At 38.1% G+C, this 51,548-nt stretch overlaps 1 protein-coding gene across 1 annotated transcript; it reads right to left on the reverse strand.

Moving 5' to 3' along the window:
* Positions 1 to 350: 350 nt before the first annotated feature.
* ZNF438 (zinc finger protein 438) lies at positions 351 to 47,979 on the reverse strand. The gene is given in 5 exon segments (XM_050320221.1): positions 351 to 1,609; positions 3,171 to 4,338; positions 4,341 to 5,018; positions 18,826 to 18,882; positions 47,871 to 47,979. Coding segments are annotated over 4 exon segments (2,487 nt in total). The 5' UTR covers positions 18,854 to 18,882; positions 47,871 to 47,979; the 3' UTR covers positions 351 to 996.
* Between the last annotated feature and the right edge of the window lie 3,569 nt (positions 47,980 to 51,548).

Below are 51,548 nucleotides of genomic sequence, written 5' to 3' on the forward strand. Positions count from 1 at the left end.
AACAGCTCACTCCCTGTACCACAGACTCACGAGTGAAGGAACAATTCCTCTTTAGAGCCAGAGACTGGATCAGCTGTAGAGGTACAAAAGTGATACACCAAGGGTGCAAAAGGCAGAGTGCTAACAGTGTTGGCAGTGGTGCTGCTGTGACTGGAGGTACAAGGAATGCACTAAAAGTGAACTGTGAGACGTGCAGTCTACTGCACAATGTCAGACTTCCCACGTGTAACCAACTCAGATCACTATTTTTAAACCAAACTTGTTCTTTTTCATAAAGCAGTCAAGCCTGAAGGGCTTCATCTTCATGGTCGGCAAATAATTCATCTTCAACCCAAAAAGCCACAGGCAAATAAATATACGTAGATTTTTTATTCATAAAATACAAAATCTTTGCTATTGCCAGGACAGAATTTAATACAAAAAAGGCCTGCAAGCAATAAACGTGGTTGAAGACACTAAAATCAAGGAAACCAGAATGAAACTTTCTGAAATTACAGATTATAAAGCTCCTGAATGCCAGCTGCAGGTATGCACAAGTGACAAACAGAACTGCATGGAAACATGTATTTACCACAGAATTTGGAAGCACAATTGGGACTGAAATTAAACTTACACTAGGCTTTGTCGTTTCATTCAAGATTGAGATTGCTTCATATAAATTGATTTATTTCAGTGAGTACAGTATAATTTAACTCGATCTTTTTCTTTGATGTTAATCATTAGTATTGGGTTTTTGCTGCTATAAAGTTCCTTAAACACAAATTTTAAGTACAGTTTTTTAATCAGCTTCCAAGTACCCATCTGGAATGACACTGAGTAAATAAACTTTCTATTCACCAAAATAAAGATTAGCATAACTTAAAAAAACAAACAATAAACCCACTCAACAAAACTTTGAAGCGATACTTCTATTGAATTAGTTTAGCAAGATAGTGAAAACACCTAAAAAATTTGGTAAGGTAGTTAATGTTTTTCATAACATTGTAGAACTGAGCTTCAATATTCACCATTTTTAGAAAATTCAGTAATCCCTTGTTTTGATACTAAACTAAAAATTGTCCATAAAGTGGAAGGGTCTTCGCAATTATGATGACTCTTCCAATGATAAAAAAGATCCTCTTTTTTTCCAAATAACTGTTTGCATAAAATGCAGTTATAGCCTGCTTTAGACCAAAATTCCATTTTTTTGCTTGCTGTACCAAACCCCATATTTTGCATCTCCTTGCTGGTTTCACCACTTCTTGCCTGAGTCCCTTCACCTTTAGATAAAATATTGACATTATTCTGATGTTGGAAGTATATCTGTCTTTTCAGTTTTGGAAAAGTATAAAGCTCCTCCTCATGGGCACTGCATTTTGCTAAATGTCTTCTCTCATTGTGCTGTTTCCAGAAGTGGGTTGTATGTTTGATCAGTTCCCCTTTCGCTCCTCTATTTCCTTGCAAAGCCCCTTCCGTAACTCTTCCCTGAATCTCTTCTCCATGACAGCACAGTAAATGGAACTTCATTTCACCAAAAGACTGTGCAATAAACTGGCATCGACCACATTTGACCTGCATTTTCACTCCTCCCGGGTTATGGAATAGGTCCTCAAGATTGCACTTATTTCCCCTGTTAAAAAAAAAAAAAGGAAATACAAACTATTTCAGTATTAGCCAGGCACAGAAGAGGGATGGCAATTTCTGTCATAAGTTCCAAGAAGAGATGACAGTCATGAAACACTTTCAATTAAAAATAAGAATTGTCTTTACAGTATCTAATTCATTTGGAAGAGGGGGAAAAAAAAAAAGAAAATAATTGTAAGGTTGTTTAGGAAGCAACTGAAACTAAATGTTATTTGACACTTCTGAATTTAAGAATTGCCTCGGTAGAAATAACCTTTTAACAACACTAGCCTTTTAATAAAAGGTTGATAATATTTTTTAAAGTTCCTGATTCAGTGAGATCAATCCAAATACTTCTAGTGCTGTGCTAGAAAAGTGAAAAATGACTATTATCTGTAGAGTACTACTAAAACTTCCTTGTTTACAGAGAGTGATCTAAGATCAATTTAAGGCTACATCACATGTCCCACCTCCCTTTCCAAGATGGAAACAATGAAACTTCAAAGTTTCTTGGTTTTTTTCCCCTAAAAGTCTGTAACATGGTTTAGAAAAGTCTGAATACCTAATTCACAATTAGACAGCCCCTCTCCCTGATTTAGGACAGCTCTGCAGTATAAAGGATACACAGTCCCTGGTAACCTAAGGCAATCAAAACAAGATCTCCTCAGAAATCTTCTCAGAACATCTAGGAAAAGGATAATACTGTATTTATACACATTAGACAGATTACCCAGCAAAACAGATAAACTAAATGATTCACTTTGTGATGACTAGTAAGACTGACAGAAAAGTGCTGGTGTTTCTTAGGCTCAAGACCTTAAAAATTTCTAACTGATGCCCCAGAGAGTGAAGCTACACAAAGTAAAATGAGTAAAATTGCACTGTAGTGTTGCGGTGAGGAGTCACATTAAAGGCCTGAATGTTCTTCAGTGAAAGTAAATGCACAGTGGAACAAACAAAAAAGCCAACATTTATATTGTGTCAAGAAATTTCACCCCAAAATCACAATGTAGAGGTATAAGAAGGTTTTATTCATCCTAATATGGTAAATGTTAACTTTTCTACTTGGCTGAATGATGGCAAAAGCAGCAGTAATCAACACACAAAATGGATTAGCTCACAACACTCCATAGAAGGAAATGATATTTAACAGGGAAAACTAACTATAAGCTAATAATGAAATAAGAATTACTTCTTGCTTACTGCAGTTGGTTCACCTATCTTTTAGGGAAACCCCCAAAACAGGTAGGACAGAAGACAGTGCAGATTAACAGAGTATTAACTAACTGATCCAAACAGCTCCAATGGCAATATGTTGGGTGTTACTAGAATATATGCAAAATTACTTAGGATACTCAAGTGTCAGTAATGCTTTATAGTCAATAAATCAGCTAAAATATACTGGATGGTCTAATGGATTGACTAAATTAAAGGACAATATTTAAACCATTAGGAATCTCACTTGGCAGGAGGGGAAGCAACAATTTTCCTAATGGTGATGTTTATGAAATTCCACTGACAACTTGAAATCCCATTTCCACTAGCATTTAATTAGTGAAAATGCTCACCTCTCTGTAGTTTCTTCTGTCTCTTTTATATTCGTGTCTCTCTTCTTTAAAGCATCTTGCATCTGTTGCTCGCTAGGAGAGGGCTCTGTGCTGATAACAACCCTGTGGACTTCTCTGAGGTGGCCAAAATACACTTTTGCATGGCCAAAAACCTTAGCACAAAATTCACAGCACACCAGCTTTTTGGGTTTGCCTTCATTGTGGTGAAGTTTCATATGCGTGCTGAGCCTCCCAGAATGGATGTACGCCTTCTGGCAAATCCGACAGATGTAGGGTCGTTTCTTGGTGTGGGAGTTCATGTGGTCCTGGAGACGGTGCTTGAACTGGAAGGTATGGTTACAAACGGGACATCTGTGCAGTGTCTTAGGTGTGGCTGAACATGCATTTCTACTCGAATCGCTTGATTTAGCTGATGTAGAGTCACTTTGCTTGTAACTCAAACATTTGGTGGCGAGTGAACCATTTAAAGGAACTGTTTGCTCTGAATGGACACGAGGTGGTGTCTCTACTACTGCTGCAGAAGTCAGTGGAGCGAAGGTCTGCACAACTACCACTGGCTTCGGTCTGATACTACGGTATTTCTTCACTGCTTCTGCTTTTTTGTCTTCAGGTGTCTGAATATCAACCTTTGCTCTCTCTCTTCCTTCTCTAAACTTGTTAATGATGCACTTCCTTCGCTTGGTCTGAAAAGCCAATAAATCATCCGGGGCTCTTCTTCTCCTGCCTCTTTTTTTAGAGGCTGCACTGTTCAATTTTTTAAGACTGTCGACATCCACTTCACTGGATGGAGAGAAGACATTTTCTGGAATGGTTTGTTTGGGGACTTGTGTAGACGATACAGCTAATTCCTTATCAAATGCTTTTTTTTTTGTCAATGCTGGTGTCTTTTCACATTCACATCTTAGTGAAGGACCAGAAACATCCACAACATTAATATTCTGCTTAGATTTACTGAACACTGAGTTTTTCGTCCTTGAGTAAGGCAAAATAGGAAGTTTTCCTTTTGGTGATGATGGAGTCATCTGTATTGTACTGCCAAGAAATGCTGGTGACAAGACAGCAACAGGATTTGCAGAATTTGTGGGTTTTTCCTTTAGTTTCTCAGATGTCATGACTGACTTTCTTGTGGTTTCTGATGCTGTCTTCACAGAGCGTAGACTTAGTTTGGGGGATTAATTGTACTTGCTGGCTTGGATAAAGCGTCTTTAACTAGAGATGGTACAGAAATCTTACTGTTAACAATTTCAGCTTTGTTCATTAAAGGAGGTCCAGATTCCACACAGTTGCTTTTATTTACTATTGTGGCAACTGCAATTTCAGATGAGTCACAGTCTGTTAGAGTCGCTTGCTCAGTTGAATCTGAACTAGAATGAGCTTCAGGACAGTCTTCAGTTACAGTAGACACAGGGGAAGTCTGTGATGAGACCAATGCGTTGGTAGGAATCTTCTTACGTGCACCCAAACCAGAGATTTTCACCATTTCTTTGTCACCCAGCAATTTATTCCTTACATACTGGTACCTAGGGATAGGCAGCTTTAGGTTGTCAGAGGGGGCCACATTTGACTGCTGGGCTTGCTGTGTTAGGGCACGGGCCACATATGGCACAGCCAGCAGGGAAAACGTCCCCTCCTGACCAGCCACCTGCATGACAGCGTAGTTCTGAGCTGGCACCACCAGTGGTTTAGAACCTGCAGCTGAAATCGGCGTCTTTGGCTCAGGCAAAGATGACTGAAGACAAGGAACCACTCCAGATGTTAAAATTTTTGGTACCATTTTTGGAGCAATGGTCCTAAACTGACTTTTCTTCTGAAAACTTTGTATAATGTCTGAAGGGGGTTGGTGTTTATCTGTAAGAAAAACATAACAAAGCCGCAATATGAAATACAGCATTTCTTTTTTAAAAATTACTGTCTCAAAACTAAAACTGCTTACAAAGGATACTATAACACACAAACTTATTAAAAATATTCTGGCATTTAAATGAACATCAAATTAAATTTAGAATTGAAAAAGTTTCATGGACAAAACAAAAGCATTGCCTGAAGCAATGTGCTTGAACACAAATATACAAAAAAAAATCCCTCTTAAATGGATGTTTAATTCTAGGTTAGAAACTACATGGCATTTTAGAACAAATACACCCATAAGCCTCTTCAGTCCTGGAAAAGCTGGACTAGCATGCTGGCAATATTGAGCTGGAAGAACAGGGCCAGGACACAGACCTTTTCTGAGCACCTGCTCTGATCACATCTCTCAAACAGAATCATGCTATCTTTCAAAATTTCTGTAACATTTAGAATTTGTGGGTTTTATCAGACAAAGACCAAAGGTTGCCTGATGAAGTCTTAAAAAAAATTGCTAAAACCCAGGTAAATAATGTATAATAAAATCAAAGAGGTCTTAAAAGATGTCTTATTGTTAAATATCCAATCACACATATTGCTTATTTGCCATTAATGCTCAACAGAACTACTGCAGTAAGTTATTCAAACATTTTCTTGAAAGATCCCAACAATCTGGACCATTGAAAATTCAGCTACAAAGATCCCAAGCAGTAAGGCACCTTGGGAAGACAAAAATCACTTTGAGGAAAGAATCACATTAGAACAGAATACATAAAAGTAAATGCAATACTACAGTAAGGTAATTCCTCGCAATACTGCAATACCTTGCAATATTGCAGTAAGGTAATTCCATAGGAAAGTTTCTATTCCTTGCCATTTTAAAAATTATATTACAAATGCATTTATATATGGTTCTGGACTTAAAAAGGTAACTGTGAATTACTAAAAAGCACTGGAAACTCCAGTATCATCTTAATCCTGGATGCTCTTCTCAGAGGTCACACACTTTGCAACATGCACTGTAAGTTACAGACCTATCCTATTTCATGACCAGAACTCCTGGACAGAGAGACATGCACACTCATGGTATGCACATGTGCAGTAAATCCACTGCCTTCAGGACATGTAGGATTCACTGAACAATCAAATATAAACTGTACAGTTCATACACAGTAGGTCTGATGCTTATCAAAACTCTTTGATCCACAGCAGATTCATAGAGCAATAACTATGCAGGGCATAAGCCTTTGATCCTTTTATTGCCATCTACAGCATCAAACACCAAGTCCATTATGTATCTTCTTTATCCTCCAATTAAGTGAAACTACTGGGCACCACCAAAACTTTCTGCTCAATGTCTGTAGAGATATTCTAAATTTCTAGACATTCTGTGCAGACTGGGTTACTGTACATATGGAAATCCTATACAGAGATCCCTGTACACAGGGATAAGTCCAGGCCTACAGAGTTTGGGAAATCTGGAAAAAACCAAAACATGGCACATTTAAAACTGTTTTTCCACAGCTTTTTTTATTCTCCATTTTCTTTTTTTTTTTTTTTTACAACTTACAGTCACTAAGTATATAGAAACCTTTACAGTTTCAGCTGGTAAGACTGCTATTGCTATTCAGGTGATTATTTGATTCCTGCAGGGTATCTTCTAGTTGCTGCTTTGGAGTAAACACTTTTAAGAACCTCTGAGGGGAACAATAAAATAATGTGAAGTATTGCAATCACTAACCAAACTAGCCCTGAACTTCAGTGCTAGGTACAAGTCAAATAGTATAGCTTAAATACAGCAGATGACAGAACAAATATCCTTTCTTTTTAGGGACAGAGTCAGCTCTTATTTTTCCAGATTACGCTTGCCACACACTGATAATAAAGACTTTCTCCAAACCAGCAGCTATTCAGCTTGCCACTATATTCAACATGAAGCTGTTTCCATTCTCTCTCCCATTTGGCTTGTTCCTCTCTCTTTGTATTTCAAAATTTCATTCATTGATTTACACAAAGGTTTTAGGAAAGCTAGCACACCTGCGCTACTCAAAGTTACAGGGCATCTGCTCCCCAACCAGTGGTAACAGGAAAAGGCAGATGTTTTGCTGTGGACATGCCACTTCTACAAAGGTGCCGAAAGGGCAGTTGAAGAACCACAACATAAAGGTTAGTTTGAGGTTAGGAGGATATATTCATAGAAATAATGCATGGCACTAGCTTTAAAAAGAACCACATGTTTCTCAAATGCCTTGATTTGCCTACTGTAAAATTAAGCAGTAAAATCACTTTTCTATAAGGAGAGTATCTCCACATATTTTCTCAGTATTCCACAAAAAACTACTGCTCTAGAAGCCAAGATCTTCATGAATATAAAAAATGCTCTTTGAAACAAGGTCTGTTTAGATCAATATCCTCTTTATGCAGTTAACACAATACTAAGCATTGACATAACTGTTTGAGAAAGGGTTTTTATACACCCTTTTTCCAACTAGTGTAATTTTATCACAAATACATCTTCCAGGCAAGCTGTTTCAATATAACTTTTCAATATAACTTTTTTTTTCTTTTTTTCCCAAGTTTACATTAGACAGTTTAGTGCAGAATGTTCATTGCAGCGCTTCTAGTAAGCAAAGTGAGTTCACTTCCCTCTCGTCCAACACAGCTACTGCAGTTAAGCTGCTTAGCCAGTGCCTAAATATAAGGAAGGGCTAGATGCAGACTAAATGTCTGATATGCTTCAGACTTGAGTAAGATTTTCCTAGCAGGCTAGGAAAGCTAATTGGAAGAACTGGTAGAAGACTATTTAGTATCTTGGATCACGAAAAAAGCAGCCAGTTAATTTACAGACTCGCAGCCAGTTAATTTACAGACTCACAGACAGTTAATTCACAGGTTCTGCTGACCCCACCCAGAGTGTGCAAGTATCATCAGTGACCAAAATTATGTTTTCCATTTACAATTGGTGAAAAGATTCAACAATTTCCTTTCCACAAAGACAGCCCTACAGTAACTCATGTCTTCACCACACTGAAGGACTTGGATATGCTCTGACTGTCTGGCTAGTGGAAAGACTGTTTGGAAACTTCATATGCATTTTTCAGGGAGATTTCACTTCTTCCAAAGTTTTTCTGACTCTGATTCAAAGGACTCACTTTGACTTGACAGTTGTGACCTGAGGAAAGGCCTTTGTGCCTATGCAATCTCATGAAGTCTTGCACCTAAGAAGGACAAGTTTCTGTTAAGGGAGGTTCTGCAGTGGCATTTGTGAAGATGGCCCTTGGTTTTGGACAACATTCCTTCTTCAAGTCAGTCTACAGGTCCTTCACTGAAAAGCAATGATTTTTATACTTTCTCTAAAATGAAAAGATTAGAGTTAATATCTGAAGCACATGAAGCTTATTTTTAACTCAGTCTTTCAGATAGGTGTGGACTTGCGGCAACAGGTACACACTTTTAAATAATTAAGCACAAGGCTAAATCAAATGCAATTCAACCCACTTACTTTAAAAATCTCTGTTAAAAGATTAATGGTTACTATGATAGGACCTGCAAGTATCAAATCACTCAGAAACTTGCAGCATCTCATAAGCTTTCATCCCTTCTAAATAACCTTAAAACTGTATAAGAGTGGACAGTGACACATCAATAGAAAAATCAATGATGCTTCAAATTCTCTGATATAGCCATGCTGGGAAAAGTCTGCCAGAGGAATGGGAGTCTTCCATGAGGCTACTCTTCCTCAGTGGTTCCCCTTCCTTCCTACGTCATCCAAGTCTAGTCTACTCCAGTCTGATCTGCCTTACTTCTGTCCTTCCTTCAGTTTGTTTTCTCTGTAAAGCACATAACATTGCTGAACTCAGACATTCTAGAAAGCATCAGAAGAAATTTTTGCCACTATCTGGTCTATTTTAAACATAACCACCAAAATGCCACAAACCACTGTGTAGCAGTGTTAATTGTTTGCAATAATCCTTGTAGGTCCATCTCAGTTGTGCATGTATGTGTTTAATTTGTGTATGAATGGAGAGATGAGAGGGAAAAAACCCCAAAAAAAGATCACCTTGTCTTAAAGGAAGACAGAGTATAGATGAAGAAGATTAATGAAATATTTTATTAAATGCACATTTACATTGCTGAGTCTTTTGCTGACTTTGAAAGGAAGAATCTGTTCTATGGGAAAGAAAAAAAATTCACTTTTTAACAGACAACACCAGATCTTTTTTTGCCAATGACAGTTAATCATTCGTTTTGACAAATCTCCATACACACTAAATACCTGTGGATACTGTCTTTCCAGCACAAGTCTTTTGCTTTTGCTGACCCAGCATACTTTGTTGGACACAATGTTTCTCTGCAGGATTAGCATGCAAAAAACCACCACCTGCAAAAGTGCTCCAGTCAGTTATAAATAGATTCCAGGACAAAAAAAAAAACCAAAACAACCAAACAACCCCCAAAACCAACAAACCCCAGAAAAAGACGATATAAAATGACAATAGTTAATGCATTAGGAAAGCTACTGCTTCTTTCTCTTTGCCATTTTTCTCTCCTCAAAATATGTTCTAAAATCCAATATATTACATGCCAAATACAAGGTCATAGCTTAATAATTGAGCAAAGCTGGTTAATGTGGCAAACAGATGGGATGGTCTGGTTTCAGTGTCATGGCAGACAGTCAACAGCAGCAAAATAAAAAGCTCAGAAAAGTGAAGGTTCAATAGCTTTAGTGAGGCTTTTAAATACAGGGGTTAAATTCTATGCTGATTTACACTTGCCATAATTCCACATAAATCAATGGAACTACAGATATTCTAGAAAACAGAATTTGGCCTTCTAGGTTCAAAACTAGCTTTGCCACACACCTATACAAAATAAGATTGGTAATAAAGCCTATAAACCATGAATGTCCAACTCCATACATTATAGCAATTAATTTGCAGTTCTACCTTTTCTAATAATAACTACTTGGGTGGAATGCTCTGTTCTGGGTATTTGCTTCAGATAATTTTCTAAAATTAATTTCAACAGGAAATGCCAGCCATTCTCAGTTATGTCTGTATTTAAAAAAAAAAAATTAAAAAAGAATCTAGTAACACTTCTGTGCATTAGGTAAAGACCTTGATATGCGACACAGCAATGTCTCTTTGGTCTGTGAAAAGCTGCCAACATTTGGCAAAGTTGTAAGCTCTGGGCATGTGTTCAATAGACACTTTAAGCAGCTAATTTTTCCAATGATTACATTCTATTGACTGTGCCCCTGCTTCAGGCTGGGCTGGATTTTCCCTGAGCTATAGCTTGGGGTCCAAACACCCAAACTGGAACAAGAAAATGGCATCTCCTTATCTCTGAACTACAGAGCTGACAGTGTGGAAGAGAAACACGGATATATACAGGACAGGCAGAAAAAGGACAAGAGGACTAGAAATGAGACCTGAAAAGTGCCTAGGCCAAACAGTCAGGGTGGGATATGGGAATTACACACACGCTTAAGATAGGTAACCAACATTACCATTACATGTGATTTGGAGAGGAGAAGCATTCAAGCCAAAGGGAGAATCTCACATTTTTTACCTTTTTAGTACTTGATTTTTCAAAGAGTAATATAATTATGTTTACATAAGAGTGCTTTTGTGCAATTTAAACTAGTTTAGAAAAATAAACAATATAACAAAGTATTCTAATGTGAGATTGGAAAAATTACAGTGCATCATTCACACAAACACTAAGATACAGAATGTGCAAATACACCTAGAAAATTTATTCTTGTATACTACAGGAGGAACGAGATCAGTTCTAGAAAGGAACATTAGAACTCTTTGAAGCTATAGATAATTAATTCTGATTTGAACATAAATGTGATTTGCTAGTTGTTCACTAAGCATTTTATAATTCAGAAAGGTCTTCTCTACTTTACAGTCTGTGTAAGTTTATTGTCTTCAGGGATTAGGATTATAGTGCATTTCAAGAAACTCTGTGAGGAGTAGGATGCTTCCTGGATTCCTTAAATGGTCTCCAAAAGACTCCTCTTAGCAGAAGAATACATTACAATAACAAAGGTACACAATAAAAATGGGTTTTTTGACATTAACTGGACTCGACTGAAGCAGATGTTCAACATTAAAATTTCTAGTGACATTTTTTAGTGTGGGAATAAGCTGAAACTATTTTTGGCATAAACTGTCACCTTGCAGAGATAAGTCATACAGTAATCCAAGACCATGAGTACACAGTTCGTATTTCACAGAATCACAGAATATGCCAAGTTGGAAGGGACCCACAAGGATCACTTAAGGAAGTTCATCAGTTTCCTGTCTAATTCAGTCTTCTGTTTTTGCTAGAAACATCCTTAATGCACTATTGATCATATATTGATATATGCCAAAATTTGTACAGATCTAACACAACTTATGAAAAAAAAAAGATGATGTCACTTTATCAATTTCCAGAATTGCTTTCCTCTGTTGTTTGAAAGTAGACATAGCAGATGCTTCATTATCATGCTGTCATCTATCTAGACTTTGGTGAGGCCTTTGATATGGTCCTCCTTAACATCATGTTCTCTGAATTGGAGAAGTATGGATTTGATAGATGGTCTGTGGGATGGATAAGGAATGGGCTGGCTGGTTGCAGCCGGAGGGTAGTGGTGAACAGCTCAGGGTCTGTATGGAGATCAGTGACAAGTGGTGTCCCTCAGGGGTGTGTACTGGGACCAGTGCTGTTTAATATCTTCATCAATGACAGAGACAATGGGATTGGATTGAGTGCACCCTCAGCACGTTTGCAGGCAAAACCAAGCTGAGAGGTGCAATTGACACGCCTGAAGGAGGGGATGCCTGAGGGACATGAACAAGATCAATAAGTGGGCCCAGGGGAATCTCATGAGTTCCTGCACATGGATCAGGACAATTCCTGGTATCAATAAAGGCTGGGGGATAAAGTGATTCAGAGCAGCTCTGCCAAGAACTTGGGAGTACTGGTGGATGAAAAACTGAGTATAACCTGGCAATGAGCACTCGCAGTCCAGAAAGCCAATCGTGTCCTGGGCCACATCAAAAGCAGCATGGGCAGCAGGTCGAGGGGGGGATTCTTGCCCTCTACTCCGCTCTGTTGAGACCCCACCTGTAGTATTGTATCCAGCTCTGGGGTCCTCAGCACATGAAAGACATGGACCTGTAGGAGCAGGCCCAGAGGAGGGCCACAAAAATGACTGGAAGGATGGAACACCTCTACACCTCTTCTATGAGGAAAGGCTGAGAGAGAGATGGGGTTGTTTAGCCTGGAGGAGACTCCAAGAAGACCTTATTGCGGCTTTTCAGTACTTGAAGGGGGCTTAAGAGAAAGATGGTGACAGACTTTCTTACAGTGACTCTAGAAACAGGACAAAGCACAGTGGTTTTAAACTAAAAGAAAGCAGATTCAGACTAGATACAAGGAAGTAATTTTTTACTATGATCTGCCGATCAGTCTCACCCGGCATCTTTGTTTCAAAATCTCTGCACTCAGAGAAAAGTGTAACATAAAACAACACCCATAAAAAAGGAAACTTCTTAAACAAAAGTTAACCCATCAAGATATCAGTGTATTTAGTCACTACATTATCAGCATTAGCAACAACATAAGGAGGTAATTTTTGATTTCTCATAGATTAAGATTTCATAGGTCTCTGCACTGTCCCGACACAAGTAACTTTTAAAACATGTATGAAATACTATTTCTATAGGAAGTAACAAGTGGCCAACAGCTTTGAGGTAACCTTTCTGAGTTGTAGCATCAGATGTATTAGCCACACAGGTAAATCAATATTCAAAAATAACATCTTATATAAAATGTGGGCAATGCAAGGCTTAACATAACCTCCTATTAAAAAAGCCTTTTTTGTGCTACTGTATAAAGGAAGAAAGTCCTTCCTAAGAGACAGAACATATACACATAAGCGATTTTTAGACGCTTTTGCTATGGTTTTAAAATACATTTATTAGCATATCTACATGCTCTCTTAACACCTCTCATGTAGTGTTTGTGAACTTTAAAAGCTTTCCATTTTTTTTTTGAAGGCACAGTCTTTCAAGTTATAAGCTACTCATTTCTTATTAAGGTCAACAAAATTAATAGGTCTTAAGAGATCAAAATATTTTCATATCAAGAAAACTGACATAAAGAGAGCCAGGCATAAAGCATCTGTAATTACTAATAACTTTTTCCACCTTTACAGCTGAAATCACACGCAGACTTTTCCCACTATGGCAATAAGAGAAGTCAGGAATGAGGTTTATGCAGATAAATCTAAGGGCACAAGATGGGTCCTGGCCTCTGCAACCACACAAATCACTATTAAATTTAATATCTATCTAAGAATGGAACTTCTGTCTGAGAGACATTGTTCAATACATCATCAAAGACTGTGTTTCAGCTTCTATATGCCTCTGCTAGTTTCAGCAACCAAACATGTCAGCTTTCAAGTGGGCATTATCTAGAAACCATGCTGCTCTGACAGAATGCAATAGAGAAGAATGGAAATTATTTTGGTATCACTGTAAATCTGGTGTTTATCTGTTTTGGTTTTGGTTTTGCCCAGTCATTCTGTTCCACAGAGGACACCATCCCTGAAGACTTGCAAAGCAAGGCTGCAGTGATGCAGCCACTTGGGGGAACTAATTGTTCAGAAAATAGCTGAAGGGAGGTGATGGAAGCATTGGTCATAAACTCGTAATTCATAACCCTCCAATAGCATTGCAAATATAAATTAGGTACTTTAGAAGGTGGGGATAAACACTTGTAATTGGATTTTTAAAATTATTTCCTAGGAGAGTTGCCAGTTGAAATTTCTTTCACTGAGCTTCAGGAAAGATATGGACCTAAACAGTAATTCATCCACTGCAAAGTCAATGTCAATGTAAAGTCATTTCTAACAGGTCTATCAAGATCAAATCAACCTGGACAGTATCTTGATATGCCTAATGTAAGTGGTAATTAATAGACTTATTTTTTTCTTAAGTGCAGGAAACAATAATGACCCAGTCTGATAAAAAAATTATGGCAGAATACTTCAGAAACTATGCAGCACAAAAAGGTTAAGTAGAAACATTTTATTAATAAATCATAAAATATTTTCTGATTAGATTTTTGCTCTCCATTCAAAGAAGAGAACATATCTACATCTCTACCCTCCTCAGGACAGAAAACACATATGTCTGACTGCAGTAAGGAAATGATGCTTTTTACTCCCCAAATTTATTTTTTTTTTTTGCGAATACTGATGTGCAATTAGAGAGCACGACAGAAGAGCAGAAGTGTTATTCCTTCAATAGAGCACCACTTTTTGTTTTTGGGGAAAAATCAGAGCACTTCTTTCTAAAGAAAGACTGTATGCAAGAGAAAACAATTTGCCACTTTGGCTCAATAGAGCAAATATATTTTACCTGAGGCATTGAAAACCTGTAGTACAAACTCGGAAAGTGCTCTCTCATTCAAAATGAGCAGAAGATCAGAAGACTGACTGGTTTGGCTTGGCCTATTTTTGGAATCTTCTGTTATGAACTATATGCAAAGTTTATCACTCCCCAAAGAAAGGCCAGAACAATTGTTGAACTTCAAGGATAGTTGGTGAGTATTTCCTGAGGGATTTTGTAAATAGCTCATTTCTTTTGAAAATGACCTAAGTGGTGTAAGTTTTCAATGGGGAATCTCAGTCCAAGGTTTCTGTTTGCTCTAGCTGTGCCCCCTTTTCTTTCTTCATGACCCAGATTTCTTCAAAAAAGACTCTTCACCTCTGGCTGAGATATGCAAAATATTGCCACCTGTAGTTAATTCCACTAAAGATTAAAACAATAATAAAGATTAGAGAATATCTACAGTACTTCAAAAAGGTATGTATATTTTTTCAAATACAGGCACGGTCCTGTATAGCATAGGAAAACTAAAACATCTTCTGTAATACATCCCCTAGCTAGGCAGACATTAGTTTTCAGAACATATAAAATTATCACTTGGTGCTGAACCCAAACATAGTTAGGCCTTACTGACAGTAGGATGTAGCAGAAAACAATTTAAATTACAGTATCTGACTGGTTTTCCTCCCCCTGTGCATAATTTGCAATGCTTATTGGCATTGCTAAGCTTGCTAGTCACTGTGCTGTTTCAAGGCAGCACTGGTTCTCCAAACAAAGTACTAGATGTGCTGTAAAGGAACCACCGAATATACTGCTGAGAGGTGATACCGTATCAGCAAACACTGGCAATGGTGCCAGAGTACAAGGCAGTGGAAACAGGAACGCAGTCCACAGGAATGTAGGCCAAAGATTATATCCTTAGCTTGATGTGTGCCGAAATATCAGTCCCTTTCTAATTAAATTCCCGTGTGTCTGGCGGGTGCTGGCAGACAAAGGAGCCCCTCGGTGCCGAGTCCAGCAGGGGGAGTTGGGCGCCCATGGCCGCAGCCTCCGGCCAGCGCGGCGCCAGGCGAGTCCTGCTGCTGCCGGGAAGCCACTCCCGGGCACCTCCTGTTCTCCAAGCGCCAGCTCCCTTTGGGTCTGCAACTCGCGACGACTACCCTACAGTAATTTTCAAACAACAGACAAGGTGAACTATTTCTCTAATGGTTTTGCAACGCTAAATATGGCTTGTCCTGAAAAATCCCCGAAGTCATGGAATCTTGTGCAGCATTGCACACAACCTCCAAACAACTCTGTGGTATTTCAAATTCTACCTCTGCAAACTTTTCCGTCAATTCAATGGTTTGTATAACTTGAGAACATCTTGAAGCAAAGCAGTTGAGCTTGCCTGTTTAAAAGTAATTGCTCCTATTAAACTATTTAGTATCTTCTATAAATGCAATACAATTATTGTGCAGGAGATTAAGAAAAAAAAAATCCTTTAGTGATTTTGCATTAATCTAGTTGATGTCCTAAATGGTATGTCCATGTTACCAGAAGCACCAGTATTTATAATAGATGTTCTTCTTTCGGTAGACATGTGAAAACAAAGCACTGTTACCAACATATTTTCCCATCCCACGGAATACCCTGGAATCTTTGTGAAACTTTCTCGCTTTCATCACTGCTCAGCTCATCACACAAACCATCTGCATAAATAAAGATGTAAGCATCTGCCGTATGGCAAATGGTCTCAGGGGCAGATGTTTTTATCCTTGCATTCATGTCACTGGCTTGGATACATTATTTGAACAGATGTACACAATCTGAAAGTGTCGTGTCCCACAGTGAAACGTCTCCAACTGCTTTCTATCAAAGTACATAAATGCTATTTGCACCTGCATTTATGTTAACGATATAAAGGCAGCAGGGGTTCCAGCAACGTGAGAGCTGATGCTAAGAAACACATTTACATGGCTAATTGAAGTTTGAGGTCTCCCAGCACCAAGTGACCATACTAGCATGGATACAAAATGTACTGAACTATACATTAACTTTAAAAAAAAGCCTATGGATTTAAAAAAAAACCAAAAAAAACCCAAAACATACTCAAGTAGCAAAACCATTACTTTTTCTGGTGATATACTTTTCCAATGTATATTTTAAAAATACAAAACGTATTAAATAAATTCCTAGGTAAATCACAACAGCCTTATATTTTGCAAAATATTTGTATAAGACACACAATTATTTCATGTCAGAGTCATTAAAAAAAAAAAAACATTTTATATATCTGGCAAGGCCAAAGGTTTTTCAGTTCACTGAGGTACACTGGTATTTTATGTCATTATTGAGCATTGTAAAAAAAACCCATCACTTGCCCAATGGTAAATATTTAACATGAGTGTGAATGACAGGATATGATGCTTCAATGATAATTTCATAATTCCTAGGAAAAAATAAAATCTGAGAAGTTAGATATTTATCATTATTCAGAAAAGTGCATCTATTTGAACATGGAGTTACGATTGCTTGTCATATAAAAGATAATCACCTTTCTTATAAAATATTTTAAACTGAGAAAAATACAGATGTCCTGAAGGAGTACAGATTCAATTACAGAACTCCTGCTATTACATGACAAATCACAGTAGCGAAGGGTTTATGCTGTCACTCAAAGAATTTGCACTAATCATTACTTCCACACTTCACTGAAAAATAACATGCACTTTTGAAGTATGGAAACGCTGACAAAAATGCTATACTGAATGTAACTGATGGATAGGTTCTACTATGAATATCATTTATTTTCAAACCTTTTATTTGTAAGAAACGTACCAATGTTAGACATGTACATAAATCATTATAAATTGCTAATAGCCTCCATATTTTCAAAGTGCCATATTTAAGAAACAAGTGGTGTTTGATGCAAAGACAAAAAAGTTTGAGAATAAAAGAGTAAAAAAAATTATAGAAAGTAATATATTTGTAGAATATCATCGTTTCACACTGATATAGTTCCTGGTCACCATCTAGTTATGACTTCTAAAACGAATGCTCACTTCCAAAGTCTGCCATTCACTCTGGGTGCAAGTTGATAATACTGGATAATACTGACTGGAATGGATTTTGGTTTAGGGGAAAAAAAAAAAAAAAGCCTTCAAAAAAATCTCAAAGCAAATGATTATTCAGTTTCAAGTTTGCAAACAGCTTCACAGTCTATATTCTCCTCCTCTTATCCAGAAATGGCTTTAACATAAGACTGTAACTGGGGTCAAATTCCTGTCACTTAAAGGAAAAATTAAATTCAGGCTTTTAAGTGTTCAGAGTAAGTACTTCAGTCACAAGCATACAGATGTAGAGAACACTGAGGGGTGGACAGCTTTACCCAACAGTAAGTACTATCTCCCTTGAAAGAATAGTCCCATTAGACACAGAACTCATCAATTAACATCAATTTGCATGACATGCTTCAGGAACCACTTCCTCAGAATTATTACAGCATTGTAAAAATACTCAGTCTTCACAAAACAGGTAAAGTATAAACTTACATGACAGTAAAAGCTCGAGGTTTCAAGTTAAGTAATATATAGTGCTTTTCTTAATTAACATAAGTACTAACAATGGAAACTTAACTGACAACCAGCAATGGTTCTGAAAGGTCCATTAGAGCAGATGTCGTATCCATCAAACATTCACTCCCATTTAAGAAGCATCATTAAAAATGACACTTGTGTTAAAAATCATATTTAAATGTCAGCATTGTGACAGATCGAAAGGGGGGAAAGGAAACTGAAGTTACAGCTACACATTTAGAGGTTTGGGAATACACATTTCAGCATAAGGATCCTTTCTAATAATGGAAGGAAAAAATCAAGACACTAACCCTACTGAAAACTATGTAAAACAAAAGTTGACTTTTGAAGAGACAAAACATGGAACAAAGAGTTAAACACAAAAAATGTTGGGATAGCAGTGCTGGAGAAAAGGCATTCCAAATTAAAAAAAAAAATCTAAGTTAATATTTATTTTCTTGTTTCTCCTCGTCTTGTAGCATAATTTGGAGATAGATTTGACTCCATATTATATGGGGATCAAATATAGCAATGATTTTTAAATATATGAGAATTAAAAAAAATGTAATAAAACCTGAACACTTAATTCTGCTGAATCAAACAAGAAGTAGATTTATGCTTTTCAAGCTTCACCTACAGGTGGTAACAGTAATTAGGAATGCCTTCAAGAAGAAAACAATTCTAGCTATTGCAACTGTTTAAAGTGATAAACCCTGCAATATAACAGCTTGTTTTTTTTTTTAAACCATACTACAGTAGAATAGTAGACAAGAGTCATACAGCAATTAATAAGGATGAAATTTCTTCCACATTTTGAATCACAAGCATCTAATTTCTAAAAGAAGTACAGAAAGCATACTATACCTGCAGAAATTGTTAATGGATTCTGCATTTTGCCCTCTAATAGTTACGGCAATGTTCCTGGAAAGAAATACAGATACTTAGAGGCTCTGATAATTTTTCAGAAACTAACCAAAAAATTAAAAGGACAATGGCAACAGTTTCCAGACCTGTATTTCAGAATGGATACCAGTATGTCCATAATTCATGCAAAAACACCACCAGAGTTTCAAAGCAAGTGTTTCTTTGGACCTTTATATGTGCTATCCATATTTCAACACTGTGCACTACTAACTTAGGCTTCTTGTAATTGAAAGCCCCTGTTAAAACCAGGAAAGAGGGTTGTAATGAATTCCATTGGGACAATGAATTCTTAAGAATCACAGACAATCATTTTCCTTTAAACACCTGTTGGAGAGGCTCCCAGAGGAGAACCACTACGCTGATCACAGGGCTGGAACACCTCTCCTATGAAGACAGGCTGAGAGAGCTGGGGATCCAAAGAAAAGAAGGCCCCAGAGAGACCTTAGAGCACCTTCCAGTACCTAAAGGCAGCCTGCAGGAAAGCTGGAGAGGGACTTTTTACAAGAGCACATACAGATAGGACAAGGGGTAATGGTTTTAAAGTGAAAGAAGGTAGGTTTAGACTAGATATTAGGAAGACATTTTTTACTATAAGGGTGGTGAGGCACTGGAACAGGTTTCCCAGAGAAGCTGTGAATGCCCAATCCCTGGAAGTGTTTAAGGCCAAGCTGGACACAGCTTTGAGCAGCCTGGTCTAGTGGAAGGTGTCCCTGAACACGGCAGGAGGGTTGGAACTAGATGGCCTTTCAGGTCCCTTCCGACTCAAACCATTCTGTGATTCTCTGTGACTGCATGGATCCCACAGAACTGACTGACCAGCAGAATCTTCTGTGGATACTACAATGAAGATATTAACTTGTTCTTGTGAATCAAATATTGCACTGCCATTTCTCCTGAATTTGATGTTGGTACTTAGAACAAGATCTGATGCACATTTGACAAAATGGCATTACATCAAATGGCCACCCAGTAACTTAAGAATTAGCTATTTCTCTCCATGGCAGTCAAGTGTGTTCTTCAAGCTTTGGTGAAGTGTGATTCAACAGTCAGGTAAGAAAGACATAGTATAATATAGTGACAATATAAAAACTGTGTTATTATCCACTTGGATTTTCTTTTTCATAAAATGGCCTAGCTTTTGGAATGGCTGCATAACAGTTTGGGGTTCAACTGACCACCACTGACATGTTTGAAGTCACAAAGGATATAAAGCTCTTTTTTCCTGATGCAGTTGGAAGCTTTGGGAAGGTAACAGATATGTCCATGGACTGACATAGATGGAACTACAACTTCTTGGGGGTTTACCCAGATCCAGGCCTTCATACCAGTGCACATCTACAACACTCCCACAAACAAATCCAGCTGCATAGATGTGGAGATTGCTCACTTTCCCAGACAATTTAACAGTCAAGAGAATCTTACATAAAGAACATGCCAAACATGCACTCAAGACCCACATAAAGTACCAAAAGATCGCTCTTGGTTAAATACAGAAATAGTTAGGACAAATTCTGATGCACTTCCCAAACAAAGCAAGTCTTGAATATATTTCTGTACCATCATGCAATTGACTCTCGAACAGCCATGGTGAGGTTTTGGGAAGGAGATGGTTCTGTAGCAGTGAAGTAAAAAAGGCAAAGCCAATTCCATTTTCAGGAAGTTCAACACCAAAGCATAAAAGAACATTAGTGTGGTTGCTGTGAGGAGACCTCTCAGTGAAGCTCTTTGGTACCTGTATCTACTCTGCTGAGCCATACACATAATAAGCAGCTCTGGTACATCAACGAGCACCTCCTGGCAGAGGTTTGCTGATGAGGATCAGCAGACTCCAGGCTCCCCCAAAGAGCCTCTGTCCGTGGTACTTAACCAACCAACCTCTGAGCTGTCAGACCCAGCACAAAAAACACGTGTCAGCTCATCCAGATGTAGCTTAATGTCAGGGGAATGTACAGACAACTTCCTTAACATACAAGAATGGAACAGACCACTTCAATGTAATTTTGGAATGGCAAAACACTTCTAGAAACTAGTGTGGGGTTACAAATTCTGTGTCACCCACACTGTAAGATATCCTTTTTTAGGACTACATTGATCAATAACATCTTTTAAGAGAATCAAAGTCAGAAGTTTTTCTTCCACTTTAGTATTTCCAGCACTTCAAAATGTACTGAAGTAGTTAAAGAAGCACATATTCTTGTAAAAACAATGTAAGAAATGATGTTCAAATGAAGATTCTTGAAATTACTATTCTGAAGTCACACTTTTTAGGTTTTCATGGTCCTTCCCTGTGCATGGGAGCATTAAATTATGTAAGAGTTCCCCACCTGTTTTACAGTCTTACACCCAGAACAAATTTTAGTTCACCAACTAGTAATTCAGGATATCCAATTGTTTATACTGAATACTGAGGAGGCAAATGTTCTTACAGTTTTCCCTGGTTATATTTGAGTCCAATATTGGCTCTTTCCAAATACAGGTGATGACATCAATTATTTCTATCTTATATTCTCATAAATTCTTCTCCACCTGAGAGCCTATCCCAATGACAAAACTTTTAAAATTCTACATAATCTTAAAATATGTTTTATTTACTTTGTAATGCTACCATAGGACACTAAGTAAAATCATTCAAGACACAGTACTCCAGAACTCAAAATAGTTCTCTAGAAATCTGCTGCTGACTACTCAGAGATGAAAAGAAATCTATTACAAGAATTTCAAGTGAAGTGGAGCTGAACAAAATTAGAAAGTAAAATCTATCTTAATGACATAAAATAAGCTCTATCATGCCTTACCACAGAATGAAAGGATAAATTAATTTTCAACCAGAATAGGAAAAAATAGCAAATAAACTGGAAAAAAATCCTACACTGTAACTTGGTCTCTAACAACCAAAGCAAGCAGAGCATATACATATGTAATAATTTAAAAGTAATTTTCACAGGAAGGTACCCACAGGTCTTTTATATGAAACAGGTGTCCTGACAGACACACCGAATCTGAATATCAGTTGAACCCAATTAACCTAATTTGATGCTTGTCCATACTAAGACATTTATCTTAGGTGTTACACAAAATCCTTTAGGATATTACAGAGAAAGCGATAAATAGGCTGTAAAGGTTATGACATTAATTTTACTGTCATTCTCATGCTTTAAGCAGACATCAAAACTAAAAACCTCGTCCTCTGGGGAGGAAGAACTATCTGAAAGTAATTATAGGACTTATTATCATAACAGTATTAAACTAAACCACTATGACCCTAACTGAATTTATTTTTGGTACCTTTTGTTAAAAGAACAAAGCTTCTCAATGACGACTGCGCCTTCTAACGCAGTGAACATTAGTTCAGGTACCGGAAGAAAGCATTAAATCAAATCTTATAATTTCATACTAAGCTTAATTATGAATTTTAATTTAAAACTAAGCATGCAAAGAAGTGTTAGTCAAATATTATGTAATTTAATTTCAGAAGGAAAACACTCAGTTAAAAGGAAAAATTAAATACTTAGAACAGTTAAGAAAAGACATTCTCCCAACAGAAGCCCATGAAATGTCCATTTGTGTTTCAAAAGCAAATTTATTCACTCATTTTTCACACCTGTTCTTTCACATACTGTGCCACCTTGTAAATGAGTGCCATGCAAACATTATTTCCCTTAATTTAGAAACTTTTCAACTGAAAAAAGGTTCCCCAAGAAGTGTGAATGTATTAAATCAACATAGCTTTCAGGAAAGTTACCAAAATCCATTGGTATATAAAGGCCAAGTTAGACTTGAAATAAAAGATTAACACACTGAAGCTATGCAAAAATACTGAGGAAGATAAAAATGACAAAGACTGACTAGTGTAACACACAAAAGCATTTGTTCAAGCAAGTATATTTGCCAAAAGCCTGCAGCGCTTGGCTACTTTATAAAATCAAGCACAAGGCATTAAGCCAATTTGTTTAAAAAATGAAAACCCCTCCAAAATCCCAAAGCCCCATAACCAAGCAATAGCTGATATGCTTTTCAAAAAACCTGCAAAGATATTCTGCATTTCACTACCCTCATCTTCAGTCTCAAATGCCTGATTTATTCAAAGTTTTCTATTTTACATCATATTTTTACACCAGGATTTCATCCTGTATCAGTAGATCCTTGTCTTCCTGTTCTACACCCAAAGAGATATGGATGTAGTCACAAAGAATAGTTCTCTTACAATTGCAATTATACAGTGCTCATGATTCCGTACTTAGATAATTAACCAGGGAGAAACGTGTGTCCATGGCAGAATTCTTTTGGCTGAGCCCATTAGATGACTTCAGCAGAACCACAAAAAGAAACAGAACAGCACAAACCCAGCAGACCCTAAAACTCAGGCTATTTTTAAACTTTTGGTCATCCTGGGAGATGGACCAGTACGAGTGCATTTCCTGAAGTTCAAGCCTTGCATGCACTGAATGCCACAGTGGCAATCCTGGACAAAAACGCTTCCCTTCATACTCTGTGGGGTGAAATGGGGAAGGGTTGGCTGGCATGCCTACACCATGCCCATCTGTCAGAGTGGAACTGTGCCTACACGACAGGTTCTATGCTACTTTCAGTAACACATTGCTGAGAATAAAAGCTTATTTATGAAACAACATAGGGCAACTTCAATGTTCAGCTTAAAATAGCAAGCAAATGAAAAGCGATTGCTTTTCTTGAGGAGATAAGTCTTTCGAAATCAACTTCTAAGGTTTTTCAACTGTATGGATAAAGACTAGCACATACATTGCAAGAAATGAGGCTTTTCCACACATTTTCTACTATTGCATCCAGCCCAGCACGCACTCTTAATAATTCTTATTTTACAACTATAACTATCTCCAAGAGGGCAAATTCAAGGAGCTGTGAAAAAATGTATAGAAGTGAAATTTCTCAAAAGGATGCTGGGAGAAGGCTAAAGAAGGAGCAATATTGATTCTCCATTTTATGAAATGTATGTGTATTAAATAAATCGCGGTTAAACAGTTTTTATGACTATAAATAACTCCAACTATTTTCCACTTATGAAAACAACTCCATTCTGAAAAACTAAAAAAAGAGCAAGGAACAGCACAGCCAGTATTATGCCTAATATAAGACAATGCAGAGAATGCCCAAAAATAACATTTTTTTTCCAAATTTCCAATTTAAAAGGAAATATTATCATGTTATGTTTTCCTTAGTAAATACCTTCTCTGTAGTGTCCTTTAAATGCCACAAACTGGAGGTCTGCACAAGTTCCACATCTGTATTAGACATTTTGCCATTACTCTGCATTAAAAGGTCAAAGCTTCTGATTTAAAATACAGTCTTGGATATTACTGTTGTGAAAGTAACTGCGAAATGATGAATCAATACAAATTGCTACATTTTGTTCTTGATTCTGAGGGCAGCTAGAAACAATACTTCTGGAAAATACAAAGTAATTTCATTTTTATAACATACTACATTAAATCTATGCTGTCCATAGTTCTTACAATTTCAAATTAACTCAGTGTTTTTTAAAAGAAACCCTAGAAGGAAAAACATCTAGCATTCTTATTTGGTAATGACTAATCTAGAATTTACTTTAAAATTCAAACTGTGCAATTCCTTCTACTCCTGTTTTTCCCCCAGCCACGTTGCCCTGGTCCTTAATCAAGCATTAATTTATTGCCTGGGTCCCAACTGCTTCAAAGCTCTGCTGGGATTCTCAACAATAAGAGAATAAGTTTCATGAGACACAATCAATGTACCTTACACTTCTGTGAGGAATATCCTATGTCATTTACAGTGGAATTGCAGTACATCATTATGGTTTTCAGTTTCCAATGCCTGATTAAATTGGGAGACTTCCTGACTTTTGTTCATAATTAATTACTGCTTTGGTCTAATAAGAACAGACTACATAATGTATCTTTATGTATCAGCTGCAGTACTTTAGCTTTCTTTCAGAAGACAAAGAGATATCATTCAAATAAACAATATCCCAAATACTAAAGAGCAATTTCAGTGGAGTTAAAATAAAACCTCATAGAACTAGACAGACATCTACTGTTGTGTATACAGCTTCCCACACAATCACTCAGGTTGGCAGGGACCGAGGATGACCGACCAAGGTCATCCTGTCCAACTTCCCTGCTCAAAAAAGGGTCAACACTGGGCTTACAGCTTTGTCCAGATGGGCCTTGAAAACCTCAACAATTGTCCTTCAGAAATCAAATTATATTTACTGACAGCAAGGGATAGCCTGAAAATCACAGAAAAACTGGGTCTACATACCTAGGACAGATTGCTCCAATTCCTCTTACAATGCTCCTACCATACCTCAGAATTAGCTAAGCCTCCCATGTTTCATGTTATGTCGAAGGATTAAAGAGAATTTCAAAGACTGGCAGAAAACAAAGGTATTTTGTAATAAATTGCCATATATACCTTTTATTTACCTGTTCTTACACTACAGAAAAACAGGTTATTTCAAAGAGCAGGATTAGGTTAATGTACAATGGAACCAACCAAATAATTAAAGATGACTAAAGGAAATACCAAAAAACCCCACATTACTTGTATATTACTTTGGTTTTTTCATCTTCCTCAACTTTGACATTTTAGGAATAAGCTATTACATGTGGTGTAACAACATCTTCCAGTGAAAATTTTAGGATTCTGTTCATTAGTAATTTAGACTACAGAAATAACCAGCCAGGACTGCAATGCTGAAAGGAGAGCAAGTTCTGTTTTCTTAATTTGGTAGTCCTAACATATTTTGGAGATACTTGATACCTCAGAACTTAATCACACGTACTCAAAATGTATTTGAATATGTCAGATAACAGAGCCCTAAAAAATCCATTAATAATTTAATGATTTAGACAAGAGTACAACACATCAACTGTACAATTTGACTGATTTAAGTTTGAAACATGGCACTGAATTCTTCACAGAATCACAGCTGGCCCTTAAATTCTGGAAAGACTAAACAAGAAACAATCAAACACTTCTTCTATTTTGACTAAAATATTTTAAGTTATTCGACCCTAAAACTTCATCTGTCATTCAGGAAGGATTTTGTACAGGGTTTCATCGTTTTCATATAGTCTGGGTATGTTGTTAATGTTCTACTTAGAAGTCTACAGCTGACAAAAAGTAAAAAAACACCCCAAGCTTTGCAAGGTGAATTGCTTTTGCAATTCTGACTAAAATCATTGGATTTCTGATTTTATACCTGCAAACTTGAGCATAGTGCTAAGTTTTGCTATGGTACCAAATAAGTAAAGTGAGCATCATCTACTGCTGTTTCTATAAGAATTTTCATCACAGAGTTTCTTAAAAGATCATCAAGAAAGCTACATTTTGACATTTATAAAGTTTGTGCAAGTATCCTCCATAATTTATAAAATGCAGTGTATATTTTGTAACTTCAATGTATCTTATTCAATGTACTTTTCTCTATGGGCCTCCAGATCCAAGAAAACAAGCATTCAAGAACTGAAAAATAAAAAATTTTTTTAAAATAAATAAATAAAACAATCTTACTATCATTATGAATAGGCCTGATCAAGCAATACATGAGCTAGGCCAAGAGGGTATGTATTTCCAAGATGTTAAAATCCAAATTGCCTACCAACTAACAACTTTGTCTTAAAAGCTTCCCACAGAAGGACTCATCTGTAACACACACACACAAGCTTCAAGAGACAGAAGTTAAAGAAACAAAGAACAGAAAAACGGTATTGGTGCCAAAAAACCCAAAGACTGCCACATGCCTAAGATCATCAAAAGAATACTAAATTCTAAGGTCTAATTTCTCTCTACCAAAAAAGCTCTTAATGTGAATTATACACTAAAATATTTAGTTACTTATGTTGAAGGGAAAAGCCTATTTTCTGCATTTGAACTCAAAATAACCTCTAAATTCTACTGAAGAAGTAGAATTCATTTGAGCATGTGTAACCGTTGTGAGGCACAGCTGGTCCTTGCAGATATCCCTGTAGTAAAAAATACACCAGGTAACTAATCAGATGTTATACTAAGAACTGCTCTGACTGGTCTGGTGCTGCATGGATTCTGCCCTGAAACTTTGCCTCTAATGCTGCTAGCCCTGACTGTTTCAGGACTAAGGACATCTTTTTTCTGGATAGTTTAGTGCCCAGTACCCTTCAAGAACACATACACTTTTAAATCCAGAGAAGTAAATGCAATAGTTGGATTTTTTTTTTTTTTAATGATGTTGAACATTAACAACATTAACCAACTATGAATTATATCCTATGTTTCCCAACATGATCCTACTCCCCAGAAAGGAATATGTATTTAACAGGTCACATCTAAAAAACCTGTAAAAATCTAATGACTGGCATAAGCAACTTCAATCTTACATTGAAGTCAATCTTATATTGACTCCCACCTTTACTACCTCCTAACCATTAAATAAACTATTCTACACTGGAAGAATCATCAAACAGTAAGTTTACAAATTAGAACATAAGCTCACTGAAGCACCCTCATAAAACTCAGAGCTCCAAATTAAGCACAAAAATTAAAAGGTCACATTTTATATAAGTCCTCTCTAGCAGGTGCCTTAGGTGTTAAAGAATACTGCACAAATTTTATGCTTGTAGATAGAAAGAACTCCCAACAAAAAACTGACAGAGTTAAAATTATCTTGCACAATTAAGGGCAGTTCAATTCCCACAGCTGAAGAAGTGAACCACAGCTGTAGAGCCCTTGCGAGAGCTGCAGCAAGAGAAGTGACAGCCCAGTTGTGCGCTGAGCACACGCAGCACAGGCAGCATCTGCCCTCCCTGCTGCTGCTGTGTCCACACTATTTCATACAGATCCCGGCAGAGAAGTTCAGCTGTTTGTCAGCATTCTTTGCTCGGTCATATCCCTCTCATTTTCTGGGAAAGGAGTGTCACCACTTCAATGGATACTCTTGCATGGAATGCCCCAATTCCCTGGCTGGGAATTCCTGGAGGTCTGACCCAACAGACAAAGCAACTGATCAGTGGAAGTGACCAATACATAATTTATTTTAGAACAATCAGGATATAGCAGAATATATTTTCTAGTCAATCTGGTATAAACACATTTTTTAATGCTAATAGTAAAATTTAGTAGAGAAAAGTATTCCATAGGTTTATCTGGTTTTGGTGATGATGGATTACCATCAAGAAGCACACAAAATATCAGCAGTTGTTCAAACTGGTACACCATACAATTATTTATTCACCATACATATTTATTCACCATACAATATACAGGACATTTACAAGACAAAGCGTAAATTCTATGTAAATATTCTATGATTTACTTAATGATTCCTTTTTTGGGGATTTATTACTGTCTTTCAGCATACTGTTACTGATGAAACATACGTGTTTATTAAAAAAACCCTTCACATAGTTAAACATACAAAAAAGGAATAAATCAAAGTCTAACCTGCCTTAGTCCACTGCCTTCACTCACTTAGCTTATGTTGTTCTCATTGTGCAAATAGTCCTTGCCAGTATAATTTTCATTTTTGTATCCATCACCCTGTTTGCTGTTTGAAAAACGTTGAAGGCACAGAGCTTCAAAGACTATCGGACTTATTTAATGAAGTGTCCTCAAAACATGTTCACAGAGAAAAAATGTGAAATAAACATGTCAAAATTATTCCTGGACACTGTCCAGCAACCAGCTGTGGTGTGCAGACTATGCTAACCCTGGGAACATTCTTCTTTCTCTATGGGCCTCCAGCTTTGTCTTCTGTTCCTAGGGATATTTGTATTCCTAATGCATTCAGTTAATTCTCAAACTAAGCAAGACCAAACTGAATTAGTACTTCAAGAGAAAACAATTAAGCATGTCCAAGCTTTTAGAGCAACTAAGTTTTTTTTTTTGTTTGTCACACAGTATCTTTTCATTAATTGCCCATAAAAGCCATGCTGTGGACACCTACACTGCTTGAGTCATGTCAAGCCTTCAAATCCTAAAACTGAAGTGCTGCTCACTTAGGGTAATTAAATAACCAAACATCTATTTTTTTGAATAGCGGCACTAATTCCTACACTAGGGTCAAATCCAAACTTTGCTAGTCATGTTCAGTGTCTCTAGATTTCAGTAGAGTTTTAATTATTTTAAGACATTGCTCAAGCATGCACAGAGAGAGTTAAGAAAGCAAAGGTCACCTGGTATTGTAAATGACAAGGGATGGGAAAGGTGACAGGAGTTCTGATTGTACACTGGCAACAAAATAAAGGCGAAGGACAAAGTGGGCCAAATGCCTAGCAAAGAAGGGGAAAGAAGCCATGGAAAAGTCTGAGGTACTAATATAGAATCATAGAATATAATATTACCAACAGTAGATAAAGTTATACAAATCCATAGGATCAGAAGGATGTATGTATCCCTGAGTGCTGAGAGAGTTGATGAGTGTCACTACAAGCATGCACTCTATCATCTTTTTAAAGTCATGGCACCAAGAGAGATTCCCAAGGACTGGAAACACACACAGCACACCCATCCTCACGAAGGCAAGAAAGAGAATTTGGGAAACTACAGGCCAGCCAATCTAATCCCAGTTCACAGAAAGGAGTAACCCCATGCAGCAGTACAAGGTAGGGTCTGGCTTGCCCATTCTGATCAGTATTAATTATGCAAATCTCCTTTAAATCTTCACTGGCAGCATACTACTACTGGACTTTTCAAGGTGCACATATTATACTTTCTAAATTTGGGCACATTAGTTCCCCTTCTCCTCCAGCCTTCCAGAATTTCTCCACTGTTCCATGAGTTGTTAAAACTCAAAATGAATAATTCATATGGCTTCTAAGCTTTTTTTTCTTTTTTAGTATCTGTAGGTGTCAGTGTAGCAGATTTAAAAACATTTAACATTAATAGTTGCTGGTACAGTGATAATACATTCTTCCCATCACTAATGATGGAGGTGGTGAGATGTAAAAGCATCATCCAGCCTCTTTCTGAATACAGAACATAATATTTATTGAATATTTATGCCTTTTTCTGCACAGCAGAAATTTATCATCCTTGCCTGTTATTGGACTTCTATCATTACTGAGCTTCAAGAACACCCTCTATATTTAAAGAACTCCATTGTACTCTACTGCCCACAGATTTTTATTAATAACTTTACCTCCCTAACCACCTGTCTCCAAGCCATATAGTGCTTGCCATCATCAGCTCCCCATTCTTTGAAACTGTATTGCTGACTTCACTCCCCTTCTTACCTTGTTTTAACCAAACAGATCATGTTTCCTGAGAGAAGCGTTGCTCTGGGAGTAACTAAATAAGCTAGCAGTTATCAAGTTAGTCACATTTTTATGCTCAAGTACTCTTTGCTTTTTAAGTTTGCTTTTCTTTTAAAGACTAAAATAGGAGATGCATGCAGAACTTGTTCTTGGCTCCCAACATGAGAAGTTAGGTCGCAGTTCCTAACACATCTGCGCTATTTATTGTACATGCATCAGAAAGAAAAACTTACTTTCTTACAGAATTCAGCAGAATAACGTGGATTTTATTTGATAGAAAACTGTCATGTATATAAGTATGTACATGTATATATATACATATGCGTGTGTATATATTTGCATAGAGATACATATATATATATACATGAAGAACTACTTTGGATGCTTCAGAAATTGATCAGTGGCCAACTGATATATCAGCACAAGCTTCCAATACCTGCAACAAGCTGAATTCTCATAATTTTCCTTTACTGAATACAGAAAGAGTTTTTAGAAATTACTCACGTTTCTAGGATCTGAATTACATTTACAAAAAGCCTCTAATTTTTTTTTTTTTTTCAGATAAAAAACCCTGGTACAATACTACTCGTCTTCTCAGTGGTGAGAACTCTTCAAGGAGGCAATGTAGAATGTTAAATATAGAAGACCACAGAAAAGTCTATACAGTTTTGATAAGACATGTTAGTTTTCACAGAGGTTCTCTAGTAAACACTCATTAAACATGTTTTAACATATAAGTTATTTGGGTCTGCTATCATTTTCATTACACATCTGTGATTTTTTTTAAAATTTATCATTTTGCTTTATCTCAAAAACTAGCACTAAAATAGCAGAAATATACAAGCCTGGACAAAGAACACAGTAGCCTGTAAGATTTAGATAAGAGTTTTAATATGGAAAGAACATTACCAAATGCAATTCTGTAAAAACCAAAATCAATGCTTCCCTTGCAGCAAAGCAGAAAACCCTGCGTATTATTTCTACCACGTTCATTTTCTCTCTGTAAAGTCCATTCACCTCTCACTAATAGTGAAATAACATAAGATCTGTGCTGTAAACTTTGCTGTTTTGACATGTGTGCTGGGTGGATGCCAACAACCTGCATCATCTTCTGTATCAAACATTCATCCATCCAGCTCTACCACTTTTTTGTAGAACACTGGCAGAGAGGAGAGAAAAAATAATGGTGATAACTGCCAAAGACATTCTGCACTTTCCTTCTAAGGTATTTCTGATCTGTGTGAATTCACTTGCTGCGTGCAGGCCTCATGACCTATAGCATGTAAATGTCAATGACCATGATACAAGTTGGAACTGAATTAACCTTAAAAAAGAAACATGAAACGGTGATGACAGAGAGTTCTCTTCAAACCCACAGTCCTTCAATAAATCTAAGAAAAGCTTTTCCACTGATGCCAGTTATCTTTAAAGATAAATAGGAAACTCATTTTTTCAACATTTCTGGCTACATACACATACAATTTGAAAGTATTTGCAAATCTGCCCACTGCAATAGCTGCAACATCTCTAGCATTTAAAGGTCATGAAAATCCACAGACTGGAAACCAAATTCATTTTATACAGATGGAAGAATTGGGCTTTAAGGTTTTGCAGTGCAAAGTTTTAGATAGGATTTTTAAAAGAAACCTCTAATAAGTAGCAAATTTAGGCAACATATATACATTCAGCAGATCGCACAGAGAGCATAGAACTACTTCAGGCATCAGACCAGATGACAAGAATAGAATTCTTTCTATACAGGAGAAACACAGGTATAATAAGGATACAGCATATTCTGTTTCCTAACATGTTCCAAACTGTTAATACCTTATAAGGTTCCCTGCTTTCATGACTGTTCATCTAAACGCATACAATTAAAAAGCCTTAAACATACAGGCAGAAGTTCAAACAATTCTGGGGGGTATCGCATCTCAAGTGTTAAAAATGTCATGATGCTTCATTTTCTCTTGGTGCAGAAAAAAAATGCCAATGCCTCTATCACTAAATTTAATCTCCTTTTCTTCATTTGCTGTATAGTAGTCTCTGAATGTGGTAAACTGGGCAGTGAAACTTAATATTAGCAAAGGCTATCAGGTATCTTTTGTTCCTGTATTTATCTGTGGATCACAGAAAATGTTTTAACTAGCCAGTAAGAGCTGCAAATAAGCTATTTCCATCACTGAAGATCCATGCTTTCTGTAAATGACCAGAAGTAACAGATACCTCAGTCCTTGTTTGCACTACTGTAAACACCAATAAATTCCAGAGAGTTTGGGTGCTCAGTTTTTTCCCCTTAAAAAATCACCATCTATTTTATTCAGTTAAAATCCAGTGAATAAATACAAGATGGATGCATGCATAGTGAACTTCGAAAAGAGATACTTTCAGAAATATGTTAACCATCTAAAACCAAAAAAATAGAACTGTTAAGCATTAGATGTAATTGGGAAAATTATCACCTCAATACCCCAATCCTTGTGTTTCCTATTTCACAACAAATCAATACCACCTGAAATTCCACTTACTAATACGAACACATACACCAGTTTCAATTATTTCAGAAAAAACCAACAAAATTCTTTTTCTCAATGGGTATGATTTAGAACTCAAATGAGTTTGAGCAGATCACCAGGTCCAAGACAACAGCTCACCAACTAACTTATTAAAGTGGTAGGGATTCTCACCTAATCTGAAATTACTGGTTTCACTGCCAAGTCTTTAATGCACAGTTAATTTTGTCAGATGATTATTATCTAATTTTAAGCTAAATAAATCATGCCCATTTCAGTTTTCAAACGAAAGATGGCAGTTTTACCCAGAATACTTGTTATTTCTCCGTACAAGCAGTGCTCAAACCAAGAAGTTCTGAGTGGGCAGTGTAGTAGAAGAGGAATTTTTATCTCAAGTAGCAACTATACAGTCTGACAAACTTCTATTTATCTTTTCTTCCTCATACACATTTTTGACAAACTAAGAAATGTGTTTCCATTAGCATTTCAAGAACATTTTCAAGATTTTATGCCAAACATTTTCCCTTTCAGACCACAACAGACAGGAAAGTAATTAATTCTTCTAACACTTGGGTTGTAAAAGTCTTATTTCCTACCAAGAACAGGAGCTGCACTGCCTATTTTTTCAACATTGTATCCCTACTTTATGTTACCAGTATTTTATAATAAGGCTTAAATTTTTTTAGAGGGAAAATATGGTGATGATTTAACAGTCTTCCAAAGCAATGGAATAATCTTCCAAAGTGATGGGGGAAGCTAAAGAGAACTGGCCAGGAATGTGAAAGTCAATGGCAGCCTTAGATGTAGGAGATGTTGAACCTTAAGATCCTGAGAAAAGCAACCAAAGGCCAATAGCAAAATTGCAGTTCTGAATGTGAGGAAACATTTCTGTTTGTTCAGAAAGTTCCTTGGTGTGTCCCCTTTGAAAGGGTCACCATGAAACAGAAGGGATTCCTGGAGAACTGGTTGATGTTCAAGGTCAACTTCTTCAAAGTACAGTGACATGCCACAGGTAGGGTAGAGGCTGACACAGAGAGAGTACTTTTAACTGAGCTCCAAGACAAAAGAAGCTTACAAAAGGTAGAGGAGGAAAAAGCAAACAGGAAGATTACAGAAACATTGCCTGGGGTCACGTACACAGCATTAGCAAACTAAAGATCACTTGGAATAACTACTAGCAAGGGATGTGAAATGCCAGACCACCCTTCAGGCCGCACAAGAGAAGGACAGGAGGCTACAGGCAAGTTGTCATGTGAGAAATCTAGACATTAGAAAAAACGTTTCCAGTGAAAGCAATCAAACAGCCGAAAAGGGCATCCAGAGACTGTGTAGTACCCATTTATAAACAAGACTCAACTAAACAAGACCTTGGACAACCTCCTCTAAATACGAAGGTAGCCCTGTTCTGAGACGGGCATTTGAGCCCATGGCTCCAGTAGTCCTTTCCAAAATAAATTTTTCTGATTCCATAATGCATACCCACAAGAGCACATTCCTTTTGGCACATCCTTTTTCAACTTATCAGTTTTCCTTTCCAGCATCTGTGTGTTAAATAATGAACCTTTCAAAATAAATGATGATTCAAATTAACTTTGATAATACTGACTTCTAAAACTTCTTACTTTGCTACCACCATATCCTCACACCTTCTCCCCTCTTGTCACAGGGATCTCTCCTTCATGTTTCACCTCTCATCCCCCTTAAAGCATCAATATAGATCTCTAGGAATGAAAATACTAAAGAGATTATAAAATTAATGAGAGCATTACTAAACACACAGGAATTAAAATGCAGTATGTATCCAGTCAGGGTACAAAGGAATGTCATAATTTAAAGATCTTATGCACGCTTAATACTTATCTAAGAGTGAAGGCTATAGAAAAACATCATATAAAAACATCAGGGTTAAGATATTTACATATAAATATATATGTGTGTAATGTGTGTTTAAATGCAAAGAACCAAAGATGAAATGTAGACCACAAAACAGCTGATGTGCAACACAAATCTATTTTGAAGTCACAAGTCTATTCTGAAGCTGTGGAACTCTCATGTAAGTAGCCCACCAGATCCAATACCTGGATAAAAGATCCTGAAAGACAGTTGCACAAAGAGCATGTGTCCTGAGATTCTCCTATCAGTGGATACACGACATCTTCTGAACTAGGACAAATCCAGGAAAACTCAGAGAGTCAATCATTCAACATCTTAATAAATGACTTGGGTGCAGGACTCAAAGGTATACTAAGTAAATTCACTGATGACACTAAACTGGGAGGAGCTATTGACTCCCTCAAAGGCCAAGAGAGATCAAAACTAGAGGGCTGGGCCAACATCAACTAAAATGGGGAAATTTAACAAACACAATGGGGCAACCCTGGATGTATGCACAGACTGGGGAACGAGATGCTGGAGAGAAGCCCTGTGGAAAGGGGCCTGGGGGTCCTGGTCAATGGCAAGTTGAATGTGAGTCAGCAGTGCCCTGGCAGCCAGGAGGGCCAACCGTGTTGGGGGGGCATCAGGCAAAGCATCGCCAGCTGGTTGAGGGAGGGGATTGTCCCACTCTGCTCTGCACTGGGGTGGCCTCACCTTGGATACTGTGTGCAGTTTTGGGCACCACAACATAAGAAGGATATAAAGCTACTAGAGGGTGTCCAAAGGAGGGCAACGAAGATGGTGAAGGGCCTAGAGATTAAGTGTATGAGGAGCGGCTGAGGGCACTTGGCTTTTTCAGCCTGGAGAAGATCAAAGGGAGACCTCATTGAAATCTGCAGCTTCCTTGCAAGGGGAAGTGGAGGGAAGGCACTGATCTCTTCTGTGTGGTGATCAGTGATAGCGCCCGAGGCAATGGCCTGAAGCTGTGTCAGAGGAGATTTACCCTGGGTATTAGGAAAAAATTCTTCACCCAGATGGTGGTTGGGCACTGCAACAGGTTCCCCAGGGAAGGGGTCACAGCACCAAGCCTGACAGAGCTCAAGAAGTGTTTGGACAATGCTCTCAGGCAAATGGTGTGATTCTTGGGGTTGCCCTGTGCAGGACCAGGATTTGGACTTCGATGATCCTTGTGTGTCCCTTTCAACTCAGGATATTCTGTGATTCTGTGACTCTTTTTGCACACCAGTGGCAAATAACATAATTCTATCAGAGTGCTAATCAAGATTTTAGCAGTACTTAAGACTCTGTTATATACAGTTCAAGTAACTCAAGAAAGCCACAGAGATAAAAACTGTACTTAAAAATCAAGTCAAGAGGCGCTCTGTAACTAAACAGTTTCTGAACACTGAAAGTGAGAAACCACTGCATTTAAAAACAAAGTGCCTGCAGTTCTACGAAATGTGCTATTACACCGGATGTGTTAAATTTGTTTACATGTTACTTTTTATAGCCAGTTTTAAACTGAGGCACTTAATCTTTCCTTAGATAAGTGAAATGAATTAATTAGTATCAAACCCTAGACATATTTATGCCTTTTGTCACAACAGTAATTTACACATCTTCTCTAAAAGAGAACTTGTACAACTCTGAATATAAAAATACAGTTGACTACATTGTCTGAAAGCTTAAAAGCTCACCTAATTCAAATTATTCCTTATTTCTATAGCAGCTTGTTAAAAGTGAACAGCTTCTTTCTCTGCATTAAGGTTAGGTCCAATTCTTCCCTGCACCACAGCTACATGCATCACCTTGCCTCTAGTATAATAGAGACAACTAAGTCCAGAAGAGTTTTAAGTTAAGGCATTGGAAGATCAACCTGCACTCACACAAGATCAACAGAACCAGCTTACATCCTGTAACATGATTTCTACACAAAAAGCAAGAGGTAATTTGCATAGACCCTGAAACCACGGATTTTTCATAAAAGAAAATTCATTACCACTCAGGGTACTTTCCACTGCAAAGGTGAAATTTATAATGGAAAGTCTGGTCAGTTGCATTCTAAGCACTTTATGAAGTAAATTCAAAACAGGTTACCTTTAATTACAATATAACATGTAATTCTTCTCTGTCTTCAATTGAGCAGAAGCAAAATTAAACAGGTAAAAAAAAGGCAAGATGATCTATAAATTCTGTTAGATGGGAAACAGGCCTCAATACAGTTTTCCTCTCAACTAAGTCTAAATTCATCAGTGTTTCATTAACAAAAAGTCAAAAGTAAGTGGTTTTGAAAAAAAAAGCTTTACCCAAAGCACCACCGTGCTGCAATTTGTTGCACAAGAAGCCTATCATGCTTGCAACACGTTCAACACATACCCAAGTGGATGTGCTCAGGTAAACTCTCTTCATATGAAGTTTCCTACAAAATTTCAGATACTTGGAGATCACATGCAGGTCACAATAAAATGACTAAGGAACAGTCTAATTCAGATTATCAGCAGTATCTTCTTCTGTCCAGTTATACTGACTTGGTGCTTCATGGTTTTTTTTCAAATGATACTTTATGCCAGGACTGGACTTCTGTGTGTTGAATATTCCAGTAAGAACACCTGGGTCCAAAACCAAAAATAGGCATATCTGACAGCCATGTTCCCACTTACATGATGGAGTTTGCAATTAAGAACTGGGCAGCATACTGACTGCATTCCAATTATAACTAAGCCATCAAATTTGAGAATACTTCCTGAAAAGATTAAAAAGACATTTTCATTAAAATATATTCTTCCTATCCTTCACTAGCATAGCAGCACAGTTAACAACCACACCAACTGCTCTAACTTCTATTTATACAGTAAAGTACAGGCATCGGTATGCATGAGAATTAAACTAAGAAAAGGGTTCAAACTGTTACAGTTTATTACCTACAATCTGTTTTCTTCCAGGTATAACTGTACAAGCCCACTGAGCTCAAAGTTAGGCATTCACAAGACTTCAGCCAGTCATTTACTGGGAAGACTTCTGAGTATTGGTGTTGCAAGTACAATAATACAGCTGAACAAAATACAATTACTCGCAGCCCGAGAATTTCACAAAGCAGCCAATTAAATGCACAAGGTAATAAGACTAGGATTATGACCACAAAAATTATCTATAACAGGATAATAATATCAGATTGCTCTTGAACAAAGAATCAAAATTTGGGCTACTTCTTGAACCAATAGTACACAGAACCTCCAACTACTTTTTCTGACACTGTCAGAACCAAAAATACACCCACCAATGTCAATATATCAGCACATTACAACTCCTCACACCCTGAAAAAACCCTGCCATCATAATCTTGCATCTTTCTTGGCACTGTGAGAAAACAGCATAAAGGTCACGGAAAAAAACTTCACTCTCGTCCTTACAGGTGTCTCCTCCACATGAAAGCTGAAGAGCAGCTGAGCGGTGACACACAGGACTTTCAGTGCCCTTGCAGAACAGAACACTTCAGTTCCCACACCTCTGAAGTCAACATTTTTCAGTAGTATACAGTCACTTCTATTTAAAAACAAAATAATACCTTGGGCTTACTGTTTATATCCCAAAACTGAAAATCAGAAGAAATACAGGATAACTGAACTACGTGGGAAAGACAGACTTGAGTAAGATCCTTTCTCTTTTTTTTTTTTTTTTAGATATTTAAAAGAAAAAAGAATCCTGAAGGCTCAGCTAAGTAGTTCCACATTCAAACAAGCTTAAAAAGATTTGCCAATTATATGGTCAAAAGTAAGAAGCTACAGTCAAAATCTGTCTTTTTTATATCATAACCTATTTTCCAAATGTATTAAGAAAAAATAATCTTTCATGTGAACTCACAGTCATTCAACCAAGATTCAGCAAATTCTAAACCCACACACTTGATTTGTCATCTATTTGGCTGCTAAATCTGACTCTAAAAGAGTGATGTGTTACCTTATTATTATTTTTTAAAAGATTTCTCTTGGGATTGCACAGCAAAGGAATGAGTATGTAGCCTATCTTACACAGGAAGGAGAGATTTTTATCCTTAAAAACAGGAGGTTCGCCCACAAGATCACCTGGGACAAACTTGGCCAGTGCAGGCAGGCTAGAAGGTTATAGGAGCCTGGGAATGTTTAACATCAAGAAAGTAATTACAGCCCAGCAAGATCAGAAGGAATTACACAGGAAATGTGAACAGTAACCCTTTCATGCCAAAAAAAATCATGAAAAAGTGAGCTCTCAGCTGCCAAACTATGAGGCGGTACAAACCAATTGCAAAATGCAGGAGTGGAAAAAACACTACGTATTACTAGCTATAAATTTCCAGTGATGTGATAAAGCTACACCTCCACAAAAAGAAAAAAAACTCTGGTCTTTCTTCTTGCCATGTATATGCAGTATAATTAAAGCCCAGAAGGAACATCAAAAAGTTGCAAACACCACCCAAGAGTGGTCAGTTGTTTCTTTCAGACTTTTTAACCTTATGCTGACCAAATAGTGTCTCCTCTCCAGAAGATGGTCAAACATCTTGTTCTCGTTTAATCACAGGAAACATCCTTCCAAAATATATAGTGCATTATTCAAGCAAAAATGCTAACTCTCTCAGTTACCTATTCCATGAAAATGAATCTCCCAAATTCTGAAATAAACCCCATAGCTCAGCAGAATGTGCTCAAGCTACCCTATGTATTTGCTGGTGAAGCAATTTCTGTTCTCTAGGGACATGGAGGAATTTGAGTAATCTGACTGGACTTCAGTCTAGTTCCAAAGCCTTCAAGTGCCATTTTTCAAAGTGAACAGTGATCACATACACATGCTCTTCACATAGAACTGGGAACCATTTTAGTAATACATGCAACTTTTTTTAAGCTCCTCACTAAGGAAAACTGCATTCCTTTATATCTACCCAGACACAATGCTGCACATAACCCAAATCAGACAAGAGATGAGCAATAAAGAAACCAAGCACTAGTGTTTTTATTAATTTACTGATGAAAAATACCAAGAATGTACCCTCATTAAACAAAAATAAGCTCCCCTAAAAATTGGTGTATGTTTGATCTACTGAAAAATGAGACAGAAAGATACTTTTACAATTAAAAGTCAGTAAATTATCTTATTTAAGCACCGTGCTTCTTTAGTTGTTCTTAAAATTACAAATCAGAACAGCATCATCACATATTGCATTGCCAAAACCAGCAGACCATACTAGAACTTTAGCTTCTTTTCTTCCACCTTGTCACTCAGGTCTACCCCTCTGCCTTCCTTTACTACCAGTGTCTTCCTTTTCTCATCTCTTCTGTTGGATTCTGTTTTGTTTCCTTTTTCCTTGCCTTCAATTCTACGGTGAGTGGGCCTTTGCCATCACTAAAGCCTCATGCATAAACAGCTCCTGCATGACTGAAGTTTTCTCAGCTACCTGCTCACTGGAACCTCTAAATAAATAAAATTGAGGGGGAGAAAAGGAAAATACAACATCAGGACATGAGAATTTCGAGCACGGGCAAGCAAACAGGGCGGTTACGGTGTGGTATAGAAGTAACAACCAAAACGGCCAAAAAGGCATTGCTGACATTATGGCCTGCACAAGTAACTGTAACTCTCATTCTTCAGGAGATAAAACTGAAGCTTGAAACAATTACAGTTTCTATTATTTTACTGAGATGGAGGCTGAAAAGAGACAAGCACTGTGACCTTGTTCTGGAGACAATGGGAAGGTTCCATTTTCTCCCGCACTAAACTTAATCCCCCTTCTAAGGGTTGGCGACTTGCAAAAACAAACTGAACTAAGTCTCCCAGTCAATACACGTTCTTCAGAGATTAAAGTCACTTCTCCTAAATTTGTCTGTCTCCACAGCAGATTAAAGATTCAGCAGTACAATATCCATACAAGATGTTGGCCAAAAAAACCCACAATAGTAGACGAGCCACTAAATTTTTGATGGCTATAAACGCAACACAAATCTACCCACAGCATATAACAATGTTTGCTGATTGGTCAGAAAAATATTTTAATATTGCTGCCAGATATTCTGTCTTCAAAGGACTTGTACATGTAAAGCATAAATACACCAAGGATACTGCTATGGCTTTTTCCGTTCAATGTGCTTAAAACCACAGCCTTTTTTCAGCAAGGTGAACTGACTCAAGTCTACTAGAAGACAAGAGTTTGCTACAAGGACTATGGCCATGCAGATGAATTGGTGGTAACAGTAACTGGGAAGCGTTTCCTGTACCTCCCAAGTGCAGGTAACATCTCAGAAACTGATTATTCCATTCAATCCATGAATCTGAAGCAGCACTGTGGCTCACAATAGTGTGCACTGCTAACACAGGATTCCTTTGCAAATCAACAGCACCTTCCACCTGACCACACCTGCTCTTTGCAAAACCTCTTTAGAATTTAAATCTGAAAATCAGTAGGATTTGAACTCAGTTATCCTTGTGGGTTCCTTTCAACTCGGGATATTCCAGGATTCTAGCATACCAATACGAGTAAGGTTTCTTAATTGAGAGGTTACTACCATTCACCTTATTTCCAGAAAGAAATATAATAACAACTTTAAAAAACCAAAAGTAAAAAATGTCATTCTGGGCCTGTGAAACCACTTTATAACGAAAAAATAAATTCCAAAGATAGTAGTTTCGAAAATTATTAAGCTTCTAAGTACAGTTATTTGACTGTATGACTAGAATTCAAGAGAAATTTAAAACTTCCTCTTTTGGGGAAACCTACAGTCAGTCAACTTAACATGTGTGTTAATATTCCCACCCAGTGTCTTCCTCGCTGCAAGGATATACACTAAATATTTTCTCCTTTCCAGTACAGAGCAGCTTTCTAAAGATAATTGCCAAAGACTGAATTATCAGGTAACTTGCCACAGGCAAGTACTGGAGAGAGGGAGGCCACTAAAGAAAACCTGAAATTCTTCTTTGTAGATATCCTCCAAGAAAGCAAGCACGGTTATTCTCTGTCAACTCTCACAGTTTCAGCATTCACCTTAAGCAGAAGAAGATGCCCTAAACTGGTCAGAGGTAGAAAATCCTGCACTGGATTGGACTAATTCATTGTCTGAATAACCCTTCCAGCAGCTGTTGATGAAACCTGGCTTCCTTTACATTTAGGAAATCAAAAAGGTTTCACTCAGTCCTCTTGGAGCAGCTCTGGCCACAATTATTTCCAGTCTTGTCACTTTAAAGTCACTGAAATTAGCTACCTAACCAAGAACTCAACATGCTTCAGCCAACAGGGAAGTTAGTTTGTTCTGTTTTCTTTACACCGCTCATTAGCACAAGAGATGGAAGATTTGTTCTCAAATCTGAATAGCACACTCCATTCCTACTTTGTAAGAGGAGAACAAAGCACAAACATTACATACCTTGCACATATGATGCTTTTGTCAATTCACACCATTATACTAACTGCTTCTTTAAAAAAAAGTCAGGCTTTATATTCCTATGAAGTGTACAATAGCATGCATTCCTTCTATTTCAAATCTCATCTCCCCAGAAAATGATAACTGGCATGATTTTCAAATACAGCAGCCTGCAATCAAAATTACATAAATGTAAATATGATGTAAATCACATCATATTTACATTTCTATAAACTATACTGTGGCAACATATACTCTTGTAGTGCAAGTAGATGATGAATGAAAAGAAGATGTGAGAAAGATAAACAAGTAATCATTCTACTAACTAACAAACTACACCAGGTGTTTCAGAAATGGTCCCTTAATCAAAGCAAAGATTTGATTTTTTTTTTTTAAAAGCTTCCACTGACTTTTGGAGCATCCTGCTCATTACAAAAGTGAAAAGAAATAATCCAAAGCAACAAATTTCTCCAGGATCCCACATGCATCTGGCACCCACCTGCTTATGTAAAGACTGGCATAACGTAGTGGTGGCTCTTAAATGCATATTTTTCAAATAGTGACAATCCCCAAACAGCAAAGCTTACTTTTGAGATGTTCCAAGCCTAAATAATGTTTAGAAGTTGACCATTATTTTAGGTTTATCATCCCTGAAAGAGTACCTCTCAGTGACTGAAGTTTTTCTGCCCTGACATGGGAATTCCATTTCGAAGATTCATACAGAGAAAACGTTCCGGTGTAAATCGTGGCTATTCTAAGCCAGGAAAATGTCCCACAGCTCACTAAGCTACCATCTTTCAGGCAAGTTCTCCATAATTAAGGTATCAATTATAATTTCACAGGCATATTTTATTTTATAAATAAACTCTGTTTCCATAATTTGAGCTGTGGGAAAGAATGTCTGCGTCAGTGCAGCAACCCTTACAGCACAGCAAGTTTTGAACTGAATGCCAGATCTAAATGTTATAATATGGATTCTAGCATGGAAAAACCAGGAGGAAGACTTCCCCCTCACCCCCAAATTCCCACAAGCCTTCTGAACTTTTTTATTCCTGTCACGGCACCTCCCTGACATCTGCTCTTTGCTGCTCTAGAGCCAAATACAACAAATTTAAGTCAATCTGCTGCTAAACACACCAAGAGTAAAAACTGCAGCCTTCATTAAATGGAGAGAAAAGGGCACTTCAGCGGGAATGTGCAAAAGCTGATTCTGTAGTCTTTTCCTGCTGAACACTGCTTTTGATGTTTTTATCACAGAGTTTTATAATTGAGTTTGATAGAGACTGAAAGCAAACAGTTTCTAGGACCTGAACCATGCCAAGAGAAAAGGCTGGCAGAGCGACAAGCATGCTCATTTAATTAAGATACCCCCACTGCTATTTTTATGACTTTTTACATACTTGCTGGGAGTTGGCTGGGTGACACAGAAGGCCAGCGTTAGCTCATCTCACCCTCCCTAAATATTCCATCACTCTAGGTACAGAGCAAACTTGTGTACTGATTTGGATTAAATGACTGCAGGAACACCTACCTAATGCGTGAGCCCAGGCAACAGAAAAATCAAAGCTGAACAGAAAAATGAAAGCTGAACAGAACAGTGTCTCACTAGTGGCAAGTCACAAAAGCAGCTGCCCTGTATAAGTTCTTTCCAAGTTAACAACGTTCCTGATGTTAATCCCCAAAACCTCTTCTTCAATGTCCCCATCCACCACAAAAACAAAGTAAATCAGTGGATACTACCAAGGGAACTAGACATAGTTCCTAGTGGGTATCTCACCTGGATATAACCTAATACAGGCAAAGAGAGTAAACAAATTAGTGAGACACCACAACCTTTTCTCCCGTAAACAAACTAGGGATAGACTTAATTCCTTTACTCCCACCATCAATATATAACTTTTACATGAGCTTTATTAAAAATCATTATAGAAATAATCTTGCAACTAAGAAAAAGCAGAGGGATTATATTCTTTCAGAAGAAAAGGTAATCTGAGCCTGTGTAAATATTCTTGCACTCTAACTTATCCAATTTCTTTTACAATTTTTCTAAATTAAAACTATCCCTAGACCGCAGAGCTCACTGTCTTATCAATTTATTAAGAAATATATCCTTTCTCAAGTGTCTTTCTCAGTTTGCACCCTAATTTCACAGAATGTCCCCTTACTCTTATAGCATGAGCCAATAAAACAAAAGCTTTTGAATTACTTCTTTCAAATCATTCATCATTCTGTGTACTTGTGTTATCCTTCTACATATTCACTGCCTTTCAAAGGGTAAACAATTTTTTTCCCAATTTCTCTTTATAAATGCAACATGTCAAGACATCATTTGGGGCCAGGCAGTCTTTGCTTTTTTGTTCTTCAGCTTAATTTCTTCTTTGTATCTCACCCACTGAAGTCTGCAAACCATTGTCATATGCCAATCAGGATACCTTCCCAAAAAGAAAATCACTAGTTTACAGGAGAACATAAACACACACTAAGCAAAGGTAACTAACCTTGACTTTTCAGCTTTAGGCATTCAATGAGGCACCAAATACGTCTGGCACAAGAGCAAGTTAGTAAAGTAATACAGCAGACCCGTCCTTTGAAAAATTAAGACTGTAAAAAAGATAACTCATAATATAGGGAAGACAAGAACATTCTACATCCTGCTTACTCTACCAGAACTACGGAAAACATATAACATCTCTGAATCAACTTACTAAAATACCACAAAATGTAACAGATACTATATTGGCCCTTAGGATGTACATATCCAGCCAAAAACAGAAAGAGGTTTCCAAGAACATGGTGCATAGAAAGATTTGAAATCGCAACAGCCTATCTCTTTTCTCTGGAAATTACGTTTCTCTGGAAGCTAAAAAACCAAGAGAATATAAAGCCTAAGACTTTTTTTCTTGATGCCAAACAGCATTGTAAAGTTTACTTAATATTGCCATTTAGGGAAAAACATAGTAGAGCGATTGATTCAACTCTCTATTCTTAAACACTCTGCTGAAAGAACAAACTATTTGTGAAAATAACAAAAAACAGCTGAAGGCATTTGGGTGGTCTCTGTTTGAGTCCTGTAATACAGAACAGTTCCTTCTTTCTAAATCTAATACCAATTTACGTTCCTTCTTCAGTAAAGCCTTAAAATCTGTTGATGACAAAAGCAATACAACCCCCTGAACATCCATATTATTAATTTAGGACATTTTACTAGTAGGCCAGTAACTTCTTAGTTCTTGATTCATCATACCCAGGTCATGCTTACATACACAATGGAACTATGCAGGTTTGCACAGACTGATCATTTCTGATTCTCTTACAGTATCTTGGGGGTTCATATAGTTCATACATACCTTTAGGACAATGTATATAATAAGCAGTTGATGTTGGATATTTCAACTTTACATCCTTGCGTCCTAATATCATGGATCTACCTTATTTCTTCATCAGCTGCTCCACCTTTATTGAGCTGACCAAAAGCAGGAACTATCAGCAGCTCATATTTTGGTGTATGTAGCACTACTTCTTTGAGAGGGGGGACTGATATAAATCTGAGATTACATGTACTCACAAACAGTTGGCAGACTATAACCTCACTTAGGGAGCCTAACCAGTCAAGGACGGCCAAAAAACCCACCAAAATTAAGTTCTGCATCATTCAATAGAAGACTGAAGTGCGCTCAAAACTACAAAAAAGAGTAACAGGAACGTCTTTATTTTCTATGGTTCATCCAAAATAACCATAAACATACCTATAAGAAAAGCGAAGTGGCAAAGAAGCACAGGTACAACAGAAATTACAACAGTCTAAGCTATAATTTGTCACTATGTGATGTTTTCAGAGAGTTGGCCTTCAGGAAAGGTCCTGAAGAACAGAAAGAGCCCCTTGCAATTGTCCCTTACAACAGCTGAATAACGCACCAAAAAGTAAAAAACCACACCTTTAAGGCTTTTTTTTTTGTTGTTGTTGTTTGGTTTCTGCTTTTGAGTCACATTAATATTACATTACATTTGAGTCACATTAAATACTTCCTACAGATATTTCAATGTTCATTTACTGGTACCATAGTGCTTCATGAGGAAGACTAAGTATGGAAACATTGCTCTGACTAATCTGCAACCCAAACTCAACCAAACAGCAAAATTCTCCTAGTAAGTCTGGCAGAAGTAGTTTCTTTCGCTCACAACTCCCTTACCTATCAAACAAATTTCCCAAGCTGTTTTTTCCATCTCTTTTGCACCTGCTCCTCCTGGCAAATACCCAAGTGAGCCAAAGAACATTCCTGCCTCCCCAGTGACTTGCTGTGACAGAGGCTCTTCAGCAAGGCTGAGACAGTGCTGCTTCAAAGCTCACCTCATCACATGACTTCTCGGCATTAAACATGATACTTTTTCTAAACCAACAATCCTGGGCTTAGATTTTCTGAAAAACAATGAAGAGCTATGCCACAGACTGAAACAACACTACACAACACTACACATACGCACAAATTAATATCTTACATCAGCCTCTAAAAGTAAAAGTCCCTTTAATCTTTATATGATCCCACAAAAAAAAACCCTCAGCACTCTGTAGGAAAAAAAAATAAATTTATCCACAAATAAAGTGACCACAAGGCATCACAATTCTGAAAGATGCATGGAGCTACTTTATTACATTCTTTCCTTTCCACTTGTGCAACAGTTCTAGATACACTGACTGCTCCCTACTAAGCTTGTTGGTACCAGGACACCAGCCAGCCTCCCTTCAGGCAAGGCTTTCAGTACTGCATGGCCTTCAGAAAGATGGAAGAAAAACCAACAATAAAGGGAATAGTTTGCCGTTTAGTGAGGAAATTACTCTTTTCTAAAATGGTAAAAGACTCAAGTGACAAACCAAGGATAGTCTCTCCTTAATTTATGCACTTTCATTCACTTGTTCAATACACGGTACAGTTCTACCACAGTAAGGTTTATGGTGTTTTGATTACATTCTTGATATTAATTAGGAAGAATTATCAGATTACAACATATTGCTACACAAACCATGATAACACTTCCTACAACATTTAATTACGCTATAAATACCCATGAAATCAGTCCTTTAAAAAAAGTAATGCTTGACTATTACTTACACTATGTTTAATCAGCTTATAAAGGACCCACCCATACCTGCAAATACAGTACTATAATATAGTAAGTCAAAGACACATTTAATTGGGAAACATCACACGAAGAATAGCATGGTTTCTACCCAGTTGTTCTGTGTTTTCATGAAAGGTGACAAGACCAACAGTAATACAGAGCAAAAACAATATAAAGACTACAGCATTCTCCAAATGCCATTTTAAGCTGACAGTAAGAATCTCTTTATTGCACCGGCAAAAGAAAGAATGAAATAAAAGAACCCACAACTTTTTATTTCCAAAATTAAAAAAAAAAAAAAAAAGAAATCTACATTATATATTTTATACTATATATTTTTTAACGGTTACATTGTGAAGAAGTCTGCAATTCATTCAACTTTTATAACAAGAATATGCAAATAAACTTCATGAGAAAGGGCTCAACTATTACTCAAGTATCACTGTTCTTTATTTGCCAAGGTTTATCCTGTAAAAATATATGTTCATGTTTTAAATTTTTGTTTAAAAAATCTTTTTAAGTAAAAGTATGTTCTGGATCTCTGTAAGCAAATTATAACGACAACATGAAGCACTAAGTCTAAGCAAATAAAGACAATGTCTTGATTGCAGATGAGGATGAGGATCAAAACATCTTTTCCTGCTGCTGAACCACTAATATGGAAATCTGGAAAACAAGTTTCATTGGAGGACAAACTCAATGGAGTACACCCTCAATGATGCTAAAGAATTTAAAATTAACAAACAAATGGCAATTCAAGCACAAAGACAAAAACCACCTTTGCGTTCAGATAGACACAGAATCAAAAATTAAAGTACTCTGCAAGGACATTAACTGTAATCTTTCAACATACCCACCTTATGCATCCTGCTGCTCCTACAGCCAATGAAACATTTCATCCATCGTAATTCCTATTTGGAGCCCCTGGTGGTCTAGTGGTAAGGGCGCGGCGCTGTCACCACCGAGGCCCGGGGTTCGATTCCCGGTCAGGGCCACTCCCAGGCAGGTGGAGCTCGTTAGCCTTTAAAAAGGCAACCCACCTACGTCCTGAGGACCTCGCTGCCACCGTCCAAGCTCGCTTGGCCCCGGCAGATGAACCTTAGGATTAAAGGGTGGGCTCAGTTCCGCGCACACTGTGTCTCACCTAAAAAATCCAATGCGCAGGCTGGAAAGTGTAAAGACCTTTCCCCGGATCTTCGCTCGCGAAGACTGGCCATTATTATTAATTCCTATTTCAAGGAAATAAAAAAGGAAAACAACAACAGAAAGTTCCAGTATCTCAGGAAATGTATACAGCAAAGGACAGAAAATCATATTAAATAAAACAGAAAACATGTTAGAAAGTGGTATATAAACAAGAATTCTACTAAAACATATTTACTTTCAATACAACAGCAAGTCCTCTAAGGTGTACCATACATTACAGTACTTCTTATTAGAAATTGCAGTAATAAATATTTGAATAAACATTGTTAAAATAACTGATAAAGTTCACACATTTCTGATTTTACCATGTACTTTTAAAACTCTTAAGTTTCTATAATTGCAACTGCAGTAATATTTTCAGTTAACTTCAGATCAAACCTCTACGTTCAACATTTGGCCCTTTCACTTTGACCTGACAACATTGCCTCATTAGGTGCAAATAAATACATAAAACCATCACCAGTTTCACAGACATTTCAAGCATTAAACCACTTCCATAAATAATGTATTACCTCTGCACATACAAATCTTCGAAACAGCTCAAGTCACCAATGAAGAACACTCTTTCCATCTAACACAACACAATCCTTGGGCCTGCACATCAAAAACATGCATGTATGAGAGTCACTACTTGTATCTAAGGTTCACATGTGAGAAAGTCAGAAATATCTAACAATATGCTGGCAATGTCATTACTAGTTCTGATATTTTCCCAGATGACACGTAGGAAACATAGGAAACCAGTTTTTCCCTCATTAAATGCTTGGAAATATATTTTAATTACAAAATTTTAGTAACTCCACAATCTATTTCTTTAACAGCCTGCCCAAAAGCTAAAAACATTTGAACTCTAAAATAGTGCTGGTTTTCTTCTGATCCTCCAGTTATCATTACCCAAGAATATTTTGTAATTAAATGCTAAGAATATTAGATCATTAAAAAAATATTTAAAACGTATAATATAATTGTCATAAGCTTTTTTCCCTCCTTTTCCTTTCTGACTTTTGACAAACTGTAAGCTTGAAAGAATCCAATTCATCTTGCTCTTGAAGCAGAAAAACATATGCACTCATCCCCAAAATACATATATTTTGCTTTGCATAAAAACAGTTTCTAAAAAGATTAACTTAAACTAGTACTAAAAATAACAAGCTACGATAAGGTTATAAAAATAAACCCAAAACAAAACAAAAAATAGCTTATTTTGGTTGCTGAATAGCTCTGTGGGTAGAAAAAACTGCATACAAACTACTGTGATCCAAGGGAACTGTGCATTTATCCTGTTATCCTCCTCTTTCCTTTTTATTAATGAGTAACAGGAAAGATCACTTTTAACGGTATATTACGGGTTCAAATAAATACGTACAAGCAAATTCAAGACTCTTATCAGTTTATCTATACAGCATTTAAGGGCTAGACTGTTGACTGATACTTCAACACACATTAAACAGTTTCAACAAGATAAGAGTTAACTTGGAAGAAGAAAGGAATTGAGCACAGGATGTACCATGTCAATTTTAATTCAGGCATAGAACTAGGTAAATAGGTAAATCTTTTAATAAAGCACGATTTCGGGGCAAAATAAATTTAAACAACCCAATCTTTCACATTGTTTCAAATTTGCCACACTGCAGACATTACCACAGTCTTTCCAAAACTCTCTTACGCTGCTTTGAAGTGCTTCCCTCCTTATGCTATCTCTGCCAGACACATCAGATCATTTGGAACCTGGGATATGTTCCTTATGCCATTACCAATATAAAAAATTCTAATGGATTCATAAGCTGGCAGGCCTCAGCACCAGTTACACACAAACACCAACACCCATTTACTTGCACCCATTTCTGGAACCACAGGATAAAAACCCTTCGGCTCTCAGTTCCTCCCAAACCGTGAGGAGCCTGGGAGGACTGCACATCGTATTTGTACTTTTATGGAAGCAGCAGCAAGGTTATGAAACATCGCTCAGGTCTCTTGAGTCGAGAGCTCGGCACACAGCTCTGACTCACACCGGGGCTGCACAGGAGCCAAACGCTGCCACAGAACCAGGAAGAACCTACGGCCACCCCTCAGAGATGACACGCTTTATGGCCACTGCTATAAAGAGCGTGTGCTGGATAAGTAACTTTCGAGATTTGTAGGAACCTGTAACATGCAGCCCTTCTGCAGGTCTTTATTGTAACGTCAGAGCTGGTAATTGCAGTCACACCCTATCGCGCGGGTGACAACGCCTGGGGCCAGGCTGGCACTACCCGGGGCAGGTGCTGTGACAACCCCCCAAGGCAGGGCTGTGAGAACACCCAAAACTGGGCTGTGACACCCGCCGGGGCAGGGCTGTGACACCCGCCGGGACAGGGCTGTGAGAACCCCCAAAACTGGGCTGTGACACCCGCCGGGACAGGGCTGTGACACCCGCCGGGACAGGGCTGTGACACCCGCCGGGGCAGGGCTGTGACACCCGCCGGGACAGGGCTCGTGTGGCCGCGCTGGCCCTGAGCTCCCACGGCCGCCCCGTCCGAGCGCCGCAGGCCCGGCATCGCCGCTCCCGCGCCCCGGGACGGCAGCTGGGCGGGCCCCGCACGCACCTCGGCGGCCGGGGGGACACGGCCGAGCCCCTCCCGCCGCCCGGAGCCTCGGCTGAGCCCCGGGACCCACTCTGAGCTGCGGGACCCACTCTGCCTCGGCGGGGCGAGTGCAGGGCCTCGTAGGGGAGGGACCCACTCGTGCTCGCCGGGGAAAAGGCGCCCGCCCCACAGGCAGCCGCTGCCCCGCCGCCTCCTGCTCGCCGGCCCCGCGGGCCGCGGGCAGGGCACAGAGCGGGGGTAGCCGCGCCCCGGCGCCGCCCGCCCCCAGCCCGGGCCGCGGTCCCTCCGCCGCGGGGGGAAGGCACTTACACCGCGGGGAAGGAACTCACACCGCGCCTCCGTGCCGGTCCCGCCTCCGCGGCGCGGCCGCCGCGTCACCCCCGCGGGAGGGCGCAGGCGCGGGGCCGCCGGGCGGGGGCTGTGCCGCGCTCGGCCTCGGGCGCCGCTGCCCCGGGGCGAGGGGGCCGCGGTGCCTCCCAGGCACTGCTGCGCTTGGGGAGCCCTTCCCTTTCCTTCCCCTCCCCTCCCCTCCCAGCCGGCCGCTGGTGCGGGGGCAGCCGCGCTGACAGCCGGCTCCAAAGCTGACCGTCGTCGTGCTGCGGCTGGGGGTGCTGGGATAGGGGTGTCCGGGGGGCAGGTTAGAAAAAGGAGCCTCTGGGAAGTAGAGGAATTATTCTGGAAAGTGAACCTAAGGGATTTGAAAGCACTGGGTCAGAGAGGAGACCAGAGAGGGCTGAACGTGAG

This window comes from Myiozetetes cayanensis, unplaced genomic scaffold (assembly GCF_022539395.1).
Source record: "Myiozetetes cayanensis isolate MyiCay16 unplaced genomic scaffold, myiCay2020 scf1, whole genome shotgun sequence".
NCBI lineage: Eukaryota > Metazoa > Chordata > Aves > Passeriformes > Tyrannidae > Myiozetetes > Myiozetetes cayanensis.